Source organism: Solanum dulcamara, chromosome 8 (assembly GCF_947179165.1).
Source record: "Solanum dulcamara chromosome 8, daSolDulc1.2, whole genome shotgun sequence".
Taxonomy (NCBI): Eukaryota; Viridiplantae; Streptophyta; class Magnoliopsida; order Solanales; family Solanaceae; genus Solanum; species Solanum dulcamara.
Genome location: NC_077244.1, coordinates 33861453 through 33933541, shown reverse-complemented (window position 1 = coordinate 33933541; position 72089 = coordinate 33861453). Strand labels below are relative to the sequence as shown.

Below are 72089 nucleotides of genomic sequence, written 5' to 3'. Positions count from 1 at the left end.
TTTTAATACTAATCTAATAATTATCTAATTTTTTGGGGGGAAGTGTGTGTATAAACCCAGTTAATATAGACATGAATTTTCTACTTTAGTTAAACGCTTGAGCTGTTCCTTGTCAGAATCTTACCCTGTAGCATTCTTGTTCTGCAGGTTTCTGGGACATGTATGACCCCGAAGGATATTCTCTCTGGTTTTGTGATTACAAGTACAATAATGAGAACACTGTTTCCTTTGTAACCTTGAACAAGGTTGGTGGTTTTCTGCAGAGGATGGATTTGGTACGCAAGTACGCTTTTGGTAAGATGTTGATTGTTGGTTCTGAGGCCCCATTCAAGGTGCAGGGGTTGTGGCTTTTCCGTGGAAGGGAAATTCCCAAGTTTGTTATGGATGAAGTTTATGACATGGAACTCTATGAATGGAAGGAAGTAGACATCAATGATGAAGCCCAGAAGGAGCGGGTTAGCCAAATGATTGAAGATCATGAGCCTTTTGAGGGACAGGCTCTGTTGGACGCGAAGTGCTTCAAGTAAACAACATTGTATTGGATTCAGCAATGTTACGTTTTGCCCGAGGCTGTAGTTTACTCTGGTTTTGTCCTCCCAAATTTACTTAGATTCTTGTTTTAAACACTATCTTGTCTTAGAGAAACTATTGTCTTTGCAGCGTGTTTTTTAAGTTATTGATTTCACATAGTTCATGGGACATTTGTTGGTTGAATTATGTTATCCTTTTTCTAGTAAAGCAGTTTTGACAGCCAGGTGAATCACCCCTTCTAGAATTGCTAAGTTCTATGTAGGCTGATCAACTTTGCTTGATTTTTGTTGAAGTATCTTTTTTGCTATTGAAGTTATAAGACGTTGAGCAGTCTACATAAAAGGCTTTGGTCTAGTGAAAAGTTTGCATGTAAACAACATGATGTGTGGTAGGTTTTAATTGCAAGTCCCAAGTTCTGAGTCGCCCAAATTTTGAACCTTGTTTCTTTCAGATTCGCTTCCTGCAGAACAGTATATGAAGAGTCTGCAAGTCCCAAAGGTTTTTTTGGTTATGGTCACTCAGTAAAGGTCGAGCTGAGACTGTTCTAGTCCGTCAGTTGGTTATTGTTACGGGAAAAAAAATAATATATTTACCTTTTACTGTTTGGTAGAAGACTACAAGGTAATATTTATTGTTTGTCATATTTGTTTTTGGATATGTTTGCCCTTTACCATCCCAATTTGGGGCACCCGAAATATTGTCAAGTCTCCTGTCTGATATGAATATATATTTTTATTCTAGTTAAAATTTGCTCAATTTTATTTATTTACCCACCCGATACTATATCTAGTTATACACACATGTAACTCATCAACCAACTCCAAATTTTATTTATTCAAAATGTTTACCTGTAAATATTTGGAGTATTACTACGAGGTACAGAAAGGGAAAGATTTACCTTAAATTTGTATCTGATGAACTCTTTCTCTTTCAGCGTGCTTCACACTTTCTCTCTTTCTTCTCCATCTTGAAATCGATTGATCGGAAAGAGAACAAATTTTGAAATTCAAAATTGTAATGAATGAAGTAACTGTTGTGATTGAGGGAGTGAAAACATGAAGAGATTGAGGGAGTGAGCATAGGAAGAGCGAAACGTGTATTTGGGAGTTGAGAAGTAATGTATCCGGATGAGCAAGGTTTTGGAGGAAAAAGAGGAATTTTTGAAATATTTTAAAATGGTAGAAAATATGATAAATAAGGATGTGTAGATAGGTAGTTTTTTCTATTTTTAACTCAAATCAAATTGGCTATACTATGTGATTTCTAAAAAATCTACATACTTTTAACTATTTTTTCAACTCTATTAAAAAATTCTCAAACCCAGCCCATCTCTATTATTTGCAGCCCAATTCAAAAATTCTCAAACCCAGCCCAACATCTTCTTAATCCCTGACACTCCTCACCTCTCACCTTCGGCAAAACAACGAGGAATGTCATAAATGATCCTTAAACTATTGAAGTAGGTTTAAAATAGTTCTTCAACTATATATTTATTCGATTTAGTCTTTTAACTATTCAAATAATTTTTAGGTTTGGTCTCTTAACTATACACTTATAGATTTTAGTCCTTTAAGTATTCAAAAATTTATTAGATTTGTTTTCTGCCTAATTTTTATACAAATAACTTAGGTTTATATTAATGAAGCTCATACCTCTATGAAATTAAATTTTTAACCAATTTTTCGGTTGTTTCTCTCCTCCTACTATTTTTTTCACCTCAAATTACTCTTATAAAAAAACCTTTAAAATAAAATTCACGAGAAAAAGAAGATATAAGTCCTGATTTTCTTAAATGGATGATAAAATGAAGCATTGACAATCCATTTTAGGAGTTGCCAATTTCAGATTTTATTGAGTTCTTAACTTCAGTTAGTTTTGAGCTTGCAACAAGTTCAAAAATTTCAGGGAGTTCGAGATCACAACAGTTTTTAATTTCAGCTAGTTAAAGATTTTAACAAGTTTCGGATTAAAATTTTCATTTTTGCAAAACTTCTCTGGAAAACAAAAGAAAATACTAATTACTACTTTCTGTTTTTTTTTTTCGAGTTCTTTGTGGTGAATCATTAAAGAAGCAATCCTCAATTCTCAAGGTCTAAGTTCACTCCTTTCCATCTATGCATTGTTTTTTTTTTCTTTTCTCATCTCTAGTATTTGATAAGTGAGGCTATGTTTTATATGTGTAGCAGTATATTGTACTCTTGATTTAAGCTTTTGTTGGTATTGAGCATTTAGTGAGAACGTATATATTACTATCTATGATCAAGTATTTCCTATGTTTAGTTTATTCTCCGTTCATAGCTCTTTACGAAAATATCCTGATGACATCCTGTGAAATACAAGGCGGCTCAAATACATGAGTGATCTAAAGTTAAATTTGAGCGCAAATCTTAAATTTTAATTCTATTTTAATAAAGTTTTTTATAATCAATTCATTTAATCTTTCTTGAAACATATAGTATTCTAGATTTTTAAACTTCGAATAATATTTTCCTTTTATATAAATAGTTTATATTTTTTATAAATAATGCTTAATATTTATTTTTTAAAAATATCTATAATATATTATTGCTTTAAAAAAAAAAATGAGGTCCCACAAATTAACGAGGGATGTTCAATATGAACATTAGAGTTAGAGGATGAACTTTTTTATAGAGTTCGTCATTCTATACTTTCTTTTTTCGAAACTTGGAAAGCTTCAGTTTTGTCTTTTTTACGAGAAGAGATTAAATTGAGATAATTTTAAATATATATAATAAATTAGTTTATAATAAATATAATCATGTTTTATTTACATAAAATATAGTTAAAAATCATAGAAAATATACCGTGACTATACAATATAGCTTGCAAAAGTCATAGAAAGTATATACTGATTATACAATATAGATTATATATACAGGAGTTATATACTGAAATACACTGACTATACAATATAGATTACTTATATAGGAGTTATACACTAAAAGGGCAGCCCGGTGCACTAAGGCTCCCGCTATGCGCAGGGTCCGGATGATACATTCTGAATATACATTATGATACATTCTATACATAAAATATACACTAAATATACACCAAATGACCATCTTTTTGGTAATTAAATGACCGAATGGCCATCTACTATAATTATACCTATTTTTAAAGTAAACTTTACCAAAATCTCATAGTGAAAAGACTCAATTACAATGTATCCCTCATTTTTTTTAAATTACCCGATTTCCTTTTGTTTTTAAAAAAATTTCTGATACATTACTTACTATGCTGATACATCAGGTTTTGGGTGTAAAATAATTAATGCTGTTGGGTTATTTATGGGTAGTAACGTAAATCAAGTTATAATTGATTGTTTCAATCAATTACCGTGCTAATTAAGGCAAAAAATCCTTTTAAAAAAAACAGTTCTGACTATGAAGAAAAACTCAAAAACAGAGCATAAGTTCTAACAAAAAAATCAATCCAAATTTTGAGTTTCATCAAGCGAATCAAGATGAATATCGTGATACTACTGAGACATTCTGGAGATTGGCAATCCGAGGTGAGTTATGAACTATACAAAAGTTCTGACTATGAAGGAAAACTCAAAAACAGAGTATAAGTTCTAGCATAAGTTCTGGGAAAACAATTCAAAAACTTACTTTCAGAATGTATCAGATACATAACAATTTCTGTGTATCTGATACATGTTAATATATTTTTTTAATTTTACCTATCATGATACATCATAACATTATATATATAAATTAGTTCAATATTTTTTTCAGATATACTGTTGATTTTGTAGAGTTAATTTTCGTTGGTTAATATTCATGATACATACTGATACATACTAAGTATTATGTATCAAGTAAAACAATTCAAAAACTTGCTTTCAGAATGTATCGGATACATAACAATCTCTGTGTATCTGATACATGTTAATCTTTTTTTTATTTTACCTGTCATGATACATCATAACATTATGTATATAAGTCAGTTCAATACTTTTTCCAGATATACTGTTGATTTTGTAGAGTTAATTTTCGTTGGTTAATATTCATGATACATACTGATACATAGTAAGTATATCTGATACATGTTAACTTTATTCAAGAACTGAACGATGTTATACCTAAATTTGTGTGTGTGTGTTTTGATCCATCATCACTAAGACAAGCTAATATTTCCAGAAGTGTGTTAGCATATTCTCATATATAGTTTGAGATAGCTATCGACCGTAAAAAGTGAAAACATTGATCTCCAAATGAGAGCTGCCTATAATTGACTTTTTGAAGCAAACGAGAATGTTATTTGGTGTTTGGAGCTGCAAAAATATGGAAATAACAGCTTATACAAAACATACTTTGGGTAGGAAATTCGAAGATATCTTAGTATCAAACACAATGAAGTGTTCGAGAATGAAGGTACACACCAGTTATTTTTTTTAAAGTAGATATCTACTTGATACATAGTTGCTTGATACATAGCTATATGATACATTAGTTCTGTATTTCCTGTGATCATTATTTCCTGATACATCAGTTCTGTATTTGATACATCAGTTCTGATACATATCCGTGATAATTATTTACCGCTGGTTGTTGCTTCATCAGAATATCTTTATTCTGTTTATGAGTCAGGTATAAGATACATTGTGTGTCTTGAAAGAAAAACATGCAATTGTGGCAAGTTTCAACTAGACGAGATACCATGTCCACACGCAATTGCAGTGTTGAAGAGCAAGAACATTACAGACATGCACCCATACTGTTCTGATTACTACAAGCCAGAGGCGTTGGCAAATACTTATCAATATCTAATGGTTCCAATGCCAGATAAAAGTCAAGTTTTTCGATATCAATTTTTCTCGGATTTTTCGAGTTTTTTCGGGTTTTTCGGATTTTCATAGTATCTAATAAAAAGCACAGAGTAGTGCTTCTTAAAAAGAGTTCTAGTACAAAATATCAACATATAAGATGGAGGCAGAACACTGTTTGAAGTTTTAACTTTATAATATAACTTTATAAGATGAGCTTTTTTTGTATATTATTTAGATGGGCTTCTCAAGTCCAAATCTAAATGTAAGAAAGAAAACAAAATTATGAAAATTTAAAAAAAATATTTATAAATTATATTTTAATAAATATTTTTATGTATAACATAATTTAAAAGTAGTATATCTATAATCGGGTCGGTTTGGGTTCGGTTTGACTTTTTTTAGTTAAAACCAAACCAACCCTATAATAATCGGATTTTTTTTCCAAACACCAAATCAAGTCAAACCAAACCACTAGTCTGGTTTTTTTTCCGGTTTGGTTCGGTTTGTTGGTTTGGTGCGGTTTATCGGTTTGCCCTGTACAATCCTAGTTCTACCTCATACTCTACTTTTCTTGAAGGTTTATTTTTCAAATTGCTAATATGTTATATTATATAATGGTCACTCCCAAAACTTGTCCCAAAAAGAATAAGCGTTCATTGCAAATATAATCCGACTTTCTTTGTTTTCAGAGTCGATCTCACTAAGAATATCAAAATTTTCTTTCGTGCCATCAAGAATATTAATGTAATTATTTTTTCAAGAATTATTCTTTGTGTGTATTTTATATGAATTTAGCATAAAAGTAAAATAAGAAGAGATGATTGAACAATCAATAAATTACATACTTTTCTTTAGGAGTAAACAATCTAGGATGATGATTTCATCAGTTATCATAATGAACTCAAAACATGCTTACTACAATCGCGTTGAATTATTCTCTATCGATCATAAATGTTTTCTCATCACAATTATCTATGAACCAATTGTAGTGATATTCTAGCATTATTCTCTTACATGAACCTAAGCTAACTGATTAATTTATTCACTTAAATTACATCAAAACTTTGGTATTTCTACCCTTCACTTAAAATTCAGGCATTAATCTCTTAATACTTAGAAGTGGTGTTGTTCAACTAAAACTTAATTCCACCATCCCTCTCAAGAACAGTCAAATAACCTGACATGATTAATTGAGGGTCCTTCAATTAACTACATGAAATGTAATCGAATAAATAAAGATAGAAAAGAACGATTTAATTATAATAAAGTCAATCACTAGTTCACCCAACAAAAGGATCCATCAATCATCCTAGATAATAATCAAGTTACTCACAAGTGTTTAAGAACGATATCATAATTTTCATAATGAATAAATAAAAGAAGTAGAAAAGAATGAAACTCTAGGGTGACTTTCAATATGCCGACTTTTTTCCTTGTTTTTACCTCCCAAGAAGTTTGTGTGACCCTTAAATACCAAGTTAATACTTTATTTATAATATGCACAATAATCCGAGGACAAAAATATCCTTAAATCTAAAAGGACACTAAACTAAATTTTGGTCATCCACGGCATGGACTTGATTGCATGTCCGCACTGCGTATGACTGAATTTTTAGAACTCCAATCTTGCATCTTGATCCATGTCTCTTCAACTGGTGAAGAGCGGGCCTGATAGCGTGCTACTTATACCTATTTGTTGCAACCTCATAATTTTCTTCAATTTTTTATGTACAATTAGCTCTTGACTTTTCGACTCTATGTTGATCACTTTCATTGGACTTCTACTCAAACTTCGAAGCTCCAAACTAAGTCATCTTTTGTTCTAAACATGCTTATTAGCTCTTGTTGGTGTAATATTCCACATTTATAATAAATAAAACTTAAAAAATATAATTAATAATAAATAAATAAATTATTTTTCAGGCTGATGCACGAAAATCTTGCTCTCTTTAAGTAGATTAAAGCTCTCTGCGACATAATCTACATCGATCTAGCAATATCTCATTTGACTTGTCCCCTTCAGGATAAAACAACCCACAATTTCTTACAACTCAAACAACTCCGGATCAGTTGAAGAGTCCAACGCTTCACCAAAAGAACACCTTCATTCAACATATAATTACTCTTTTTTTATATAGAGAATTTCTTGAAGACTTGAGATATTTTTCTTTGTCTCAATTCTCTCTTTCACTACACTAATCTTAACATAAACACAATATAGTACTCCTCATTTTTTTCACTCTATATTTTCTTGTATATCTCTTGTTGTAGACTATCACTATTTATAGGGGAGGAAATCTTCCTTGCAATGAATAGGAAGATAATTGAATAGTTACTAGGGTAAGTGAATGGCTTATAGTTTACATGGGTTACAAGGTATAATGAGTTAGAATAATGAGTGAATAATGAGTTAAAGGTTATAAAAGTTACTAACCACTAATGACCACGTTCTACCACAAATTGATGAGAGTAAAGAGGCACAAGTGTAATGTCCACCAATGAACATAACACGATACATAATGTAACATATGATACCTTATTATTAATATTAAAATGACATACTTACAACTCTAACAAAGCTCATATGCAAAGAAACACATGTAATAAGCATACAATTATAATAATAATCAAGTGATGGCAAAAGAAGACATACAAGGACTTTATAACACCTAAATGTATGAATTTTATGATGAATATCATATAACCATGAAAAAAAGAAGTCATATTAGGACTTGTTATAAAATAAACTAACTTAGCAAATTAATAAGAAGGAGAGACAGTAAAAGAAATAAAGAGAGTTGAGAGATTTCAGTGTATCCAATTTCATTGCAGATTCAATGTCTTTTATAGGCAAATTTTGTTGAAAAAAATGACTGAGTTACAGTACAAAGCTATAGTGAAAATACTATTTATCTATAGTGAGAATACTATTCACTACAGTAAAAGTGAATCCCATGGCCATCAACTTTTTGACTTGTTTTACAACACTCCTCCTTGGATGTTCATGTACAAAAGAAAAATATGTACATAATTATTTATAATACACATTGTTTACTACCTCATTACTTTCATGATGAAGACCATAATTTCATCCTCTATGCTTGAGTTACTTGCAAGTTGCCTTCTTGATTGGAGTCCATCAAAAAATAATATGCCTCATTAAAACCTTATTAGGAAAAATCCCTAATGAAAAAAAAAGAGTGCACACATCTGATAATACGCCCTGAATGCTGCCTCATTAAAATCCTTACTAGGAAAATCCAGTGGAACAAAACTTTGGTTAAGGGAAAAAGAGTACAACATGTATTTTTCTCTCTCTGATGAAAACTTCATTTGATATTTTGGAGATGACTCATTCAAATCTTATATCTTAGCTTCTCAAAACTTGATGTTGATAATGCCTTTGTGAATAAATCTGCAAGATTATCACTCGAACGAACTTGTTGTGCATCAATATCACCATTCTTCTGGAGATCATGTGTGAAGAATAATTTTGGTGAAATATATTTCATTCTGTCTTCTTTTATGAAGCCACCTTTCAATTGATCTATGCACGCAACATTGTACTCGAATATAACTATGGGTACTTTGATATCATTTTTTAGGCCGTATCTTTCTTTGATGAGTTGTATCATCGATCTCAACCACACATATTCTCTACTTGCTTCATGAATTGCTATTATTTTAGCATGATTTGAAGAAGTAGCAATAATAGATTGCTTTGTAGATCTCCATGATATAGCAGTTCCTCCGTATGTAAATAGATAACCTTTGTGAGATCGAGATTTATGTGGGTCTGATAAACAACCTGCATCTGCATAACCAATAAGGTCTGCACAATCTTTGTTAGTATAAAATAAACTCATATCAATGGTACCCTTTAGGTATCGAAAAATATGCTTGATACCATTCCAATGTCTTCATGTTGGGGACGAACTATACCTTTTCAGCAAATTAACAGAAAATGTTATATCAGGTCTGGTTGCGTTATCAAGATACATACGTGCACCAATAACACTGATGGTACTTCAGGATCAAGAAGTTCTTTATTCTCTTTTGGAGGTCGAAATAGATCTTTTTCCACTTCAAGTGATCGAACAACCATTGGAGTACTTAATAGATGTGCTTTTTCCAAGTAAAATCATTTTAAGATTTTTTCAGTGTAGGCAGATTGGTGGACAAAACCCCATTTGCTAAATGTTCAATTTGCAGACCCAGATTTTTTTTATCTTTCTAAGATCTTTCATTTCAAATTCTTTCTTTAGATATTAAATTGCCTTTTGGATCTCTTCAGGGGTTCCAATGAGATTTATGTCATTAACATAAATGGCGAGTATAACAAACTCTGATTTTGTTTTCTTAATAAAAATATATGGACAAATAACATCATTTATATAACCTTCATTTATCAAGTACTCACTAAGGCGATTATACCACAAACACCCTGATTATTTTAGACCATATAATGATCTTTGCAATTTGATTGAGTACATTTTCCGAGACTTAGTGCATGCTTCAGACAATTTTAATCCTTCTGAGTTTTTTTCATGTAAATATTATTATCAAGTGAACCATAAAGGTAAATTGTAACTACATCCATTAGATGTATTTCAAGATTTTTATATACAGTTAAATTAATAAGATATCAAAAAGTTATTCTATCCATAACAAGTGAATATATTTATTCATAGTTGACCCCGGGTCTTTGAGAGAATCCATGTGCAACAAAGCGTGCCTTGTATATTATAATTTTATTTCTCTTATTTTGTTTTTACACAAAAACCCATTTATAGCCAACTGGTTTTACACCTTCAGGGGTTTGGACTACAAGTCTAAAAAATTCACGTTTAGCAAGTGAGTCTAATTCTGATTGAATTGCCTTTTGTCATTCTGGCCAATCACATCTACGTCGACATTTTTTGATGGATTTAGGCTCAAGACTTTTACTATCTTGTATGAGGTTAAGTGCAACATTATATGCAAAAACATTATCCATCGTGATTTTTGATCGATATAAATTTATCTCATTATCGGTAGAATATTTGAAAGTTCTTCATTCACTTGAGTCTCGAATTCACTGATTTCTTCAAGAATATCAGGATTTCTCAAACCTTGACCTTCTTTAGGAGGTTCTTTTGTAGTATCATCTTTATTATTTCTCATGCTTCTTTTTCTAGAATTTTTATCCTTTGAACCCAATTATCTACCACGCTTCAGGCATATTTGGGATTCAGAAGCTATGATATTAGTAGATGGTCCTTTTGGGACATCAATTCGGATAGGCACATTCACTATAGAGATATGTGACTTAGTTATCCGTTTTAAATTAGTAAATGCATTTGACATTTGATTTGCTATTTTCTGTAAGTTGATGATCTTCTGGACCTCCTGCTCACATGTGCGGGTATGTGGATCAAAATGAAATAGTGATGAAACTTTCTACGCAATTTTTCTTTCGAGTTCCTTTTTCTCTCCCCCTAATTACGGGAAAGTTATTTCATCAAATCGATAATTTGTAAATTGGAGTAGCAAATTAGTCTCCTATCAACGGTTCAAGATAGCGAATTATGAAGGATAAGTCAAACCCAACATATATGCCCAACCTTCATTGATGGCCCATCTTTATACGTTGTGGTGGTGCTATAGGTGCGTATACCGCATAATCAAAATACATAGATGGGCTATGTTTGACTTATGACCAAATACTAATTGTGAAGGAGAGTATTTATTAGAATTTATTGGTCTGAGACGTACAAGTGCTGCTGCATGTAAGATAGCATGACTCAAACAGTAATCGATAATTTTGTTTTCATAAGCGGAGGTCTTGCTATCAATTGTAGGCACTTAATAAATGACTCTGCAAGGCCCTTTTGAGTATGAACATAATCAACAGGGTATTTAATTTTTATCCCAATTGATAAACAATAATCATCAAAAGCTTGGGATATAAATTCTCCAGTAGTATTATCAAGGCGAATAACTTTAATTGGATAATCTTGGGATTGCGCCCTTAATCTTATTATTTGTGTTAATAACTTCTCAAATGCTAGGTTGTGAGATGATAAGAGGCACACATAAGACCATCTTGATGATGTATCTATTCGGACCATAAAATATCTAAACAATCCACTAGGTGGATGAGTAAGTTAACATATATTCCCATGTATACGCTCTATAAAGTTAGGAGATTCGATGCCAACCTTCAGAGTTGATGTAGACTATTCACATCTAAAATAATCGAGCATATTGACGGTTTAAATGATATTATTGAGGAATCAATTGAGCATAAGGTGCAACAAAGATTTACATTATATCTATTATGGTTATGTCGTGGGTCAATATTTTCAGATAAGTCTAATAACAAAATTAATTTAAACATTTTGATGGACATGAGAAATTTAAACGCAATGTCGACACAAGCATGGAGAGCAGCTGTAATTGATTATGTTGTGCATCATTGAAAGAATCAAACGAAGTTTGTGGATTTCTCTCTTTAGTGCAGGTGTGTAATTTATTATTTTAATTATTTTTTGTGTAATATGAACTTTTAAATTTAATTATATTCTAAAAATTGTTAAATTTTATTTATTGTAGATTTGGGTATGGGAGTGTATTATTCCACTACAATCATCAATGTTCCCTCTAAGGATCAACCAACTTGAGGCCTCAACTACACTTACACGTAAATGGATTTGATGTAGAATTCATCAAAATGAGGCACAAAATGTAATTAGTGTAGTTAGAGATGTGCTAGATAACTTAATTGATGATCAAATATTTAAATATTATTATATTTTGATTGCAAAACTTAAGCTGATACTCATTTTGTTAAAATTTTAATTATTCATATTTGTATCCACTGTCCAACGTGAAAATTAATATGTGAATATAATGACAAGTGCATAGAACTTGGCAAGTTCTCAAAGTAAAATATTTTATTGTGTTACATCACATCCTTTAATGTCAAATCATATGACATATTACTAAGATTCTTGTTTTTGTAAAATTGTTTTGTATATTCACGTAATATTTTATTGACTGCAGAATATTTAGGTAGATATGTATTATTATTTTATCTTTTTGTTATAAACGTTAGTTATTATTAATTTTTTTTGTTAGTTTTAGTTAACATAAATAACTATTTTTATTTTTTTGTTAAAATATTTAATAATTATTTTACTTATTTTTTTATAGTTTATTTGGCAATCTTATTTAGAAGAAATTATTAATGAATTATCTAAGTGGTGTCGGTTAGGACGATCTAATTGAATGACACATATGCCACTCATATGTGCAATTTATTGTGAGTGACACATAGTTTCATATCATACAAATCATAAAGATGTGTGTCGCCGATTGAAATGATAGGCATTCAACTTTTGAAATCATCAATGCTTGATTTAAAAGCCCAAAACAGAAACTTAAAAATTTACTCACCTTACATTGTTGTAGAATGATTCTCCCACTCAATAATAGTGCATGGATTGAATAATTGTAGTGTAGCCATGTATCGAGGTAATGCCTTAAATGAACTTTCAAAATCATCATAAATCATTTGAAATGCTTTTCTGCGGCCTTTTTATGCTTTTCTATAACTACGAGTGAAATGATGGTTTCCTTTAATAATTTCACAGATCATCTTAATATTTATATCTGAATTTTGCATAACATATAGTATTAATAAAGTGGAAATCATGTTGTTGTTCAAATTGAAATGATCCTCTTTATAGTTATTTGTGAGACAAGTATGCGACTCAATCATTTTTTTGACTTTTCATATGCTATTTGAAATCTATCTAAAGCGAATTATCCAATTACACCCAACTCATAACGCTTGCAAATTACTCCTCAACTCTTACTCTTGAACTGATCACAAAGAAATTCTTTTTTTTATTGCAAGACTATATGCTCTTACAACAAATTTCATTTGCTTGTTGTTCATAAATAGCATACCTAGTTGCATATATAAAATTACATTAAGCAATATAAAATTAATAAAAAAAGTACTACAAAAATAATAATTAAGATTGCAACTATCTAACCTGACTGAATAAATTTAGGATTATTTGAATTTCAAAGTGCAGTTCTAATAGAACTATCATCTCTTGTATAGATAAAAATCTTCAGCACTTTCTTCGGTGTGATCTAAGTATGGAATCATAGTAGAATGATGATTAATGTGTTGATCTTCAACGAGTGCATTATCTGTATTGACATCATCGTCATCGTCCAACGTTTCAGCATCGTCTGTTGATTCATGTTCCAAAGGTTCATCACTATCCAACTCACCAGATCGACATCACCCATAGCATTATTATTCATAATTTGTGTGCAATAATTCATTGTATCTTCAGATTGATCACACCTATAAAATATAACAATATAAATATATTATATATAAAGTTATTTTTAATTTAATAAATAAAAAATATCACTTTATTTACCTATAAATTGACTTCGTTGGAAAAGCACGATGTTTATCATTTGAATTCAACTATTCAAGTGCATGAAAACATTGCTAGGCCCCTCCATGTTATAATCAGGCAAACTACAATTCAAACTTTCATACAGTGATTGTTTTTCAACTTCTATCACTATTTGTTCCGAGACTACATTTTCTTGAAGAATCAATATTTAAATTTGAATATGTAGTATCACGGAGATCAAACTCACTATAGATGGGTTTTTGAACAATAGGATAACACTTAATTGATACATACATATCAAGCGTCCTTACATTAATTTGATCAACAAAAAACTCAACACCACGAAGAAATAAAGGTAAGGAATCATCGTTCCAAATACATGTCTCATCATACATTGGACGCCCATCAGATGTAAAGTAAGTGGGATATCGTCCAATAATAACAACAACATCTTTTGGATCATTTATATCTATTTTATTTCTTAATAAATGCTACAACGCTTATATTTAAGAGATAAGAGAAATATTTGGCCTACCACAGGACGTCAGTTATATTGTATAGAACCACCTTCATGCATAATATTACCACCCCAATATAAATTTACTCTCACTTTAGTATCATCCGTTTTGTTTTGAATGAACAAAACAATCTAAAGATTGAATTTTTTTAGAAAATGAAAAAACTTGAATTTTTTTAATAAGATGAATAAATTTTTGAGTAAGGAAAATGATTGAATTTTTGAGTAAAGCAAATAATGGAACTGATCATGAATATATAGGGCAAATTATTTAACCGCATAAATAAATTTAAAAACGTTGAGTAAATTGCTTATTGAAGAGTGACTTTTTAACTTTTACTTTTTCTCATTGCATGAGAACTTTACATTAGTTTTGGTCATACCATGTGAACTATCTCATTGCATGAGAACTTTACATTAGTTTTGGTCATACCATGTGAACTATATAATTTGCTTCATGTGAATGTTGCACAACAAATTAAAATAAAAAATATATATTAAATTAACAATTTCGCTCCACAAACAGAGATTTTTCTTTAAACAATAATTTAATTAAACTATTCAGTAAAAAAGATAATTAAATTTGATAAATTATTTCAGAAACAAAAAAAGTAAGAGCTTTCTGCTGTAAGAACAGTGATATTTTAAAAAAATAAAATAAGTAGACATTGCTGCATCTGCAGCGATATTATTCTTTTTTAAAAAATTAAAAAATAGGAAAATAGCTGCACTTGCAACTATTAAAAAAAGGGGAGAAAATCGTTGTAGTAGCAGCAATTCTTTTTTAAAATAAGTGAAAAATCGCTTCACTTGTGGTGATGTTGTTAAAATTTTATTTTATTTTGAAAATCACAGCCGTTGCAATGGTGTTTTAATTTTTTTTTTTTTAAATTTAACGGCGTTAAAAATAATAAAAAAAATTCCTTTTCATTTTTAATAATACAAAAATACAAAAATGCCTTTAGCTAGAAACATGCACGTCAATCAAGACGTGCATGCTTCTAAACTTCCCTATAAAGTAAAAACAAATGTTTTATGACATTTTTATTTAAACAAATGTAAAATCGTAATTCAATTTTTAACTTTGAAACTTTTCACTTTCAATAATACGAAAAATACATAAATGCCTTTGTCTAGAAGCAGGCATGTCAACCGAGAGGTGCCTACTTCTAAACTTCTCTATAGAGTAAAAATAAATGTTTTATGAAATTTTTATTTTTAAGCAAATATAAAATCGTAATCCAATTTTTAACTTTGAAACTTTTCATTTTTAATAATACAAAAAATATATAAATGCCTTTCGCTAGAAGAAGATACGTAAATCAAGAGGTGCCTGTTACTAAACTTCTCTATAAAAAATAAATAAATGTTTTATGATATTTTAATTTAGAACATATATAAAATCGTAATCGAACTTTTAACTTTGAGACTTTTCATTTTTAATAATACAAAAAATATATAAATGTCTCTGGCTAGAAGCACTCGCGACGTGACCGAGAGATTCCTGCTTCTGGACTTCTCAATAAAGTAAAAATAAAAAAATAAAATGTTAGTATTAATATTAATATTAAATTATTAAATCTATTTTCTTTTTGGTAATTAAGTTCTTTTTTTCTAGTTTATTCGTGTGTCCTCAAAATTGGAATTTAAATGTAATACTCGCCCAAAGTTCTGTTTACCCTTTGCAGTCTTTGCTATTTTCTGTTTAATGCTCTGTATTTTCTTCTCTTTATGCCCAGAACTCGTTGATTTCGAGGAGAAATCCTTTGGGACTATAATGTCTCGCTGTTAATTCGGACGACAAATTTCTGTTTACAGGTTGAAACTAGGGTTTTTTTTTCCTGAGCAATTTGACTGAAACTTTTGTTGTTTCAGGCAGTGAAGGATTTAGGGTTTTTTAGGTAAGTTTTTTTTTCCCAGTCATTATGTAAATTGTTAATGTTCTAACACTTGATTTGGTTTATATAGTAAAGGGCATGAAAAACATGTGCTAGTAACCTCATGCATTGTTCTTTAAGTGACTTTCCAGTTAATGGTGCGTCTTCTAATCTAATGGTAATGCTAATAATCGGAATAATTGGGTGTTAATATGATATATTTTGTGACAAGTTGGAGTTTTGCTTGAAGGTGTAATTCTTACATTGTCTTGAGTGGAATTGGGTTCTTGAAATTGAGCTAATCTTAGCCCCCTGATATTCGATTTTGTTCACCAATCGTGTTATTATAATATGATACATTTTGCACAAATTGGAATTTGCATTAAAGGTGTAATTTTGTTTCTTGGGTTTTGTTTCAGTCCTCAGAAGTTGGCTTTTGGATAATATGTGAATTAGATGAAATATTGATAATTATTTCTATATTTTCACCAATGAGACCATAGTTTCAAATCCTAATATGGGGTTTAACGGTATCACAGTTTACTGCTGTTATTTTTGTTATATTCTTTCAGACACTATTGTAGTACTGTTCTTTTCTAATGTTAGGAAAAAGAAAAGAAATCCATGTGTTTTGATTGATTACTGTTGCTGCCAAACCTTGTCTTGTAGGTCAGACTGTATTGATTTAGAACAATGAATATTCAGGCGTTTGTGTTTAAAGCTAATTTTTATTGAAGAAAGTATTTGGATGTAAGAAGTGAGTAATTTGTCCTTGTTTTGAAGGATACGGCATGTAGGCATGGGCAAAGATTTGTGGGGGGGGGAGGGGAGGTCGCAAGGGTGGTTTATCCAAACCCCTTCACCGGAAAATTACACGGCATATACAAGGTCAAAATTGTTTTTAGTGTATATTGTATATGTTGAATCCCCTACTAAAAATCTTCGCTCCGCCACTGCATGTAGGATAACTGATGTGGTTGGGAAAAGCTGTTTAACTGGTCCAACTTAATGAAATACTTCACAGGATAACTGTTTTTTTAGACTGTTGCATATTGCATATTTCAGCATACTTCAGTAATTTGTATATATCTGATTAAGGTATGGTGATCGCTATCATGCTCTTCATATGTTATCTTTATTAATCGTCATCAGGAGATCATTAGTTTCCTGTTGTTTATACTGTGGATAATGGGTACTACAAGAATAATCTGACTTAATTTATGCTTTGTTGTTCACAGCTGAACGGATGGCTAGTGAAACTCGGTCTGGGAGGAAAAATAAGGATACTGAGAGCAATAAATCAAAGAACAAGCAGTCTGATAAAGGTTCATTAAGTTCTGGCTCTGGGAAGACAGATAGGTCCAGTTTAAGAAGGTCAGGTCGAGAAACAAAGCAAGCTGCTTCAAACCCATCAAGTATAAGGAAGTCCAAGCGTCTTGAGAAGCAGTCGCCAACCCCGCTAACTGTTAAGAGGAGAGCTGCATTAATTAAGAAACCGAATTCTTCGAGCCCTTTAAGAAGGTCTGACAGGGGTAAGAAACATACCCTATCTAGCTCGTCAAGATCAAGTTACTTAGGAAGGGGATCTGATTCATCTAGTGTCAAGAAGGAAAAAAAAGAGAAAAGTGTGAAAGAGCTGATAATGGAATCTGAAAGTTATAGCACTAGCAGGGAGAACGGTGCAGCTTCTGTTGGGTTGAAAAGGAAAAGAATGGATGCCCGTAGTTATAAGGCACTGTTCAAAATGCAAAGAAAGAGATATACTGCACCAGGTAGATTAATCTCTCTCTCTTGTAGCTCTCATCCTCCTATAACAAGGGGTACCCTTTCTTGTTAATGTGTTCCTTGTTTCTCCTTCTTGTAATAGCAAATTAATGCAGCATGAAGTACACTCTCCTGGAATGCTAGGAAGAATAAAAAGACTTACTGAATTGTCTATAGCTTTATCATGGAAAAGACACCTTAACTGAAGTCATGCCGTATTGACCACCAGAGGGCTATGCAAAATGTCCCTAGTAGATAGGAGACACCGGAAAAAATAAAATACGTTTAGTTCAGATGCTGGTACATGGTAAAGAAGCCAATGAAACAACACGTGGCATTCCAAATTATTTTAAAAATGTCGTTGAGCCAAAAAGATTTAAAAATCTCCTTTTACAGCCCTTTCCCCTCAGGGTGTATCCAAGATTTTGAGAAGATGAGTGCACAGTGCACTATTACGAAGAGGTGAATTCAGGATATAAATTTGATGGGTACCTTTAGGCAGTTACTATTGAACTCATTACACATTTGAATTTATAGGTCTATAATTCTTACATATAAATCTGAACACCGTGTCAAAATTGCTGGGATCTGTTAAGCCCATTTACTATATGTACATCCTCAATTGCTACTAGTTTTGATGTTCACATTTGGTATAGTTGTATAAACTCTTTCCGTGAAAAAAGGAGATTAGGGATTTTAATGTGTTAGACTTGGATTTTTTGGAAGATTAAACCAAACAAAGGAAGAAAAAAATAAGAAAAAAAATAGTAAATTAGAATGCAAGGCCATGTCCATTCACCCAATTTCATAAAGAGAAAGGAAAATACAGCAACAGAAACATAGGATTTGAACCCCCTTACTCACCTAGAGAGGTGTACCCTATAACCATGACTTTGAGCTTGGGTGCCCACATAAATATTTAAGTATTTTTGAAAAAAATAGCATTACTATACATGATCTAGGGAGGGAAGCATGGGTGCATGTGAACCCAAGCCCCTGCCTAGATACGCCACTGGCTTCCCTCATCCTTTCTTCCTCTCTCATCTCAGTTTTACATTTTTTGGGAGTAAGTCTTGTGATAAGTTCTGGTCCTTCAGTCTGAGTCCAAAAATACTCTCCCTTCCCTGTTTCTGTTGTGTTGTAGTGCAGTGCATATTCATATTGGTTATGGGGGCTGCGAGTGACATTTAGTTGTGGAGTAGGAGGGGTTTTATCAAGAAAAATGGAGCAGTTGTTCTTTAGGGGAATGGAGTGTGCAGATGTTTTATGTACTATATTGCCTGTCGCAGGATGGTGTTTTGGATTTGTATGCTTGGAGTTCCTATGGGTGAAGGAGGGTAAGAGTATCTCAGGTGTTATTGATTCCAAAAAGGTGCAGATGTGCAGTGGAGGCGAGTCTTTGTTGTCCCGTCTCAGCATAGTGAAGAAGTTATAAAGGCGAGTCTTTGGTGTATGTGGGTGTTACTATAAGAGAAAGGTGAGTGTTGTGGTTGAAGGTTTTTAGAAGATATGATGGTTTGCGGTTTTTATTTTTGATTGTATGGACAGTGAAGACAGTGAAAGAATTTTTTGGTGGTGGAAAGAAAGTGTTTAGTGATGCTTTGTGCTTCGGGTGGTTGAGTGAGGAGGACTTCTCGTCTCTGATAAAAAATGATGATGAGTGTAGAAGCTGGAAAAGCCTCAAGTTGGCTTCTTATGGCAGTGAAAAAATGGTGAATCTTTTCGTTTTCTTTTTTCATTTGGTTCTTTTAGGGGGTTTTGGGAGATAGAAATCAAACGAAGACAGAGGAGAATCATGAGAAAAAACAAAAATAAAAATGAAATAATTGTGTATTTTTCTTGTATTGACATGTGTCCTTGGACATGTACCTGCATAATTCAAAGTAAGTTATTGTAACATGTCATTAGTGTGTAATAGGACACATTTTTACTTAACATTAGGTTTTCCATAGGTCATACCCTCAGATAAGACGCCTAAATGAAAAATCCGGACAACTTTGTGGCACTGTCTATGTATTTGGAGTGAAGTTTTTTAAGCTTACTGAATTGGCATTGTCTTATTTTGGTGTTTTGGAATTGCTGAAATTTCTATACTGATATAGATGTTTTCCCCTGAATAGAAAACAATGACAAGTTGGAAAGCCCAAAGAAGCCATCAAGAGTTGATAGCATTGCCAGTGATGAGACAGACTGCAAGCTAATCAATGGGGATAATGAATCTCATCAAGGAGTTGTAAAAGAGTTGAAAGAACATCCTGATGGGGTTGCTTCTGCGAGGTCCATTTCTAGCTTAGAAGCTTCTGCTGCAGATGCTTCGGTAAATGATGTAGGGGAATTGCCATTTTCAAAGTTGAAAGAACATCCTGATGGGGTTGCTTCTGCGAGGTCCATTTCTAGCTTAGAAGCTTCTGCTGCAGATGCTTCGGTAAATGATGTAGGGGAATGGCCATTTTCAAAGTTGAAAGAACATCCTGATGGGGTTGCTTCTGCCAGGTCCATTTCTAGCTTAGAAGCTTCTGTTGCTGATGCTTCTGTAAATGATGTAGGGGAATTGCCATATTCAAATCACAGATGCTGTTCTACAGAAAAATCTGCTGCTCTTCCTGCAGAAAATGGTTCGGAAGTATCTAAAGATGGTTGCACAGTGGGAGAAATTTGTGATGATTCTGAAAGGTTACCAGAGGGTTGCTCTGTACCTGAGGATAAGTTGCATATCGCTGAGTTGATGTGTTCCACTTCTACAGATGGTGATATTATTGTGAAAGGTGGTGAACTAGGCACTGGTAATTGTTCTGTGACACATAATGATACATGTGACTTGGCTGAAGTGTTTCCTCCACCACTAGGAGATCTTGAAAAGCTTGGTTACGGTGGGACTTGTGCTTCATGCTCTCGACGGATAAGGTGACTTTTCTGCTTTGTCTGTTTACATTTTGTTTCCACCAATACTGCGTAGCCATAATAACTTGACTTTAGCATAGTGAGTCATCACATAAAAACTTAAAAGCACAGTTTCCTTCAGATAATTTAGGGGTCACTTATGCCAAGACTCAAACGTATTACATGCAGTTGGATGTTGCACTTGACTTATAAAGTATTCTGGAGATACCCAAAATTTCTATCTTCACAGTGCTTTATTTTTATAGGTAATATGAGAATATTATTGATGTAAACCAGCATTAGGAGAATAGTACATCCAAAAAATAACGTTACAATGTGTGTAAAAAAGTGCGGAAGTCAACCAAGGCTTCCTGCTCTTAACACATTTGCCGTGGCCTCTTCACAAGTATACACTTGTGTTTAAGATCAACTACTTTGTCATCCTCTTTCTAAAACTCGAGCATTTCATTCTCTTCATATGACCCATCAAATCATAGAGTTCGTGATGTCCCTAGAGGATTTAATCATATCCATTTCATGTGGTCAAATGTTTAAATGTGTGCAGATCCTGCAAGTGTATTGACCTTAGTTGTGTTGAGATGTTTCCAAGTATTTTGTCAATACTGCACACTCAATTGGTGTGAGAATGTTTAAGGAAGAGTGGATTGGTTTCCCTTTGTGTGTCTTTTGGGGATTTTTTTTTGAGGATTAAACAAATGGCAGTAAGTGGGATTTGATCCTTTTGGGGATGTTGTTGTTCATCAAGACCACTAATTCTTTTCCAAAGCATCAGTTTAGAAATGATATAAAACAATATGTTTCCTGAGACCAATATGAATAAGCCCAATTGACCTTTTTTTGGGCCTTTTTTGGGATAGAACAAGAAGTTATTAGGTTTGGACTTTGGCAAAACTGTATCCTATACAACATGAACAACAATGACAATGGCTCATTGTCACACTATTTGAGTTGGCTATGTGGATCCTCTAATTCTATTACACTCCAATTGGGACTACTTTTATTCCAATATGCAATAATTCTTCCTTGAACACAAATACGGGTTCTTAAACCAAATATTTTCTAAATCTCACACTTATCCCTACTTATTAGAAAGAAACTCTCACTTATCCCTACTTATCTGGAAGAAACTCACTTATCCCTATACTGAAATACAAACCTCTAATCAAATGACCAAACAGAAAGGATTCATGGCAAACATCAAATCTAATGCAATAGTGTACCAAAAGTGATTAAACCTCAATTCCAAGTATAACCTATTTTTCACCAAGTCCTTACGAATCCCAAGAGATTGTAGGTCTTTTGAGACAAAATGTCAACATGATTTTAGCTTTCAAAGCCTTCAATTGTTATAGTCCACACCTTTGGATGAGCACAATAAGCTATTTAGAGGTCTACATAGTTTATGACAATCATTTCAGGCGATATTATGTTATTTTATCCTTCGTTTACCCAGTTAGATGTCTGATGTTATCATTTCTGTGAAAGACTTAATTAAGTAAATTAAAGTGTCTCCCTAATTACTTGAGCTTTGATCGAATTCAAGAATCCTGCATTGTGGTCTTAAAAAAATGGCCCAAGCACATCCCCCGAGGTAAACTTTTTCTAACCTTTTCAACCAATAGAAGTCAACTTAGAGTGTGTAATCTGGCAACCCTTGGCCGGAAATCTAAGCCAAGCCAAGATGGAAGACAATGCAATCTGTTTTTCCATTGGTTTCAAATCGTATGATTTCACCGGGGAAGAATCTTGTGGAGAGACTTGGTACAACTGGACATAACGAGATCGCAACATGATAAGAAGAACGTTTTCAGTCGGAAGACAATGGAATGACTATGCTTTTCACTGAAGGAAGCCTCTAAAGTGGAAGGAAATTCTCGTAAGAAGATGGAAGCATCAAGACTACTCCTCTGAGTTCTTTTGCTCAAGAAATTTCAACAGATATGAACGTTATATAAGTATTGTAAGCATGCAAAACAAAAGATCTGTCATTATTATTCCTGTGCTTGCATTTAATACATGGTGTTTGGACATTGCTAACAAAATTGCGAAGTTCATTAATGGCTTAGTGGTTAAACCTTTTATAATACTCTCTAGAAAGACAAAGGAAGGATTGCTCTACTCAGAAACTACCAGCAGAAACAAATGGGCTACAAGAGAGATGGAAAAAGCCACAGTACAAAAAAGAGATGGAATCACCTGTATCTCTAAAGGGGTCAGCTCTTCACAAAATGAGCTTCTATCCAGAAGCATAGTCGACAATCTCCCTAAAGGAACAACAGATACCCCTACGCTATCAAATATTAGGTGTTGGGTCAACAACACATGGAAGCAGGTCCACAGAATGAACATTTACCAGATGAGGCAGAAGTGATTTCTCTTTGAGTTTCCATCAAAGACAACTACTAAATACATCGAGAGGCAACTGGAGTTGGAAATGCCATAGTCTCAGACTACATTGGTGGATGCCGATAGTGGGATTGATCCCTTGCAACGCAACAATTGAACAGGTTGGGATCAAATCGGTCGGACTCCCTTTGCAACTATGGTCGCAAAATGTGTTCAAAGAAGTCAGAGATTACTGCGGAGGATAGATAAGAATTGAGGAAGAGACCCAACTGAGGAATCACCTCAAATGGGCAAGAATTCTGGTGAGAGGAAACGGAGACAGATCCCGAAGACGATCAACATTGAACATGAAGGGATCAATTTTTCGATCCAAATTTGGTGCGAATTGTCTGCCAGATTTTCCTCCGGCGAAGAACGCAAGGGGACCCATTGTCCCCTTTTCTAGTTCATCATTGCCATGGAGAGTTTCAATGATATGATGAAAACTGCCCAATTAAACAGCTCGGTAACAGGTTTTAGAGTAGATTCATGGTCTGTCAATAACCTTGAAATCGCTCATTTACAATACGTTGATGATACGTTAGTTTTCTGTGGAGCTGATAGAGGACAAATAAGGTTTTTGAGGGTGATTTTCATTCTATTTGAGGCTATATTTGGGCTCCACATTAACTGGAACAAGAGTTTCCTATATCCCATTAATGAGGTCCTTGGCATTCAAAACGTGGCGTATATCCTGAGAGGAAGAACCGGTGTGCTGCCAACCATTTACCTTGGAATGACCCTCGATGCCAGAAGCAATTCCAAAGATATCTGTAATGGAGTCGTAGAGAAGTGTGAAAAAAAGTTGATTAAGTGGAAGAGTCAGTACTTATCCTTGGGTGGTAGACTAACCTTGATTAACAATGTGTTGGAAGCATTACCAACTTATATGATGTCCATTTTTCGTGTTCCAACGAATATGGTGGATAGAGTAGATGCTCTTAGAAGAAACTTCCTCTAGCAAGGCAACTGTGATACCAGGAGGATACATTTGGTCAAATGGAAGTCTGTGATCATCAGCAAGAAGTATGGTGGCATGGGAATCAAGAACTTGATAACTCAGAACCATAGTCTTTTGAAGAAATAGCTATGGAGGTTTGCCTCAAACGAACAATCTCTCTGAAGAAGGTAATTATTCAAAGTATGAAATGGATGGGGAATGGACAACCAAGTCAGTCACTACACCTTATGGAGTCAGTCTATGGAGGTCTATCAGAAATTTAGGGTCAATTCATGAGTAAGTGCAGTCTTCAAGTGGGAAATGGATTGAATACATCTTTCTGGTCAGACAGTTGGTTAGGTCAACATCCATTAAAGAAACTCTTCCCGATTATCTTCAGCCTGAATCAACAACAAGATGCCACTGTAGGAGAAGTCTGGGATGCTCATGGCTGGAATCTAAGCTTCAGAAGACACTTTAGTGATTGAGAGATAGATAACTTGGCAAAATTCTACAACACTCTCAATCTATTCAAAGGCCCCTCCTCTCAGGAAGGCAATGTCTTCCTTACATGGCAAGCGGATAAACAAGGGAGATTTTTAGTCAAGTCTGCTTACAAGGAATTCAACCGTTCTAAAAGCCAGATTAGTTGTTGGCCATGGAAACTAATCTTGAAAGTCAAAATTCCTCACAAAGTGGCTTGTTTCACTTGGCTCATGGCCAAGAAAGTAGACTTATCTCATGACGGACTTAAGAAAAGGGGCTTCCACCTATGCTCTAAATGTTATATTTGCGGAGAAGAATCAGTGACAATCAACCATTTGTTTTTACACTACAAGTTAATTGGACAACTTTGGAGGAGTTTCCTTAATTTAAAAGGGATCATGTGGGTGATGCCAAGAGATACACTTGAGGTGTTGGAGTGTTGGAACAAATATAGCACTCGGTTAAAACAGGAAGAAAGATGGAGCATTATCCATGCGTGCATTTGGTGGACAATCTTGAAAGAGAGAAATCAAAGGTGTTTTGAAGATAATCAAGCTCTATCCAAAAACTAAAGATGAAGTGCCTAGCCCTTTTCGATTTTTGGTGTACACATGAATATATGGAAGACAGAGAATCTTTTATTGATGTTCTAGGATATCTGTAAGTAGGTTATAGCTTAGTACATCTTCCTATATTCTCTTGTAAGTATGGACGTGCACTTCAAACATGGTATTAGAGTAGACTGAGGTACTGAACTAGAGCTCGAGTCTAACCGCCACACATTGCAAAAAAAGAATTTCCATATGCTTGGCCATTAAAAAGAATCGGGCCGCACACGGGGGTCTGTTAAAAGACATAATTAAGTAAATAAAAGTGAGCTCTCGAGCTTCACACCTCAACAATTTCTAATATTGTCTAATTTTGTGAACACATCCATCTTAGCATTGTCATTTCTACGATAGACTTGTGGATATGTTGGGTTGAAGAGGTCCTATATCCACTTGCTTGACACTTCGCGCTCTTTCATTTCAGTCGTCCAATATGGTCTTTGTGTTACATCTTCACGTATCATGCATCTTAACTTAGATATTTGAATTGCATGCATTGAGAAACTAAAATCCATTTAATATTTGCCTCAACTTCAATTTGATGATGTGTGTTAACCTTCTTTAGTCTGATAAGGCTGTATACATCCTTGCAAGGAAATTTACTCCTTGTTTTTTTGCATCATTGTTCATGAATTTCTACACCTGTCTAAATCGTCCCATGGCTTTTTAGTTTTTACTAGTTAAGTGTACTTGCATTACACATGTATAGCGTCAATTTAACAAAGAATATATATACAAAGAATATTATTATGTAAATAGCAATTAACGTAAGAATAAATGTAAAAATTAAACACTAAACTGCAAATAATTAATTTCTTTGACAAAAACATTTCATAAAAGACATCTAAAAATCAACAAAAGTAAGTTTTATGCCTTGGACACTACAATTGATGAATAAGCGTTATTTTCCTTCTTTTAAAATCTACAAAAGTAAGTTTATGCCTTGGACACTACAATTGATGAATGAGCATTATTTTCCTTCTTTGTAATGTTTAATTGAAAAGTTTTTTTCTTTTAAAAATATTACTTTTGCTTGCATTGTATTATTTGGTCTACGTAGCGGAACTGATAACATTCGAGATAACAAACACACCAACAAATGATAAAGTTGCAAGTTAGTATATAATACTCTTGCAATTTTAATTTAGACTTCAATTTTAAAATATGAATTATATGTATAAGTTAGTGAGATCTTTGATGAGGTGTGAGACTTTTGATTATTTGCCTTAATAAGAATTTTTAAATTTTTGTATCTTCCTTTTCTGTCCAAATTTTATATCTTTCTCTTGCCAATTTCATACAGGAAAAAACCACTTCAAAGGATGCCATAAAAAAGAATCAAACTTGGAAAGCAAATAACCTTAGATCATTACCATAAAGAAAGAAAATTTGTAGTTTGAGGTGTATGTAGCAAAGGAACTTTGTAGTGCTTTAAGCAGGTGATGCAACGTGTAATTATTTTTCAAACGTATACAACCAAAAGAAAACCTATCAACATTAATTCTCCTAAACTGTACTCTAGGAGTTTTTTCCTCATATATTTTAGGAGTCTATATTAGTTCAAAAATTGATTATACTGGGAGACATACTTTTGGAGTTTTTTCCTCATATTTTAGGAGTCTATATTAGTTCAAAAATTGATTATACTGGGAGACCTGATTACATCCTTGCATTTAAATTAAAAGCCCTAAAACACAAATTGAAGGAGTGGATCAGAAATGAGCAAGGAAATCTTTACTTGAAAAGTTGGCTGCTATGGAAAACATTGCTACTGATGGAGGTCTAACAGAGGATGAGGCAACAGAAAAGGCAGGTTTACTTTTGAACTTGGAGGATTTGATAAAAAATGAGGAGATCTACTGGAGGCAAAGATCAAGATCAATCTGGTTAAAGGAAGGGGATAAGAACACCAAATTCTTCCATGAGATGGCTAATGCACACAAGAGGTACAACAACATAGACCAATTGCTAGTATAGGGGAACATTGTCCAAGAACCAGAAGAATCCAAGGGGAGATAGTGGAGTTCTATCAGAAAGTCTATACAGAGGAGGTGCAGTGGAACACCTGCCAGCAATTTTTTGAACAACCCAAGGTTGACAGGGGGAGGAAAAGGAGGATCTTGAAAGAAATTTTGACGAGGAAGAAGTTCGGAGGTGTTTAAAGCAGTGTGCAGCTGATAAAGCAGATGGCTTTACTATGGGGTTTTATATCAAATGCTGGGAGGTGGTGAAGGTGATATAATGGAAACTTTTCAGAAGTTCCATGAACAAGGGAGGTTTGAAAGAAGTCTGAATTCTACATTCATAGGCCTGATCCCAAAGAAGAAAGGTGCGAAAGAATTGAGGGGCTTTAGACCTATTAGCTTGTTAGGCAGTATGTATAAGATCTTCTCAAAAGTGCTTACTGAAAGGCTGAAAAAAGTGATGTCCAAGCTTGTTGGTTGACAACAATTAGCTTTTATTAAAGGGAGACAGATAATGGATGCAGTCCTCATAGCTAATGAAGCTGTAGCTTCCAGGTTAGTCTAAAAAAACAGGAATTCTATGCAAATTAGAAATTGGGAAAGCATATGACCATGTCAATTGGGACTTTCTTATGGGTTTGCTAGAGCAGATGGGCTTTGGTCACAAATGGAGATAATGGGTCAAATTTTGCATATCTTCTGTCAACTTCTCAGTATTGGTAAATGGCTCTCCAACAGGATATTTTAGGTCACAGAGAGGTCTTAGGCTGGGTGATCCCCTATCACCCTTCCTTTTCATACTAGTCATGGAGGGACTCAACAATATGATCAAGAATGCAAGCAGTGAAGGGTGGCTGAGAGGTTTTGAAGTTGCTAGAGCTGGAAGGGAAAGTCTAGAGATCACTCACGTACAGTATGCAGATGACACCCTGATCTTTTGTGATGCTGAGGAAGATCACCTTAAAATACTGAGACTGATTCTAGTTATTTTTGAAGGTATGTCTGGGCTACATGTCAACTGGATGAAAAGCTTCATGTATCCAGTAAATGAAGTACCAAACATGGAAATTTTGAAGTCAATACTTGGAGGTGAAGTGGGTGTCCTCCCAACCACATACTTGGGTATGCCTTTGGGGGCAAAATCCAAGTCTATGGAAATCTGGAATGGGGTGATTGAGAAGTGTGATAAGAGGCTAGCAAGGTGGAAGTCTCATTACCTTTCACTAGGGGGAAGACTGACTCTGATTAATTCTGTGCTTGATGCACTTCCAACATATATGATGCCATTATTTCCTGTCCCGCCAGGAATCATCAATAGGTTGGATAGCATCAGGAGAAAATTTATGTGGCAAGGGAACAAGGAAAGGAAAGGGTATCACTTAGTCAAATGGAAAACTGTGATCACTGAAAAAAGAGTTGGAGGTCTGGGGATCAAGAACCTGAAGAACCAGAGCAAAGCTTTAAGGATGAAGTGGCTTTGGAAGTACTCAAATGATAATCAGAATCTGTGGGGCTCAGTCATAAAGGCAAATTATGAAGAGAGTGATAGTTGGATGACAAAGGAGGTTACCATCCCTTATGGTGTTAGCTTACCAAACACCAAGATCAAAGTGGTAGATGGCATAAGAACTAGATTCTGGAAGGATGATTGGCATGCAGAAGGAAATCTGCAGACCCTCTTCCCTGGCATCCACAATTTAGTTCTCCAGCAACAAAGTACTATAGCTGACTTATGGACTCCTCAAGGATGGAATTTTGTATTTAGAAGACACGTCAATGACTGGGAAACTCCAAGAGTAACAGAATTTTTTAGAAGCATTGATTAGTTTAGTGGTCTGGAAACAAGACAAATTGCAGTGGTTGGGAAACAGTAAAGGGGTGTTTAAAGTAGGTGCAGCATATAGGAAGCTGAACCATCAAAATTTGCAGTTACTCAAATGGCCCTGGAGACATATATGGAAAGCCAAGATCCCTACAAGGTGGCTTGCTTTGTGTGGATACTGGCTAAAGAAGCAGTGTTGACACAGGAGAATATAATGAAGAGGGGAATTACACTTTGCTCTAGATGTTTTTTCTGTGGGAAAATTGCAGAAACAGTCAATCATTTGTTCATCCAATGCGAAGTCATTGGCCAGTTGTGGAATTTGTTCCTGTAACTTAAAAACATCTCCTGGTCCATGCCTAGGAGAATTTCAGAGGCTCTATATAGCTGGGAAGAAGCAGGGTCACAAGCAAAACACATAAGTAATTGGAGAATTGTCCCTACCGCTATATGGTGGACAAAATGGAAAGAGAGGAACCTTAAGAGTTTTTGAGAATAGGGAGAGTAGTATGCAACAAGTCAAACTGAATTGCATTTTGAATCTGTGTTTTTGGTGTAATCAGATATACTCTAATGATACTGTCTCTATCATTGATGTCTTTGACTCATTATAGGGATAGGCCAGTTTTATCAGAGTTTCCTTATGTAAATATGGTTTTCAGTACAACCTATGTACTGTTTTACAGAAATAGAAACAATTACCATTTTCAAAATTAAAAAACAAATTTTTATTCAATTTTAAATTAATAAATATTAGGAGTTCTTACCTATTACAAATAAGTAAAAGATTTAATAGATTTTGTCTAATATATTTTCCTCTTACCATAAATTGTAGGACTCCTTAATTAATAATTTTTCTTATACTTTTTACCATATATTTTAGGGTTCCTTAGTTTTATATATTATAAAGATAATGTAATAATAATTGGAGGAAAATAGGAAAAGACTAGTTTGTCTAAAGGAGTGTCTTTTAATGAAGGGGAAAAAGTTCAAACAACATTTCTAAGGACCTTCGTGCTATTAATATAGTATAGAGTCATCATATTTTTGACGTATTATTTCTGTTTGATTCTTTTTTAATCCTTCCCGCGGAGCTCCCCACTTTGCTCCATTGTTGAGCCAAACCCACAACCTTAGGGTTGGAGGTGGAGGGTGCTTACCACTTGTGCAACCCTTTCTTGTTTTATTGATGTATTGTTACTTTTGGGCCTTGGATAGATTTATTAAATTTACAATCTGTACTTCCATCTGTCAGAGACAAAATTATGGTTTAAAGTTTCTATCTTTTACTTTTGCAGTTGTTTACTATTTTCCATTCACAACTTGCAGGTTAAATCATGATTCACCAGAGGAGGAGCTGTGCTCATGTGCTGGAATGTCAGGCAGGGATTGTAGTAACCTTTCTAGTCTCAAGGTTCGTGCCTTTAGAAGCACCTTTTATTCATAGTGGACGTGGCGGTCGTAAAGACCCAATAAACTCTCTAAAATTACTTTAGTATCCATATACAATGTATGCAACAAGTTTCTCGGTGACTTCAAAAGAAAGCAGATTAGATTTGGGGAAAGATTATGAGACCAACTATACACGTATCCTAGATGATAGAACATGTGACAAAAATATAGAAGCAGCTGAATTCAACACATTGTATGGTAGTCAATGTGAGAAACTTTTCAGTTGTAAAAAAAACTGGAAAGTTCTAAATCACCTACTAGCTGTCTGTTTGTTCCTATTATGCTTTTCTTCTTTGTAGTATGAATATCATCATGTCCTTGCCACTTTGTCTTAACAGGTAATGGGTCATGTTAGTTCAATTATTAGTTATTCTCACTGTTTCTGCTCCACTTCATTTAACAAAGGGGATTCACATGTCAGAGTAAGAAGTTTTCTGTTTTGTGGTCAGCAGCTGTGGATATCCTATCACCAGTATTTCAGAGTACTATTTTATTGTTATGAATTTGTTTGCTCAATATTTAATAATTTTCTTATGCTCAATGCATTCCATTTTAGGATAGAGTTGGTTCTGAAGCTGCAATTCTTTTCGATTCTGGAGAAAGATGCAATATACAATTGAATGAGGCCCTTTCAGTTTCTCAAAGGGGCAGTGATGAAAAAATGTGCGCCATATGCAAGCAAGCTGGAAAGATACTGTGGGTACCATTTCCAATTATGCACAATTATGTGATTATCAATAAGGATCTTTCAGGACATACTGAGAAAAAAGTCAGCTCTACCTAATATCATTTGCTTTTTCTGTTTTTATTATTTTGTTCCGAAGACATTTTCTGGTTACTGGATTGTGGATACACCCAGTAATGATTTTTCCATTTGGGTTATGCATTAATAGTTGTTAAGTAGTAGTACAGCCTGGATTAGAATGGCCATGTCTATTTCTTGATTTTTATCATTTGCATTCAACATACTTTTCAGGATCTGCGATGGAAGAGGTTGCAAGAGATGCTATCATCTCTCTTGCTTAGATCCTCCACTAGATGATTTTCCACCAGGAGCTTGGCATTGTACCTTGTGTGTCAAGAAAAAGATTGAATCTGGTGTACATTCAGTGACGGAAGGAGTAGAATCAATTTTGGATGTTAGAGAAGTGGAAGTAGCAGATGCCAAAGGTTTGATGTAAAAGTATATTACATGCATAAGACATTTGTACTGGAGCTGTGAATATGTGATATGACTAGTCATTGATCTGTGTCATATCTCTTAATGTTGCTTGCCTTCTGTTGATTCTTGCTCTTTACTATTTGTTTTCTTCTTTTCTTTTATGTTAGGAATGCATAGGCAGAAGCAGTATCTTGTTAAATACCATGGTCTTGCTCATGCACACAATCATTGGGTTGCAGAGGCACAATTGCTTATTGATGCACCGTTGCTTATTGCAAACTATAATCATAAGAATCAGGTCAGAATTATTTCTCTGGACTTCTATATGTTGTCTTTTTTCTTCTCTCATATTTTCTGCCAAGTTGAGTAAATGGATTCATTGTTTGCACAAACACATGCAAAGAATGATATGCATTTGTCATAACAAATACTTTTTTGGAGTTTTCACAAGTAGCAACTTTTCTATCATTTTAGGATGTGAGGTGGATCTCAGAGTGGACAGTGCCACATCGTCTCTTGAAGAAAAGATCACTGATGTTCTCCAAGATGCATGGTCAAGATGCAGGTGATAATAACAAATGCCTGTTTGAATGGCTTGTGAAATGGAAGGGCCTTGGCTATGAGTATGCTACATGGGAATTGGGGAATGCTAATTTTCTGAACTCACAGCATGGTGAAAACCTCATCAAGGATTTCAATATTCGTCGCGAAAAGGCAAAACGGAGAATTGACAAGGTGCTTATTTTCTTGATATTGCATAAAATTCTGCCAACAATTTCATCTTAATCTGATAAGTGATAAGTATCTTGATGTTGCTAAAATACTTTAAAGTGTCTTGTACTAGTTGGTTTTGTAGCTTATAATCCCAAATTTTGCCCTAATTTTTATGCAACCTCAGTTTCCTGCTGCGTATCGACATAAACGGTAGGACGTACCTGCACTAAACATAACATTTTGGCTGTTGTTTGAGGATATTTTGAATCATTAGTCGAGAAGAAATTTGTTATGTGTTTGTGTGCTTCAAGTCATATATTGGAAGTCGTCAACTTTGTAATATTAATTGTATGTCTTCTTCTTCTGGTGCAGAATCATAAGGGGCCACTTGTCAAACTATCAGAACTTCCTGCAGGAGGTTCACTTATAACAGATTCTAATCTGCTGAACAATGTGAACAAGCTACGTGAGTGTTGGTTGAAGTGCCAAAATACCGCTGTCTTTGATGACAAGGTGAGTTCATTTTACAGGCAATGCTCTTCTAGGTGGGAAAGAGATATGCTAAACATTCTATATAATGCAAATAAATAATGGATGGCAGATGGCTATATAATTATAATATATACACGTCAGAGCAGTTGGAAAGGGTTGGATGTCGAGTTTGATTGATAATTTTGAAATTCTCATTTGATGCTTGGTCAGTGTCATTGTTCCTCATATGTGCATTGACTCTTCTTTGGGAAAACTTTGTATTCCTGTCTCCCTGCATGGACCACAGCACCCTGGATCTTTGCCTCCAGGCTATTTTTTCCCTTTTAGCATACTCTTTGAATTCCATAAAGAGGTGCTTTTTTGATCATCTCCTCCTCATTCGGAGTTGTTGTTGAATAACATCCATTCTGAATAAATAATTTCCCCATCTCCAGGTTTCCATGGTGATTTAAGCTCCTTTCTTTCAATTTCCCTTTGATAGCTTTGAGTTTGCCTGCAAGAGTGTAATCTTCCCCCCGATGATCCATGTGTAATTTCCCCCGTCTAGCTGAAGATCCACTAGCTCCATATCTTCAATGACTCATAAATCCGGTATTTCTAGTGCAGTTCCTCTTTTTAGAGGAATCTGACTATGTTGAAATCTCCACCTACCACCCAGGGTGCTGTGAAAAAACCCTTAGAGCCTCAATTTCCCACCAAACTTCTTGTCTTTCTCTGCTGCAATTTGGAGCATAAATCCCTGTCATATGCCAATTGAAATCCTAAGTTTGAGATTCAAATCTGCATGTCAAAGAATAAGAACTAGTAGTGATCATCTACCCTTCCATATTTTACTATTCCAAATTGTTAGATTACCCCACATCATTTGTTTTTTCTTCTCAAAAATTAAAAAGATTACTCCACTAGTTCCACTATCCTCCAAATTCCCATACTTTATTCCCATGAGTTCCCATATACTGCTTGGGCGTCACCATGACTAAAGGTTTTGTCTCTCGTCTCTTTGCTTGCCTGCAGCTATTGGTTTTCGTAGATAGAGCCAATGCGTCCTTTTCACATCCGTAAAGATCAACTCCGATTTTCTTGCTTAATTTTATCACATTCTGATGAACCCATAAAGATGCGTCTATTTCAACCTCTATCTTCTCTTCCTGCAACCATATCTTCAATGGTTCTGCTTCCTCAACTTACCAAAGGCAGACTTGCATATGCTTGTCTCTTTTGCCCCCTAGTGTCCATTTGTGTTGCCTCTCCTTCGATGTAGTCATGGCATCTTCATAATCATCAACTTCTTCTTAAATCCCCAGCTGTTTTGGTTCCTGAAATTGAGGTAGATAAAGAATCTTCTCTTTCTTCGTTCTCCATCTTTCCAGAGCTTCTTAGGGAGTTCACACGAGCAGACTTGTATGCCTCAATTTCAATGAGCACTATGTCCATTCTATTAGAGAAGAAGTGAAGACCGATTTTAAAAGTTGGCTTCAGTAAATCAAATTGAGCCTGATATGAAACCTTTGTTCCACCATTGCTTTGGGGCACTTGGGTAATTGGGTTGGCCCAAAACTTGACCCCGGTAGATTTATGGCCCTCTCGTTGCCTGCCACGTAGCCTTCCTTTTTTACTTAGCTTGAATTTTAAGGCACATGTTCATGTGCCCCCCCTCCCGCCCCATCCATAATACAACTACCCATCCTTCCCCCCTCGATATAGGGCTTTATTGCCTTATTATTTTTCATAGGCTTTGCCTTTTCTTTTCTGGAGAACACCCTCGTCGGCGATTCACACCAAATGGGTATAGTGAAAACTAGATCCGTATTCGCAATGTTCACCTCCTTCCGTACTTCCCCACCATTTTCTTTTAATCTTAATTCTCGCCATTTTAGATGATTCTTTAGAGAAGTTTCCTCCTTGGTTTCCAGCCGCCACAATGATCTCCTAAGGCTTCGAAGACTTTTTCTGTCTAAAGATGAAAAGCGGTAAACCCGTAGCTCTTTTCCATGTCCACTCCTCTTGAATCCTTTATCTTCGATTAAACATAAGAAACTGGAGCTAGCCCATCCTCTTTTTTTCTTGTTTGTTTCTGGAAGAGTTGCTAGTCATTCTCTTCTTTCTTCGCCCTCTTTTGATGTTTTGACATACCATCAACATCAAAATCAAATGGCTTCAAAGTTACGTGTTTTAACCTATAATTAATCTCTTTGTTCGTTGTTAATCTAAAAGTCCTTTTCAATGATAATAACAACTTGTTTGGATGATGGTTTTTGATGGTATGGTATGGTATGGTTAATAAGAGAACCACGTTTGTTTTGATTGTTTCTTTAATTACATGGTATTGTATGGTTTAGTTTCATGGTTTTGTAACCATGAAAACCCTCACTTTTTGAAATCACCAATTTGGTGGTTTCCCATTGTTTACATATTTGTTTTTCATTTATACCCTTAATTTTAAATAATTCTAATTTACCCTTTATTAAACCTTACCCTAATATATCTACGACTTCTTTCACCTTGTATTATTCATTCTTGCTTTTTCCAGAACGCAGTTAGAGCTGCTTCTTTTGGTCTCTCTGTATCATCGACTTCAATTTATTGTAAGTGATTCTACTGCTTTCATCGTCGTATTTTACTCGTGCTATTCTTGCTTCTAGTTGCTTGAACATGGGAGCATTCTTAAGCATATAAGGAATTATCCTGAACCTGACTTTGCTGCCTCAATGAAAAAATGCTCTAGTTGTGACTCTCCCATCTTTAGCTGTGTAAGTAATGCTCTCGATTTGGCAATTCCAGTTATCCTCACACTCCACCATACTTCCTCTGTAAAGCTCTCCACTCTTCATCTCTACTGTCACTATATGCCCTGTCGCTTCATGTAGAAGCTTCATCGGTATGCCTAAGCTCCGACTCATGGCTGATTTCTCCCGCTTTTCTTACTTGTCCAAAAACCTAACGTTGCTGGCTAGTGTGCTTTGGGTGTAAGATTGGAGTTTTTTAATATTCATAATAATTAAGGGCATTTTCGTAAATTTATCAGTTACGATATAGTACCATACAGTCAAACCAAACAACATAATTATCATTAAACAATAACAAACCATATAGTCTATCCAAACGTAGTATTGGACCGTACCGTACCGTACCATACCATACCATACCATACAGTACCGTACATTATGAAACCATGGGAAACCACCATCCAAACAGAGTGTAAGGGATTTGGTTTGAGGTATAAGCAAAAGTTAATCCTGGTATATAAATCAATATTGCGTTATGCCATGTTTGATTTCCTGTAACAAAATTTGTATACGTTGTGCCGAATTTAATACTGAAAACCAAACGTTATATAACTAATACATGTATAAGTTATATCAAAATTTATTCATTATTTCATATGCAATAGAAACAACAACATATTGGTGTAATCCCACAAGTGGTGTCTAGGAGGGTCGGATGTAAGCAAATCTAACCTCTATCTTTGTGGGGGTAGAGAGACTGTTTTGATAGACCCTCGGCTCAAAGAAGTTTAGTCAATGTAGAAAGTAAAATAAGAGCGAATTAATGAAGCAAAATGAACTCGAATTGGTTTTTCTTAGATGGACACGCCCCTCCTCATCCTCATCTCAACCACCTTCTCCCAAACTTCGATAGTGTGGCTTAGTAGCTTAATATTCTTTAGTTGTTGCAGTTTTGAGTATCACCCTTGTTCTTGTACAAAAAAATCTTTGTACTCAATCTCCACTCCTTTGACATTCTAAGCCGTCCTAATTATGATATTAAACAACCCAATTAGCCACTCCAAACCTACTTCACCCTAAACCCTAAACCTTCTTATGTGTGCCTCTTCTACCAATATTTCTCCATTCTCGTTCTTGATATACTTCATTTGGTCCATGTCATGGACCCGACTTGGCGAGCCTATACAACTTTTTATCCTCGTCTTTGCCCTCAAGCTCTTCATACAAGTGCTCAAAAGTAGTTGTTTTAGCCGTTGTGACCGCTAGCTTTGCTTACCTTTTTATACTTCTTCCTATTCTTCCGCTTGTCCTCCTCGTCTAAGCTTTCCACTAACTGCGTATAAGCAACCTTCTTGGCTTCCACTTTTTTTTGGACCTCCCATTCCACCACTTGTCCTATTTATGTCCACCTACTTTAATCCTTCGAGACCCCTAACACCTCTCTAGCAGTTTCCCTGATGCATTCCACTATCATAGTCCACATACTATTGCGTCCCCGCTACTCCCAAGCCCCCATGGTGACCAACCTCTCCCCAAATTCCTGAGTTTGGCATTAGTCAAACCTCCCCATTTAATCCTTGGCTGGTCATAAAGAGCCCCTTCCTCCTCCCAATGTTCAAATCCATAACTACGTGCTTATGTTAGGTTGTAAGATTCTTGCTCGGGATAACCTTGCAGTCCTTGCATAAACCTTTATCACTCTTTCTAAGGAGAAGGTAATCTATTTGAGTCTTAGCCACCACACTATGGTAGGTCAACAAGTGCTCCTCCCTCTTTTGGAAGCATGAGTTAGCTATGACCAAATAGAAAGCTTTAGCGTTAGAACTCCTTCATTTCTATTCCCAAAGACGAAGCCGCCATGTACATTATCATAGCCCCTTGAAGTGGTCCCTCTATGACCATTGAAATCTCCTCCTAGAAATAGCTTCTTGGTGTGCGGGATACCTCTCACAACCTCGTCCAACTCCTTCCAGAAATGCTTTTTGACCTCCTTGTCCAAACCCGCTTGTGGTGAGTATGCACTAATTATGTTAAAGTCAGCCGTCCCACAACTAGCTAGCTTAATGATCATCATCCTATCATTCACCCTCCTAACCTCTACTACTTCTACCACTTGCTCCCTGAATTAAGTGGGTCAAGTTGAGTTGAGTTGATAAAATAACTGGTCATTAACCCTCCCAAACTAAACGGGTTGGGTGGGTCATGATTTTATGGACTGATTTTGCCACCCGCAAGTACAGACAAGCAAGCAAATACAGAGCTTTAACTAGAGCAGTTTAATTACTTAACACGAGAGAAGAACAAGACAATTAATAGGTGAGCAAAGGAAACCAACTCAAGAAAGATAGAACCTGGAATCTACGTCAGAGATGTCGCCACATGCTGCCACTGCCGCCTCCTATCGCTGGCACATCTTCCTCACGCGCCCTCCGATGGCTGCCGGAAAATTTAGGTACCTGTGCAGATCTGACCGGGAACCTACTGTAGAGGGTTTGCGGTTGTAGTAAAGGAGAAAATAGAAGTGAAAAGAAAAGAAAGGAGAGGAGAAAGAGGAAATGGTCTGGCTGGAAACAAACTGACCAGAGAGACAGACTGGCTGGAACGGATTGGAGAAGAAGAAAAGTTATACGGGATAGAAGGTGGAATTAGCAGTCGTGGATAAGAGTATCTAAAGAAGAAAATGCCCTTACAATAGGTATTCCTTAAAAAACAATTCCCATTTATTATTTACGGTATACCAATCCTTGTATTATTTGTCTCCGCTTAATAATCCCCATGTAAGTAATCTCTATTCAAACAATCCATGTATTACAATCCCTGTATAATTAATACATCAAACAAAACCATCTTTATGTTCTTCAGTTTAAGACAATAACCTGAAATGATCATTTATGGGCGCATAAGATATGGTTTGACTAATATGATAATTGTTTTTGCAGGATCGTATAATGAAAATGGTTTTGTTTATTCTATCTTTGTCCGATATCTGCTGTCCTTTCCTTATTGTCACAACTTCAAATTCACTTTCCCAGTGGGAAGCTGAATTTACACGATTGGCACCAAGTATTGATGTTGTGGTGTACAGTGGAAGTAGAAATTCTAGAAGGAGAATCAAGTCATTGGAGTTCTATGATGAAGGTGGTTTCATGATGCTTCAAGTGCTTTTATCATCTCTGGAAGCCGTCATTGAGGTACAGCTTAAAATCGATTATTTTATATTTAATTTAATATATCAGGACCTCGACAGATAATCAGGGCCAAGATTCCTAACTAACTAGCTTGCGATGATGTTTTCATCAGGGCTATTGGACATTCCACTGAGGGTTGTATCGTTTTGTGAAATGTTCTCTATTTACTCTTATATTATATCCTATTTAGTTGGTCATTATTTTTAGTTCCCAATTTCTTGAGGATTCATGTTTCTCAGAGGATGAAAGCCGGAAGCTATTGGAAATTGACCTGTATTCATGCAGACATGCTTCTCCTCAAAAACTTTAAACTATCTCCTAGAAGCTTGTGCACTTGCATGATTCTTGTGATTCTGAATAAAAAATTCCTCCTTTGGCTAATTTTACCATTAAATTTTATCTGGAAGCAACTTATAAATCCCAAGCAATGTGATAAAATTTCACTAACACTTGTATATGATGCTTTGTGGATAATGCATGACTATTTGTTTTCAAAGAATAGGATTTCACCTAATATTTGGGGTCAGTTTGTGATGATGTAAAAGAAAGGAAACAATGTCTACTCGATTAAAAAAAAAAAGAAGAAAGGCAAACAATGAGCAAGTATATGTTAATGAAGAAATGCATTTTCTTTCTTACCTATTCCTCCCAACCTGTCATAATGTAAATGTGGGACTTGTAGTAGAGAGCTACCTCTATAATCCTTTTTATTCAGATTAAGATCTTACAACAACAACAACAACATACCCAGTGAAATCCCACAAGAAAAAGGAGGGATGCAAGAATATGTGTTAATAATCAAAAGAATATGTGTATTAACTGTGTTAATGCAAATGGAGCTTTGGTGTTTCTAGTGTCACTCTTGGTTTCTTCTCGTGCAAGCTTTTTTATACTTTTTAGCATTGGTTGCTGCCTTTGAACTCAAAGGTCACCCTTAGTATCCAAGCAACTTTTTTTTTTTTTTTTAAATAAATTTATTTAGACTTTCTTATGTTTCTGGTTGATAGTTATGTTAAAGTTATGCAGGAATTAGTCCGCAAGCTAGTTACTTCCAATTCAGTTTTGGGATCTCTCTGAGTTGGCAAATCTTCTTTTTGAGTAACCTAAATGTCTTTTCTTTTTGTGATAATTATGTAATGTTTCAGTTTGAAAAGGCACACTGCTGTACTATTAGTTGTCATGTTTCTCTCCACTACCTTTTTTTGGTTTAATTAGTGCTTTGATTTGCTTGAGCTGAGGGTCTTTCGGAAACAACCTCTGTACCTCGGAGAGGTAGTGGTAAGGACTACGCACACTCTACCTTCCCCAGACCTCACTTTGTGGGATTTCAGTGGCTATGTTGTTGTTGTTCAGTTTGAAAAGGTTTTCTGCCATACTACCGTTGTATTGCATTGAATTCCTTTGGTGCCAAACAGTGCAATTTTTCTTCTTTATGTGAAAGAAACTTGGAATGTTGTCATTCTGTCCTTTGGTGTGTGGCTTTAGAGTTTATAAATAGTTTCTAAAAGTTGTCTTTTGCTCATTCCCTTGTAATATTGTAGCCAGAAGGCTTTAATGGCATTATTCAAACGGGTTTTCAGTGTGTTGTTGACTTAGTTGAGAGGCCAAACATTACTCTCTGATACTGATGATTTCTGATAAGGGAATAGTTCAAGAACAAGCACCCTTAGGTAATAGTTCTTCCTCCTCTTCTGCACGTAGAGTAGTTCTTTATTCTGTATTTTGCGCTCCTTAGCCTGTTCTCATCTTTAATATATTCCAAGATCCTAATTCAGGTGTTGTTCTATGCTTCATGCTCTGAACTTATTGACAAGAAATCCTTGGTAGATCTTTTTAGAACCTTTTGGTGTGGATTTTCACTGGTTTAACAAGAGAAGTCGTCATTCTCATCCATCCTAAGTTTCTTCACTTCATCAAGGGAAGTTCCACTTCTTATGCATTCTAAATTGGGGCGTTTTCCTGCATCACAACTATTTCCTCTTCTTGTTTGGGGGTTTTGTGTGTGTGGGTAGGTGGGGGGTGGGGGTAGAAACTGGTGGGTCTAGCAGTAGGCTATGGATGGTTGTTCCTACACTATCATGTGGTTGCTGAGCTGTCTGCACTCGAGATTGATGCAGCAGGTGGATTAAGTCCTGGGAGATGGTGGGCCATTGGTTTGCCCAGAAGTATGTTGATGGATAAGGTGGTATAAACACAACCTGTATGTTAGGGATTAGAGATTCTGACATTGATAGACATCATATAGACAGAGATTGATTAGTTGGTTAGAATATTGTGTTAGGAGAGGAGGTGAAACTTGTAAAATGCTGTTTAGTTTTTTCCAGTTGTGCCACAAACATTTTGTGTTTTGAGTTTCATCTAATTATTTAGTTGTAACTGTAGTCCTGATGGCCTTACTTTAAAGAAAAAGGAAACTATATTTCCTGATAGCTGATGAACTTCCTAGGTCTCGGCCTGAAAATGAAACTTGCAGAAGTCATTCACACATGATGTTTCGAATTCAGCACTAAAGTTTCTCTTTTATGATTTGGATTCAGATTGTATTTCTTGTTGCTGATTAGATTTTTCATTTGATTCCCCAAAGAATGGGAAGTTGTTAATTCTTCTGTTTCCCCCAAAATTGGAAATTACTGCTTCAAAGCTCTGTAGCCGTGTTTCTTATTCTCTCTTATTTCTGCAGGATGTAGAAATATTGAGCGGCTTGAGTTGGGAAGTCGCTATTATTGATGACTGCCAAAATGTAGGAATTTCTGCTCGTGTGGAGCAAATCAAAATTCTTGCTACTGGTGTAAGGGTGCTTCTTTTTAATGGTCCAATGAAGGTATCTTCCATATCTTGCCTCTTTCCTTAAGAACTGCTTTCATCTAATACATCATCCTTACAAGACCCTCTAATTTTAACAGATCACCTCATATGAGTACCTTAATCTACTCTCATTGCTCGAATGTAAATTTGGTCTGGACAAGACTGGTGGCGTGGAATCTGACTTCAACGATCATCTTGGGAAACTGAAGAGAGTCACAAAGGTCACTGCACCTTGCAGTAAGCCTGAATCTTCCAAGTTTGTGGAGTATTGGGTTCCTGTTCAGATTTCTGACATGCAGCTTGAGCAGTATTGTGCTACATTACTCACAAATTCTAATGCTCTTCGCACTTTCACTAAGAGTGATCCTGTTGGGACTCTCCGTGATATTCTTCTCTCTGTGCGAAAGGTTAGGTGTGTCATTTCATTTGACATTTTTGCATATATAGATGATGGTAGTGCTGTTACCCTTTTTCTTTGTTCTGTTTTCTCTTGGAGATGGCAAAGGTGATTGGTTCTTGCGGCATTGAACATTGAGAAAAACTGAGCTTCTGAACAAAAATATTTATCTTGCCGATAATTAACTAACTAGCTTAGTGGCATCCAAGGGTGAGGCGTAGTGGTCAATGAAGTGAGAGGAGAATCATGAGGTCTTAGGTTCAAATTATAGTGGAGGAGGCAAAAAGTACTAGTTGGCTTTTTTCCGTCAGTGTAATCCCGGAAGGTGGAAGGCAGAGTTACCTAGTACCTGTGCTAGTGGAAGGTAGCAGGTATCCAGTGGAATAGTCGAGGTGCACGTAAGCATGCTCGGATACTAATGTCATAAAAAAACTAGCTTAGTGGGACAATGAAAGTGACAGCACTGTTTTGAAATTAGGATTTACATTGAACTATTGGTGTTCCTTTGCCATAGACAATATTAACTTTTAATGTTCATCCTCGTTGTCAGAAGTCAATGAAAGCCACTGCTATATTAATAGTTCTCTGAATTATATGTGCTTGCTTTTGTTTGTAGTGTTGTGATCATCCATATATTCTGGATCCATTGCTGCAACCCTTCAATAAAGGGCTTTCTCCTGCTGAAATGCTGGAAGTAGGAATAAAAGCAAGTGGAAAACTACAATTCCTTGACAAGATGCTTGCGGAGATGAGACTCCGACAGCATAGAGTGGTTATCCTTTTTCAGGTATGTATTTCCAGTACTGTCTTAGAACTAACTGTTTATTGTTGGAGTAATATTTGAGTTCCTGTATAGAATGGATCAAGTAGGAAGATAGACTCATCTCGTCTGTAGCATCTCACAACCATTTAAAGATGGTTGGTTGAGTATATTGAGATGCGGAATTTAAGGGATAGGAATAACAAATAAAAATTAGAACAATAACCACATAGGCTAGACTAATGTGAATTATACATAATCCAGACAACTAGGCAATCCAGCCCATTTATATTTTGAACTGCATGTCATGGGCTGGTCCTGTTAACTTCATTAAGGGACAGTTGCGGGTTCGTCCTACTAATAAATTTTGATGGGCCCGGCTCGAAAGTCGAACCACTGAACCATTTTAAGCAGGCTGAACTGGGCGTGGTAACTAAATGCAATTGATTTTTTTTGAAATTTTCATGCACCTTATCTTCTGTGTTAAGTTATGTTTGCTAAATCATGTTATCATAAGTAAATTATTGAAACCATTCATAAGTATATGGGCATATCTAGAGATATTATCTTTAGCAACAATAACATTTTGTTCAAATTCATCACCAACTTCTAGATGCTTATATAATAGTTCAGTTAATTGTTCTGTTTTACCTTATTTCATGAAGATTTAATAAAGTATCTATTTGACAAATGTCAGGAATAAGATGAAAGTATGTTTGAATTTTTCCTTTCATCACAGGAATAACTGGTCCATTTGACTTATGAATCTTAAAACTATAAAACAATGAACTTTCAACTTAATGAAGCAATATACTCTGTGTTTGATTGGACACGGAGTTCAAGAAATAAATGAAGCCTTTTGACACATAAGCTAAATATATGTGAAGTACCAAAATTGCCCTTACAACCAGCAATTAAATGCGCGGTGGCGAAAGTTTCACATGTCATTTCATTTTTTCTCTCCTAGTAATGCCTTTGAATCGGGTATTCCATTGAAAGCGGATTTTAGGAGATGTAGGATTAGAGATGAGGATATCCGAGACAAGGTGGGAGTGACTTTAGTGGAGGAAAAGATGCGGGAGGTGAGGTTGAGATGGTTCAGGCATGTGATGAGTAGATGCACGGATGTTCCAGTGAGGAGGTGTGAGATGTTGGCTATGGATGGTTTCATGAGAGGTAGACGTAGACCGAAGAAGTTTTGGGGAGAGGTGATTAGACTGAGCATGGTGCAGTTTTAGCTTACTGTGAACTTGACCTTAGATAGGAGGTTATGGAGGACACAAATTATGATAGAAGGTTAGTAGGTAGGAGTGCATTTTCCTATTGTTTGTCCATACTAGTAGTCGTAGTATTAGTTTTGTAGTTTCTTGTCTTTTGGTTCTATTACTGTGTGTTGTTTCTTGTATTTCGACTATTGTATAATTTTGTTGTAGTATTGTTCTGTTATTATTTGTTGTTTTTGTTACTATATTTTCTTTCTTGTACTTCCACTACTATTTGTTGTTTTTTCTTGAGCCGATGGTCTATCGGAAACAACTTCTCTACCTCTGAGGTAGGGGTATGGCTTGCCTACACTCTATCCTCCCCAGACCCACTTTGTGGGATTACACTGGGTAGTTTGTTGTTGTTGTTGTACCTTAAGCAGTTGTAGGGTTGCTCTCTGGGCTTGTCTTTAGATGCTAAAGTTAACTTACTAATTATCTATGAGAAAAAAAAATGTAGACTGTCCTCCTTTGTGCAATTTCCTGAATCATCATATTGTTTCTCCTATATATTTGTCTGCTAGATTCTTTTGAGTCTATTTAGGACTAATTCTATCTTTAATGACCTCTTTACTTGCCTATAAGTTTAGATGTGCCATCTGAAAATCTCTCTGGCCTAAATAAGAACAAGTCCACTTTGTTAGGATGTCCTACATTTGATTGAGAGAATTGGATTGTTGTTTCCTTTATGATTTTGGGAATCTTTTGACCCAGTTCTTTGGGCGTATGGGGTGTTTTGAGTGTCCCTCATTAGTTGACGGAATGCATTGTTATTTCCGTATGTGGTCTTGGTCAATTCTCACCTCATGAGTTAGCTTTTGAGGTTGAGTTAAACCTAAAATTCATTTTCTTATCATACTTGAACAGGCATGTTAGTGGGCAGCCATCCCATGTGTACCGTCAAGCATAGTGGTTGCTTTATTGCACTAATGGTTAATATATATATATATATATATTTTTTTTTTTTTTGGGGGTGGGTGGGTGGGGATGGTGTTTGGGCCAGTTGGCTGCACCTCTATTTCCCACTAACTCAAGTATGGGGTAACTGTGTCTGCCAAAGGTTAGGTAGATGGGAAGAAGTGGACCAGTACGTAATATATATGTGTCACGCACACCTACAAACATACATCAGGACACCAGCATTCTGTATATGTAAAACACACGCACACGCACACACACACACACTCTGATAGACATACATTAGGACACATCATTATGATGTCTGAAGTTCTGTGGAAGTGTTTTGTTGCTTTCTCTTCAATTTCTTCACCTGATTGTCAAAATCCTCCTCCTTGAATGCAGTCTATTGTTGGCTCCGGCTCGGGGGCATCTATTGGGGATATTCTGGATGATTTTCTGCGCCAAAGATTTGGTGAAGATTCTTATGAAAGAGTTGAGACAGGTGTTGTTATGTCCAAGAGACAAGCTTCGCTTCACAGGTTTAACAACAAGGAAAGTGGGCGCTTTGTTCTTTTACTAGAGAATCGTGTTTGCCATCCAAGCATTAAACTGCTGTCAGTTGATAGTGTTATTATATATGATAGTGAGACAAATCCTGCTAATGATTTGAGACAACTCCAAAAGTTATCCATAGATTCAGAGTCTAAATATATCAGTGTTTTCAGACTGTATTCATGTTTTACCGTAGAAGAAAGAGCCCTTGTCCTTGCTAAACAGGACCTGAATCATGATAGTAACTTGCATAGCAGCATAAGTCGGAGCCCCAATAACACCCTTATGTGGGGAGCCTCAAATTTGTTCAGTAGATTGGATGAGTACCACTCTGGAGGCATTCCAACCTCAATTTCAAATAACTCATCAGGGAAGTCGCTTTTAAATGCTGTTATTAGTGAGTTTTCTGCAATAATTTCTAAAAGCTCTGACGACAAGGACATATGTCATTCCATTATTTCAAAAGTTCAAATGAGCATGGGAACTTACAATGCTAATATCCTGCTGCTTGGTGAGGAAAAAATGGAGTTGAAAATTGGAGTAGAACCTCAAGTTTTTTGGAGAGGACTGTTGGAAGGAAGAAATCCAGAGTGGAGAAATTTAAGCAGAGCAACCCCAAGGAACAGAAAGAGAGTTCAATACTTTGATGAATCACCAGATCCACCTAATGGTAATGATGAAGCAGGAAAGAAGCGCAGGAAGGTGGTAAACCGTAGTGTGGATGCAATCCCCAATCACTCTTTACCTGGAAGAGGTGAAGTTGCAGCCTCCAAAGGAGGTATCCCTTCAATAAGCTATTTTCAATATATTTCCTGTTAGAGTTTGTTTGTTGTTTCATATGCATAAATGTGTCGAGAAATATCAGCTGCTAATTCTTAGTTGGATCCAGGTGCTCATGAAAATGATGATATTGGTGGGGAGCATGTTTCTAGGTCTCCGTCTAATCTGTTGCACGAGGCAAAACTTGTTAGGCCTGAAGAAGGGAGAATACTGTACAATGAGCAGAAAAGCCTTCATATCCATCTGAAAGCTGAGTTTGCAAAACTGTTTGAAGTGCTTAAACTTTCGGTATTCATTTCCTGCCTGCCCTTTCTCAAAAGTTTTAATTTTTTAGTTGTAGTTGTCTTTGGTGAGTTTACAGGTGCTTTGATGAACAGTGAAGGTAAATTAGCAATCTTCGCTTGTCCAGATTAATCATAATGAGTGGGTTTTGGGAGGGCTTCTGAATCTATGAACATGTGTTACGTTTAAAAGATAAAGTTCTTCATGTTAGGAAAATATACCTTTCATATTCATGGTGAAAGAGTTGTATGCATTTGTTGATAGCTTCTAGTGAATAAGTATGATATTAACCTGTCAAAGGTTTAGTCTTTATATGTATGAGATCCTGGTCTTGTGATTGCCCCTGAATTGGCGTCTTTTCCTTTATTAAACTTCTTAAAGTGGATAAATTATTCTGCAATTTTTGTCACAACAGTGAGCACCACAACGTCCTAGCTGCAATACTCGTACATCCAAACCTGTCCAAGCTTGGGAAACCTAGTATGGTTGATAAGACCTCCATCCCTCTGCCTTGGCGAGGGTGAACTGCCCTAGTCAATTCGCCAAAAAGAAGAGAGTCATTCACATTGGTAAATGGTATAGAAAATCTTTTCTGGGATAGGGTAAATAAATTTCACTAAAATGGGAAGAGCCCACATACAAGAGGTATACCCCCCCAAAATAGAAAACCTACAATAAAAGATGGTTTTCTATGAAAGACGCCCAGTCTTCTTATTTTTTTTTTGTTTGATGACCGATACCAATCTTCTATTCAACAAGGAACCTCGTGGGTGCACCAAAAAGAAATAAGGGATAAGAGACTACTCCTCAACTTTACAAAAGTCATCTCCAGCTCAAAAGCTCTCCTATTTCTTTCCCTCCAAACAACCCACATCAGTGCAAGTGGGGCAACACTCCAAGCCCTTCCTCTTCTCCTTCTTCCGTATTTCCAGCTAAATATCAATCCCTTCACAATGCCTGACATCACGCAATAAATTCCAAACCATGTTAGGATTTCCCACCATAACCTCGAAAGCAACCCGACAATGAATCAGGACGTGGTCTACTTTCCTTATACAGAAAACACCATCAAGGTAACACTTGTTGCTAGCCAAGTGAAGAAACACACCTTCCTTGGTACCTCAGGGCACCGAATTATGTGGAAAAGTAACCTCTTCCTAATTAGTAGCTTTTCATAAAAAGTTTTGACAGAGAAGATACTATTGTTCCCCACCCCAACCTCCATATGTTATGGTTCATGGGGCACTTTGTTTGTGAAGTAAATCAATCAAGCTTTGGAACTCTTGTCGCTTCCCGCTCTTGAAAATTCCTCCTAAAGCTCAGGTCCCCAAAAAACATCTTCATCTTGTAGCTTTCAAATTCTTTGGACTGTGGATTCCTTTTGGCAAGAAATTCTGAAAATATCTGGGAATGATATCTTTGAGTATAGTCCCCACACTACCTATGCTCCCAGAAACATACCTTCCTCCCATCCCTCTACCCTAAAAGACACATTGTCACTAAACTCCTCCCATCCCCTTAAAATGTGCCTCCATAATCTGCATCTATAAGGCATAGTGATGCTTTTAGTTCTCCAAATCCCTTCCAAGACCCCATATTTTTCCGCTATGATCTCTTACAAAAAAGCATCTTCCTCATCCCAACTCTCCATAACCATTTCCCTAATAATGCTTTATTGAAAACCTTCAAATCTGTAACTCCTAATCCACCCCTACGCTTAGTCGTCGTAACTGTTTCCCAGCTCACCAAATGGTATAGAACATGCATAGCATGAGAAAAGGCATCGTTGATTTGATTGTTCTATCTAGAATATATGTGTATGACGGCTGTGAAATAGCTTTTCATACCTTTGATTTAGTAGCTTTTAAGTTAAATAACAAAGAATCAGGAATACATGAGCAATATGCATATTCATTTTCATCTTTGGAATTCTACACATAATGGGTCAGTGTGCTGCTATAGCTCTTTCTTCTAACGCTTGCAGCATCCATTTTTTTAAAGCTATCCTTCAAAATTAGCCGGTAAACTAGCTCAGCTTCCCATAAAAGAGGTAAAATTGTTTCTACAAAAATAATCAAGGGCACTTAGTTTGCTATTTGAACTTCTTGTATTGCTGCCTTTGTGATAAAGGACGACAACTTTTATGTTTGTGTTTTATTCCCCAAATTTGTGAATTGTGTAGATCTCCAATAGTTTAGGAACATTTAAGGTTTTATTTTCCTGTTCTTCTATTATCTGAAGATTTTGCTGCTATTTTTTTTTTTTTTTGAGAAATGGCAACTTTTTCATCTAAATATCCACAGGTATACTACATCAAAGTGTAGTCCCTCTTCCAAAAGTATTACAATCTTGGAAACCTATTTGCCTTTTTTGTTACAAATAGTCTAAAACATTAAAAATATTTTGTCTGTCCTGGCACTTTTTGTTCACACCAAAAGTAATACAAAGCCAGGCAATTCATCTTAAAATTCTGTAAATTGCTCTGCTTCCCCTCAAAACGTCTTTGATTTCTTTCTTTCCACACTGTCCACCATATGGGACACTCTTCTGTCTCACCTCCTTTTCCGTGGCATTACCAACTCTAATCCAACACTTCAACACTCCTTCTATATTCCTTGGTTTCACCCAAGTTATTTTCCTCAGACATATGAATAATCTCCATAGCTGGTCTGCACATTTACAGTGTAAAAAGAGATGGTTAACTGTCTCTGTTCTTCACATAGATAGCATCTGGAGCACAATTGGTACTTCCTCTTCTTCATGTTTTCAAGTGAAGCAATTGGCCTTATATGGAATTTTAGTACCTATATCATCTTCCATAGCCACTGATCCATCCTATTGTTTGAAGTGGTGAAATTACTGTATGCTGAATTTACAGAGAAGACTCCTTTGTTGCCTAACTTCCATATTGCAGTATCTTTTTCCCCAGTTAGATTGTTGAAAGGGGACTGAGTGTTGTAGAGGGCACCTAGTGGAAGAACCTGTTCCTATCCCACCTGCTTTAACCATGTTGCCCTGGACCTTTGTCTTCAAGCAATCTCCTTTCTTTTAGCTTTGTCTTCAAACTCCATATTGAGAGCTAATTTTTTTGTTGTTCTCCGGTCTCTAATGTTCTATGCTCCGGTATCTGTTCTACCCCCCCTCCCCCCCCCCCCCCCCGTATAACTCAATGTCCACCAATTTTGAGTCTTCAATGAAGTCTGAAAAGTCTATCATGCCTTTGTTAATTCTGCTGCATTTTTCTTCTCTGAATGGTATCTAACTGTGTTGAAGTCTCCACAAAGGACCCAAGGTCGTGAGACTGAGAGTAACCCTCTGGCTGCTCCAATCTCCCACCAAGTCTCTTCCCTCTTCTCTTTATCATTTGGAGCATAGACTCCTGTGAGATGCCAATTGAAATCTTGGCACTTCCCTATGAAGCTGCATGTGACAGAGTTCATACCGACACTGCTAATTTCCCCCTCCCATGCTCTCTTGTTCCACATTGTGACTATGCCTCCTCTAGTCTCACTGGCCTCCAATAGAGCATAATTAACCCATCTATTACTCCAAACTTCTCTGATTATATCAGTGATTTCCCCTTCCACCTTGGTTTCCTTGAAGCAGACCACATCTGCCTTCCAAGTGTTCTAGATATTTTTTATATCACAACCCTTTTTGTCGCACTATTCATCCCCCTTAACATTCCATGAAACGATATTGTTAGAATATGAATAGTTATATACAATCCTAGAGTAGGAATAGAAATAGGAATATTAATAGAAATAGAAATTGTAAATAATATCCTACTTGATAAAGAATTGTATTGTAGTGTCTATAAATAGGGTCTTTGTTTAATAATGTAGACACACAATTCAATAATGTTTTTCTCCTATATTTCTCACATGGTATCAGAGCCTCTACGATCTTGGTAGAGAATAAAAAAGCTTCTGCTGCCGGCGGGCGGCTATTACCCATATATGCCGCCCGTCTGGCTAATGATTATGTTAGCAAAAGTCGAGGTCACTGTGTATCTTTTCCGTGGCTATTTTCTCATATCTAATTTGAGTAGCACTGTGCATCTTCTCCGTCACTACTTTTTCATATTTAATTTGCATAGTACCGTGCATTTTTTGGGACTACTTTCTCATATCTGATTTATGTAGCACCGTGCATCATTTCATTGACTTCTTTTTCATATCTTATTTGTGTAGAAGCATATCATCTTTTCGGTGACTACTTTCTCATATTTGATTTGTGTAACACCGTGCCATCTTTCCGGTGACTACTTTTTCATATCCGATTTGCGTAGCACCGTGTCGCCTTTTCGGTGACTACTTTCTTATTTGTGTAGGGTCGTGCCATCATTCCGTCCCTACCCATATAACAGTAGGGTCGTGCCATTATTCCGATCCTACCCATATCATTCTCTTTCTTAGTAGGGTCATGACATTATTCCAACCCTATCCATATAATTTTATTTCTCAAATTGTGACCACTTTTAATAATCTAGTGCATGAGCATGTTCCGGTCAGTTTTATGGTGACTTTCTTGTTTAAGATCTACTCTTCTCTTGATTTCAAGACGTTCCATATATTTTATACCAAAATTTCGAGCACTTTCCAACGGCCATTGCATTATTTCCGAGAGATTTGAGTTTTCCTGCGTTGTTTTCTTTTTGTTTCAGATTTACTTTTGCCAAAAGAAGAAGAAGAAGGTATACTCAGATTTTTGGGTTGGATTACAGTGATATTTTCTCCCGTGGCTAAAATAGCATGCCCGCCTTCTATCTATAGTAGTTGTTCTCCATTGGCCTTTTAATCAGTTGGACATTAAGAATGTTTTTCTGTGATCTCTTGGAAGAAGTCTATATGGAGCAACCACCTGATTTTGTTGCTTAAGGGGAGTTTGGTAGCCTTGTATGTCGATTGTGTAAGTCACTCTATGGTCTGAAACAATATTCTCAAGCTTGGTTTAGGAAGTTCAACATTGCAATTTAGGAATTTATCACTCTATGTTTTATCGACATTATGCTCAAATCCAATATTTAATGAGAAGAGATTGACTGGCATTATGCATCAAATCCAGTGTTTCATGAGAAGATTGAGCACATTGAGATTGACTGTCAATTTTGTGAAGTCGAGTGATCAACTTGCAGATATCTCACTAAGCCCCTTATCTGCCTCGTATTAATTATATTTATAACAAGCTAGGTACATACGACTTGTATGCACTAGCTTGAGGGGGAGTGTTATAATAGGAATAGGTATATACAATCCTACATAGAATAGGAATATGAATATTAATAGAATAGAAATAGTAAATAGTATCCTACTTAGTAAAGGATTGTATTGTAGTGTCTATAAATAGGGTCTCTGTGTAATATTGTAGATACACAAAATTCAATAATATTTTCTTCTCCTATATTTCTCACATTTACATCTGGTGATTTCATTAGACTTGAAACCCGCATTGTAAAAGATGGTTTTATCCCCCATTAATATGGTTCTGGCCATGGTTACCGGAAAAAGAAGCCCCCCCCCCTCCCGGCGCGCGCGCGTTGGGACTTGACAGAATTTGACTTTATGTTGAAAGTTGGCTAAAAATTCATGTCTGAGTGCATGCCTCTTTTTCATCTTTACCTTTTCTAAACATATCTTATGGTTTGCTGCTAATTTTACAAAGTGCTTTTGATTTCTTATTGTTCTATTGGAGGCCTTTCAACCTGGTTCTTTTTCTTAGTGTATGCTATTGATTTCTAATTGTTTTTTCTTTTTAATAATATGCCATCTTTTTTGCTTTAATCTTCCATCTCATCCTGTAATTCAATTGTTATAACAGTGGTTTATTGGGCGTTGTTTAGTATCTACAAATTTTAATAGTAAGAATTAGGTTCTGATCCCTACCTAATTTCTTACTGCTAATTGTTTGTGTGAACCAGGCTTCAACCCCGAACTACTTGGTAGTACCCTCTTTGTAAATTGGAAAAAAATGATTTTTCTGGAGATTGACATACTTGTGGCATTTCCTATTTGTGAAAACTCTCTACTATAATATACCCCTAAAGAATAACGTTAGCCAAGGTGTTATGTCCCAATCTTGGCTTGCAGTCCATGTGACCAGAATTTAAATGCAGGATGCTGTCAAACACACAGTGGGAAAATTTCTGGAATATGTCATGGAGAATCATCGTGTTAGTAGGGAACCTGCAACAATTTTACAGGCTTTCCAGTTATCTCTGGTCAGTATCTTTCTGCCTCCACTACCCATACTTTCTTCTTGCATCTTTCTGAAATATTCTATTTTTTTCAGTGGAATCGATCTTTCTCTTCATTGACTATCTTAATAGTTCAGGTAAAAAAATTAAGTCATAATAATTAGGAATCCAAAAAATGAGGATTTTTTTTTAAAAAATTTCATGTTGCTCAATATTCTTATATTTAGGAGCCTTTTATTAATATAAAGTCGATAAGAAATTTTGTGCTTTTAGATTCAATCGAGTTTCTATGATCTGGGCAGAAATCTAAGTAGCTTCTTGGAGGCTGCTCAACCAAAGTTTTCCTTTAACTTTTTTAGTTTTACAATTTTTGTATGTTTGATGTCTGTTTCCACATCTCTTTATGTGTCTGTCTTTTGTGTTCTCCGTTCCACCCAAATCTATTCTCGTCAAGAAGAATACAACAGTGAAAATCTCATCTTCGAGATACACACTTGCGGCTTGTGCTTCTATTGCCTCACTTGGACAAATCAGTCAGTTTAGCTGACCTATCATATTGATATCCTACATTTGTGTAGTCATCACTCTACATCAACTAACCTGTTGAGTCAATAGTATATATTAATTGACCTATCAAGTTTTACTTTTTCCTATTTTTCCAATGCTCAACGTCGTCGTTAAATCATTGTCCATACAACATCATGTTTTGCGAGATCCGATTAATCTGGTACTATGCATGTTCTCGAATTCAATCATGTCTTGTAGATCCATGGTAGTCCTACATAATTTAATCTGACGGCAAGGTCAAGTCTTATTTGGTTAGTTTGAAGTAGTATTAACTTATTCATGAAATTACCATTCAATTTTATCTTATACTGGGGTTCGTTTAGTTGCATCACTAAGATAGTATAAAACCTGCTTAAAACTCCACATTAGTAATACAATGTATGATACATATTTTGGGCAACCAAGGTTGTGGCAAAGTGGTCAAATGAAATGGTATAAGAACCCTGAAGTCTTAAGTTCAAATCCCAGGGCAAAAACACTATGTTTTCTTCCCACCTATCCAAGCTTTCTCGACCCGATACCTGTGCGGTTGGGAGGTGACAAGTAACCCGTGGAATTATCTAGGTGGCACAGGCTGACCAGGTCACCATGATTATGAAAAAATAATACAATAATACACTGTTTGATTGGCGTTTTTGTTTCCTGCATAGCTAATATGCATAAGTTATGTACGGGACTTTTATTTTGCGTGGAAAAAAGTTTAAATAGGAATACAGGGATTAGTAATAAACAAATTAAAACACACCTAATATGTCCAAAATAACTCACATGTATTAAACTGTATCTTTTTCTATATACACATATCTTAATCCTTGCATAACAAAATCTGCATTACTAGTTCCTACGATACAATCCCTGCATTATTAATCTCTGCAGCTTGTCTCTACACCAAACGACCCTTAGTGTGCTTCTTGCTTCAAGAAAAAACGTCTTTACTGTCTCTCTGATTCTTCTTATTTGACATTTACTGTGAATTCTCAGTGTTGGGTTGCAGCTTCAATCTTAAAGCAAAAGATTGACAAAGAGGAGACTTTCTTGCTAGCAAAGCAGCACTTAAAGTTTGGATGCACCGAAGAAGAGACAAACAATGTCTGTCTGAAGATCCGTTCCTTGAAAAAGTTGTTCCTGCAATGGTTGGATCAAAACGATAATGCTTCAAGTTCTTCCAACTGTTCTTTTTTAGTTGCCAGATCTATTGCAGAAGAGCCATCAACAGGAAGCATGTCACAAGTTGTAGAATCTCCCCAGGCGAATGTGCAAAAGCAAATGGAAGAAAGATTGCAAGACAAAAAATTATACAGGCAATGCATTGTGAAGCCTAAAGAAGAACTTGTAGATATTGAAAGGGAAACTTTCATTAAGGAGGTCCAGTGTAGATGTGAGAGGCGAATGTCAAACCTGGTACAAAAGCAAAAGGAGGAAATTGAAGAATTCCAGAAAGTATGGGATAAGAAGAAGGAAGAGCTTGAGCAGGAATACAGATTACAGTTTGCTGTTGTTCGGTCTATATATGGTCAGAATGCTGCAATAAAGGATAGACAAAAACCAATAGAAACTGAATTTTCAAGAAAAATGCAAGAGCTAAAATGCTACAAGGATCAGAAACTTAAAGAGCTTGAGGTAGAACACTCTGCTATGAAGAACAAGGAAATGCAAAAGGCTTCTTTGTGGTTGGCCGAAGCAAATTCCTTTAGGGCTGTTGGATCTCATCCGATAGATGGCATAGGGTGCTCTCAGGAAAATGTAAATGTCTCGCACAATTCTCCCAAGACTGTTCAACCTGTAACTGGCCATCATGTTAAGGAACTGAATGCAGGTAATATTTTGGATAACATGCGGTCTGATGTACCTGCATCTACTTCTGTTGAGTCGGATATTCTTCCTATTGAATCTACAAATGTTTTAACAACTCCAGCTACAGAGGACCTAGCTGGGGTCAAGTCTGTCGAGAGAGGATTGGTTGCTCTATCCAAGCGGTCTAATGAAGTGGGTGGTCCAGATGTACCTGCATCTACTTATGATGAGTCGAATATTCTTACTATTGAAACAACAAATGTTTTAACAATGCCAGCAATGGAGGAGCAAGTTGAGATTATGTCCACGGCTGAAGTGTTGGTTGCTAAATCCAATCAGTTAGAGCCTAATGAAGGAGATGATTTAGGTTGTAGTTCAGAGGGAATTGGAGCACTGGGTGCTAGATCCAAGCAGCCCAATGAAGTAGGTGATCCAGATCTACCTGCATCTACTTCCGACGAGTCAAATATTCTTCCTGTTGAATCATCAAATGTTTTAACAATGCCAGCAATGGAAAAGCAACTTGAGATCGCGTCTATGGCTGGTGCGTTTGTTGCTAAATCCAACCAGCCTAATGAAATAGGTGATTTAGGTGGTAGTTCAGAGGAAATTGGAGCATTAAGTGCTAGTTCCAAGCAGGCTACTGAAGTAAGTGATCCAGATGTACCTGCATCTACTTCCAATGTGTCAAATATTCTTCCCATTGAAACTTCAAATGTTTTAACTACGCCAGCAACAGAGGAGCAAGTTAAAATCACCTCTAGCACTGGAGCATTGGTTGCTAGATCCAAGCAGCCTAATGAAGTGGATGATTCAGGTGGAAGTTCAGCGGAAATTGTTTCTGTGTTTCCTCTGCCTCCTGAAGAACATACTGAGGTTATATTAGAGGATCCAACTAGAGAGCATTTGTCGGAGGTATCTGGATCGGGTTTTGATGTAGTTCTGGGGAATGATAATTCAGAAGTAAATGTTACTGAAGAATTCAATACGGAACATGATAGTCCGCAAAATAATTCTCATTTGCGAAATGATGAAGATAACCCGAGAGATGCAGTTAGATCCACTGATACAAACCTAATTTCTCCTCTGAAATTGGTAGTTGACTTGCCTTTGGTAGCAGCAGCTCTTTGTTCTGATGATGGTGGTTCTTTACCTCAAAATCAAGTAAGTGGTCTTTGTCTTTGAAATTTATATGGTGTTTGTATTGTGTTATTGTGTAGAACGTCCATATTCAGAATCTGGGCACAGTTATATATGCTCTTCCTAGGAGAAGTGAAAAAATGTCTCAAATTGCAAAGACATGCTCTGTTTTGATCATTTTTGTGCTAGTAATTGGCAAGTTATCTCTTAGTTTTATTCCAAGCTGTAGGACAGATAATTTGGACCATTTTGTCTGGTGACTTGCAGTTCTACCCTCCAAAAACTTTATGAATTTTGTCCTGATATATTGTGGAAAAATATTGGCTGTTCTGTTATTAATGGTTTTGCACTTAAATTGGATCAGCTAAATCAGTATGAATGTTTCCAGTCTTCAGGATATAATGGAACACTCACTCATGAGATGCCACTCCCAGAAAATCAGAGTGGAACACAAGTTGAAGTTGATGCTGGGCAGTATGGAGCCAACAGTTCTGAAGCTGTGTTAATTAGTAGTTCTGAGCAACAGCAGCCAGCTTCGGATGGTTTTTCGCTTGCTGCTCATGATCCACTGAGCGACATTACGCATGATATCCATAATGACGAAAGGAACTTTATGCCAAACCTTGGGTCTACTCGTCATTTGGATGGGGAGACGATGGAACCTTTACAGGCAGGTGGTAATTCGGAAGAGTGTCCATCTGTCGATGTTGAGATGTCACCTCTGAGCTGTGAAATCACTAATTTCTCAGAAGTCAGTAGAGTGGATCCTCGACCCATTTCAGAACAGGGTGCGTCTTCCCATAATATTGGAACTCCAGTTCAAGTGCCAGGTTCCGCTGAGCTTCCTAGTCCAGCAGTCCTGCAATATAAAACTAATGCTGCCGTTGTTCAAGGACCCAGGAACATACCAGTTCATCCTGACCATCAAATGGCCACTTGGAATTCAACTCTTCCTTTCAATGCTGATCCTCTGCATAAAGATTGGGAAAGGATACATAAAGAAAGAGAACAAGGCACCAAGATTCTTGAGGACATGGTTAATTCCAATTTTGTACTAAGTGATTCTTTGCTCCTAGTCCTTTATTCTTAAAGTTCTTCTCTTTTTGAACAGAAATTGCGTCTGAGATCTGATTGCGAGAAGGAGATAGAGGAAATGATTGCACAAATCCGTAAGAAATATGATCATAAACTTCAGGAGGCTGAGGCCGCATTTCTTCGGAAGAAGAAAGAACTTGATGTGAATCAGAACAAAGTTCTCATGAATAAGCTTTTGGCAGATGCCTTTAGATGCAAGTGCATGAATCTCAAACCTTCAGGGTTCCCAGGCATGCGCCAAGGTATGCAATCAATTTTGGTTATGCATTTCCAATGAGTAGTCAACTTTTCTTGTCATAATATTTAACTGACAATTACGTCCAGATTTTACTTGGAGTACATTTTTAATTCCCTTATAGGGGTCTTCCATTACATATATTATCAGGGTGATACAAAGATAGTGCTATTTTTTGCAACTTTGCTAGGTTATATAAGTCAGGATGGTTATTTCTCAAGTAAAAAAAATCTTTTATTGTGTACTGAAGTATTATTGTTCTTTGTAGTTGTGCCTTCTAGTTATTTGCAGCATCTACATCAGGTATCCCAGCAGCCTAATTTGAGGTCTTCTCCTATGACTGGTTCGTCTTCAGCTAGCCAACAAAGTTCAGTCCCAGTTTGTTTGAGAGCTTCCCCTGTCACTAGTTTGTCCTCAGCCAGCCAAGCACAGGTTAGACAGGACACTTCTGTCCCCTCTAATCGTTCAGTATATTCTGGTGGGATTTGTCAGCCTACAGTAAGGTGTGCACCTGTTAATGGGTTATCTTTAGCTGGCCAACCTGCACCTACTCAGCAGATAGCTGCTGGTACTCGTTCAACAGCACATTCTGCAGGAACTCCTGGCAGGCCACCTCTCATCAGTGCAATTACCCCTTCCACTGGTAATCTTAGGGTAGCTAGCGAGATCCGTGCTCCAGCCCCACATCTTCAGCCTTTCAGGACTCCTTCATCCATGTCTTCTGGCAGCAGCCCGTCAACCCTTGCTCATAGTATACAAAATCACCCCCAATCCACTTACATGGCTGCATCATCACCCTCACTTCCCCAATTAACTTCTCTACTAACAACATCATCCCCATCCCCATCCCCATCCCCATCCCCATCCCAATCCCAACATCCGCAACATCAGATATCTACGCCGTTGGTTCCACAGGTAGCTGTAGATCTTTCTAGTCCTCGGAATCCGACTCTGCAGCATGACATTGGTGGGTTGCCTGCAGCACGAAATCAGTCTATCTCTGCTCAGGAACTGCTTTTTAATGTGGAGAACCAGCCTCATGCAAACAGGCCGAACATTATGCCACCTTTACCAGATGTGGACTCTGACTTTGATTTATTGGACCTATCTGAATTTCAAACACTGGATAGTGTACAGGGAGTTTCTACCTCTTCAGCCGGAGCTACTAATGTAACTGATGTTGTCTGTGTGTCTGATGATGACTGACCTGTGACAATGAAGTGTATTTTGTCATCCACGGGTCAGCTTATCACGTGTTTGTAAAAATGAATTTATGAAAAGACCAGTAAGGAAGAGAAAGGTAAGAGGAGGAAGCCTGACAAAATTAAATAGGGTTGCATGTCCTTTCCCCCTTCATTTTTTTCCTCCGGGATTCCATGAATGCAGCTGTAAATGGTCAATTAATCTTTCTATATTATAATAATAGGACGCAATATCATCTGTTTATGTGTTCTCTTGTTTGTTCTGTGTTCTATATCGATGTTTGGTTTACACAGGCTAAGAGGTATTCGATTGATGTTTGAGTTGGACTTGCAAAAAATGAGTATTTTGAACTTGAAGTTGAAAGGTATGTTTGTGAGAGCAGAAATTGTGTTTTGACTTGAACTTCACTTGAAAATTGAATATTTTTGTAAATCTGTATTTCACTCGAAATATATCTTCAAACTTGTCACTTTTAAATATTGAAATTCTAATTAGGCCCTAAGTTTCTGGAGCTGAAGATCGGATCGGCCTTGTATGGAGTGCTTTTTGGCTCCCCGAAGACCTTCCACGTGACTGGCAACCTATTATTTCAATTTCTGTAGACCACTCAAGGAAGTCTTTCATTTCAGGGTACGGTTCTATGGTGGATTGCGAAGTCTCTTCTAAAGAATTTATTAGAATTGGTTTCCAAGGTTAAGAAACTAATCTGACAGCATTATATAATATGCACTTTTGGCTAAAAATGAAAATAATCATTTCATTTAACGTTTAAGACCTAGACATATTTAAAACATACATTGGAATAGACTCGATACATTATAGCCCCAGTTCATTTAGACAACTTGAACTAAGGTTATTCCTAGAGCACTTGAATGCATAATAAAATATTTTTATTTGATATTTTTGGTTCAAATTTTGATAAACATATTTGAATGTGTATTCAAATGTTTATTACGTAGATAAGTTAATTATTTAAAATGTGTCACCTTTATTTATGTGCATTTAACTCAATAAGTCATAACACTTCAGGTCTATTCTATTTGAAGTTCACGTGTACACTTAAAGAACATGATATATTTTAAGTGGTTAATTTAACTACCTAATAAATGCTTGAGATCATGTGTAAAAAAAATCAAAAATTAATTTGAAAGTGTCTTATAGGAAAAGGAATACTTTATTATGTATTTAGGGTAGTCTGGTGTGAAGAATAACACCAAATAGTCATGAGATTAAATTATGGTGACACTTGATTTGTTGTTTGGTTGGCAAACCTGGGGAATTAATAATTTATCCTTTCCCTTGGGTGATATAGTTATCCCTGAATAAGTAGGTAAAATGACAAAAATATCCCTTTAAATTTGTTTTATACATCACTTTTCACATTCATACATATTCACATTATTTTTTATACCATATATAATAACATTCACTACCTTCACTACTCCTTATGTTTATAATAATTCTTCATATTTTTTTATTTTTAAAAATGACACTATATAAACATAATTTTTAGTTATGAATTTATTTGACTAATTCTTATGTTTATTTATATTTTGATTTCTCTACTACGAAATTACATATTTTTAATTATATATTCTTTTAGTCACTTGACAACTTGTATTTTATATATCAAGTAAAATGAAATTTTTAATATTTTAGAATTCAAGAGTGATATTTGCTGAAATGAAGTGATATAAATAATAAATCTCTTTTACTTTAACAAATTTAAAATAAAAATTCTATTTTTAAGCTAAATAAAATGAAATTTTTATTTTTAAATTCATATGGTGCCATCATGGGAATGCACACACAAAAATATTTAAACTAAATAAAATGAAAGTTTTATTTTTAAGAATGAATAACTAAAGCTTGAAAAAAATATAAAAAATACTAAATAAAGTGAAAGGTATTTTTGTAAACAAACAACTTGTTCTTAAAATTTATGTTTTGCATATTATTTTGAATACACAAACCAAACAATTAATAAAATATAATCTCAGCATGAATTATTCTATCATAACTTGTATTCAAACCAAACAACATCTTAAATGCTTATTTAGAACAAATTTTAATTTAAGTTTTTAAATAAAATTGTGGTAAGTTTAAAAGGATGTCGATGTATTAAGCCTGAATTAGGTAAATGCACTTGTAATCCCGGCACTCAACATCCATTTCTTATGTAAAAGGTTCAAATTTACCCTCAACTTGACTATATGTTCACATTTATTCTCTTGTGGTTAAAATTAACTCCTTCGTTAAGAATTTTTTTAAATAACCATCCAATTAAAGGATTCTCCCAAATTATATTTCAATTACCCAATCCAGTTGAATACCCATTTAAACCAGTGAACAGCCGATGCGTGACCACAAATCCACACAATATTAAAAGGGTCAAAACTACCCTCCAACTTCGAAATAGAGCAAATATATCTTCTGCTTGTTTTTGAATTCAAAACATTCCTCCTTTAACTATTGAATCACTTCTACCCTCTCTTTTAACAGTCTAATATGTGGCATTCAATGTGTCAATAATAACGCCACATGAACGTCAACCTAAGGACACAAAACGTGACTAACCCACCCACCCATTAAAAGACCTGACTTCCCCTTATAACTCTACATGAAAAAGACGATTTGAGATTTTTTTTCTTGAAGAAATGAATTTTGTTAATCTCCAAGAGGCTGCCAAAATTAGTATTTTGAGAAGAAGATTGAAGAAAGAGAATTTATTTCAGCCCAAGAGGTTGAAAAAGTAACGATTTTAGAGAAGAAAATCAAAAAATTGAAAACTCATTGCGTTTGTTGTAGGGATGATGAAGTGAATGCATGTCCTTGTTTAATTTAGGAAAACTTAATATATGAAGGGAATGTTTATTCTTGTTGTAGTACTTATGTTGAAGTTTGTATTTTGTAAGGAGGTTGTAGTACTTATGCTGAAGTGAATATTTTATTTGGTTGTATGAGGTTGAAGTGAATCTAAATTCGACATCAATATAGGTCCAGATTTGGACATCAATGTCACACAAAATTTAAAAAATAGTGTGTGAAAATCTGGCCAGAAATGCTAGATAAAATCTGAATAAATGGACTCAAAACTGGACATTTAATGCATTGCAAAATATGGACCAACGCTGATCAATAGTGTTGCACAATAACTAAGTAAAAAATTGAAACTCATGCATTCACCACATCTATAATAATGACTTCAAACACTGAAAAAGTGCTTTCACAAAAATTGAAAATTGCACACAACAAGGACTTCACAAAAGCTGAAAAATAATATTTTCATCAAACATGAAGTAAAAAATTGGAAATAGACTCCATGAAATCGGGACAAAAATCGGACACTAATACTTCATCAAACTTCGTAACTTTATATCAACTTCAAGCCAAAAAAAAAAAAGCATTCTTTGTTTTGCATCTACCAAATTTAGCCCAAAATAAACACAAATATTCATTGTTTTGCGTCTACCAACTTCAAGCAAACATAAATAAAAGCATTCAATTTTTGCACTAGCCTATTCATATTAAATCTGGGATCTCCTATTAGCTTTTAGTCTTCAACTTGTCCACCTTCTTCTCTCTTTTTCTTTTCAACTAATTGTTAATGACAACTTCTTTTTCTTTTCAAGCAAGCTTAGTGGGTCAGTAAAGCAAATCTGTAGGCTCACTAATTCTAACATGATCAACTCTAATAGTGTCACTCTATTTTCAGATGGCCTTCTTTGATTTAGCCTCATCTTCAATCTTATGAGATCTCATATATGACTTGAGGCATTATATCAATATCGCTTTTAGGATTTCTAGCAGGATCAAATGGTTCATAGTGTTGTTGTGGCAGTCTAGATGTGGGCATAAAATGGTTTTCTTCTTGTGTTGGTCTAGAGGCTGAACTATTAACATCATAAAGATGTTCTTGGACTTCATCTTGAACTTCTTCAATTTTTTCTTCAGTTCTTCCCTTTTTTCTCTTCAATATTGCCCCTTGTTCTTCTTCACCAACCTGATATTAAAATGTTTGTGTTGAGAACTTAGGGGTACAATCAATAAATGTTAAAATTAAAAGTGTAACAACAATGAGATATGTAGACATGAAAGGTTGTTACCTTGCATTTTCTTGCATTGGAGTTGATGAACCACAGTTACTATATGTCGTTCTAGTTCTTTTTTTTTTTTGAGTGAGCCCACTCTCCTGCTCATTTAGTTGTTGTATCCTTTTTTCGAATTCTTTTGATCTTTGGTCTTCCAACTGTTCTCACAATCTAAGGTGGGCCCATGGCTTATTCGGACAATATTTTCCGATTTTTTTCACCTCTTACAAGAATCAATTTGGTCCTATATGTCATCTTCCTTACTGTACCATCAATTAATTTCAGTCTTTGGTTCTATCTTTTAGTAGATGACCGATTAATGGAGGTGGAGTACTATGGTTTCATTGTACAAGAGTAAGGGTGATATCCAAAACTGTAATAATTACAGGAATATCAAATTACTAAGCCACACTATGAAGATTTATGAGAGAGTGGTGGAGATGAGGGTGAGAGTGAAGTGTCAATCTCAGAGAACCAGTTTGGACTCATGTCGGGGCGGTCGACTACTGAAGCAATCCATCTTATGCGGAGACTGGTGGATAAATTTAGAAAAAGAAAAAGAGATCTCCATATGTTGTTCATTGACCTTGAGAAGGCTTATAACAAAATTTCGAGGAATGTTCTCTAGAGGTGTCTGAAGGCTAAAGGTGTCCCGATGGGGTGATAAAAGGATATGTATGCAGGAGCCAAGACTCGAGTTAGGATGGTGGGAGGTGGCTCAGAGCATTTTCCTATTGAGATGGAACTATATCAGGGATCTGTGCTGAGTCTTTTTCTTTTTACCTTGGTGATGGATGAGCTGACACGGTCTATTCAGGAGGAGGTTCCATGGTGTATGCTATTTGTGGATGACATAGTTTTGATTGATGAGACTCGGGACAAAGTTAATGATAGGTTGGAGGTTTGGAGACAACCGCTGGAGTCCAAAGGGTTCAAATTGGGCAGGACCAAAACAGAATACTTGGAGTGCAAATTTAGTGTTGCGATGGATGAAGAGGCATAAAAGCGAGGCTTGCCACTCAACCTATCCACAAGACAAAAATCTTTAAATATCTTAGATCCATTATCCAGTGTAGTGGGGACATCGATGATGATGTCACGCACCGCATTAGGGCAGCGTGCATGAAATGGAGGCTTGTGTGATAGGAAAGTACCACATAAACTTAAAGGTAAGTTCTACAGAATGATGATTAGACCAAAGTTATTATATGGAGTGGAATGCTGGCTAGTAAAGAACTCTCATATTTAGAAGATGCATGTTGTGAAGATGAGGATGTTGAGATGGATATGTGGACACACTAGGAGTGATAAGATTAGGCATGAGGTTATTCGGGAAAAGGTGGGAGTGGCATCTGTGGTAGAAAAGATGAGAGAAGCGAGACTGAGATGGTTTAGACATGTACAGAGAAAGGGTGTCGATGCTCCAGTTAAGAGGTGTGAGCGGTTGGATTTGAGGGTTATGCAGAGGGGTAGGGATAGAAAAAAAGTATTGGAGAGAGGTGATTAAACAAGATATGACGCTACTCCATATCACCGAAGATATGACCTTAGATAGAAATGAGTGGAGGTTGTAGATTAGGATAAAATGATAGTAGGGATAGAATCATGTCTTTTTGTCTTTCGATTTAGGGTGGCCGTAGGTCTAGGCGTGCCTTTATAGTGATGCTGTTATTGCCTTTGATTATCACATTACTTTGCTATCGTTATTGTTCTTGTCTTGTAAAATTTGTATCAATTTTTATTTTTTTCCCATTATGCTACATATATTATTTTTCTCTCTTACTTGGGACTGTGACTTTTGAGTCGAGCGTCTTTGAGAAACAACCACTCTATCTCTATGAGATAGTGATAAGGTCTCTGTACATCCTACCCTCCCCAAACCCTACTTGTGGGATTTCACTGGGTATGTTGTTGTTGTTGTTGGTTCTATTTTCTAGTACCATATAAAGGCATGAGAGCATAGGATACCAGTCAACTTCCATGACCTATTTCTTCTCCATCAAGTTCATTGTGTGTCTATCTTTTAGAAACCTCACGCAAGGAATAGAGAGAAATCAAGGATGCATTGTTGTATAAAACTGTCGAGTACATGCTCTATATATAGGAGTGAGTTTTAGGGTCCTAGGCTTGCAACACTTAGAGTTGTACTACAATACAAATACACAATTTACAAGAGTAGTGGTTGACTACTACTACTACTACTATACATATAACTTATCCTAGTCGACTTCAGCTAGTACAAGTCATATCAATCTAGTCAAGTTTTATTAGATCAGTTCTAGTGTGACTCTAACTCTATAAAAGTTAAAATTTGTACAAGTTGATTGTACCACGTTGTTCAACATGTTCCATATCTTCAGCTTCTCTTATCTTCAACATTTCTCCTCAAGCTAGTGAGTGGAGGAACTGTTACTCCTAGCTTGCTTAGAAACTCAGAAAAGACTTGCTTTGTCAATGCTTTGGTATGAATGTCAGCTAGTTGATCCTTGGACCTCACAAACTGAGTAAGAAGTTGACCTCTGACCATCTTTTCTCGAACAAAATGATTGTCCATCTCAACATGTTCAATTCTAGCATGCATAGCTGATTGATTGTCATGTACAAGGCACTCAAGTTATCACAATACAGTGTAGAAAATGACTTGAGATACACCCTAAGATCATGAAGTAGATATGTGATCCATGTCATCTCTACTACAGTAAAGGCTAGTGCTCTATACTCAACTTCAGCACTAGATCTTTCTTCTATGATCTGTTTCTTGGAAGTCCAAGAAATATAATTTGCACCTAGGTAGATGTTATTACATGTAGTTGATCTCCTAGTGGTGGTGCAACCTCTCCAATCAGCATCTGAATATCCATATAACCTACAAGGTGACTGTGAAATAATTCCGAGTTTAAAGTGTAGAGTACCTTTGATGTACTTGAGAATCCTTTTGACTCTTTAAAGATGTTCAACATTAGAATTTTGCAAAAACTAACTTGCTAGATTCACTGCACTGCATGAGTGATATTATATCTTATTAGGGTCAAATACTAGAGACTCCCTACTATCATTCTGTATAGAGAGCATCTACAAGACTTCCCACAACTTCATGTACACTATGCTTTTGAGCCAAAAGAGTAGCTACAACCTTTGCCAATATCATATCAATTTCGTCCAGTAACTCAGCAACATACTTACTCTGATTCAAGTGAATTCCTCCTACAAAGGACTTGACCTCTACCCAGAAAGAAGTGTAAAGGGACAAGATCTTTCATAGCAAATTCCTTTCCAAGTTGTAGAACCAACTCTGAGACTGTGATGGATTACTTCCTGTTACAATAATGTCATCTGCATATAACAAGAGGAATATGGTACCTTTGTGAGTTTGGAAAGTAAACAATGAGGGATCTACCTTACTACAAAGGAAACCAAGATTTAGGAGATGCATGCTAAACCTATCAAACCAATCTCTTGGTGCCTGTTTAAGAGCATACACTGTCTTTTTCAGTAGAAAAAAATACTGAGGATACCTAGGATCAACAAATCCAAGAGCTTGACTCTTGTATATCTCCTCTTGTAAGAAACCATGGAGGAATGCATTTTTGACAGTTAGTTGTCTGATTTCCCTCTTAGAGCTGACAATAATGGATAGAACCACCCTAATAGTTATGGCCTTTACCACAGGGCTAAAAATTTCTTCAAAATCTATCCCTTCAAGTTGTAAGAAAATGTAATACCTCGAAAGTCAAAAAGCTTAGTTGGAAAAAAAATCTCAGAAAAAGGTGCTGGTGAAGTGTCCCACGAGGTGATCTACGACCGTAAGAGGTTGCACGACCTGTAGGACCACCCGTACAAGAGGCCCACAATGAAATAATGGCAAGTGACTTCATACAAATGGTCATATGGTCCGTACGAGGTCTTACAGACTGTAGATCCATCCACACAAAAGGCCAGTAGAAGGTTTTAGAGGAAGAGGGTATATGGACCCTCATACGGATCATGAAAGGAACCATGGACCGTATAATATCCTGTGGAAGGACTACAGGAAATGGGAATTGGGGATAAGTTATTATGAACCATTATACGGTCCGTATCAAGTTTCACGAACCATAGAAATGTCCGTATAGGGAAGGCTTGGGGAAAATTTAAAGTTCAGGGGTCACAAGTACTTCCACGACCCGTAAGGATTTACATGGTCCATAGAACCCGCTGTATACGCATCCAGGAATCAGAATCCACTTTCTTTCCACGGACACTTATATGGTCCATGGGAAGTTCTACAGACCATATAGGGATTTGTATAAGGGGTCATTTCAGTTAAGTTTAAAGGAATTTCAGACTTTTCCCCCACTATTTTATATTAAAGCTTGAACATTTTTGGGCTATTTTCCTAATACCTATAACTATCCAAACCCTCCAAATTTCCCTCATTTTCTCAAACACTCTCTCAAATAAAAAATCTTCTCTCTAAGAATTCTCTCCAATGTTTCTTCTCTAAGTCAAGGCTAGGGTTTCAAGTCAAGATCAATTTCCATTGTGTTAGGGTTTTGATTATCTAGTTATGTAAAAATTTCATCCATGGATCTTTTTCATCCATGGAGTCCCAAGATTTCTTTCTTCTATCAATTTCAATTCAATGGTTCTAAGATTTTGATGATTTAATATTGTGTTCATCCAATTATATGTTTAATCATCTTCAATAATCTTATTATGTATGAATTGATGTTAATATCATAATTTCAGAAAGTTTTATATGAACCCATGCATTATAATTATTTTATAACTATGAGTTACGATTTGAGATTATTCATGCATCATGAATTTATGAACTACGATTTCAAATGTGCTTTTAGAAAAGTATCAATATGATTTTATTACACTAAGGTTTACTTCGAAAGGGAGGTAATCTCATCATGAAGGTTTCTCCATGATTTAGCCACTTTTGCTTAAAGTGTGATCTTCTATGAAACGCTTGCTATGATTTAGATACTTTCGATTAAGTGTCTCTTATGACCATGTTATGAATTAAAGATTTTAAGGAGCTAATCTTATGACTATGTATATTTTCCATTTGGAATTGTACTTAGCACCTAGTGAACTAGTGGCGATTACCCATGTCTTATAACTACATGCCACCTATGTTTGGAGAAGACCAGTGACGAGTATCCAGTCTAAGAACTAGAGGCGAGTACCCGGTTCTCATAATAATGATGCCTTTATATGCTGGCAAGATATATTGGGCCCTTTTTGATGGGCCAATACAACAAACTTCATGTTGTTACTCACATGGTTATATATCAGTTGATGATATCTCTCATGCACAATGGATTATGATATGTCTATGATTATGCTTATTTTATGTTCATTGCATGAACTATGTTTTATAATATTTTAAACAGTGTTTTAACAAGAATATGTCATGCTTTAGTTTAGTCATTGCACTATCATATTTTTTTCTGACTTATCATGTTATTATGTCATGTTCATGCATGTTTTCCATACTTAGTAAATTCCATATAATAACATATACTTTTACCTATGTTTACTCATAATATAGGTCATGACACTTCCGTTCCTCCATGTGGCTAGTATTGGACATCTACTCATAGTTAAATATTTGGTGAGTCCTCATGATTCAAGAGCGAATCCGTCATGCTATTTCTTTCATGTTCAATATTTATGCACTTCTTTATGTTTAGTTAGATAGGTATTGTACTATGTCCCATCTAAAGTTTAGTAAAGGCATGTCTAGACTATAGAAGTATATCCCTTATGTTGTCTATTATGTTTGAATTCTCTTTATTTTGAGATTTCTATGTTGAGACTTCTTCTACATTTATATCTTTTCTTGATTTTTTATTTTTTTGTGACATGTGATGTATGCTAAGAGGCTTGGTTGGATTTCTTTAAAATTTTAATCGCCATCTCATGCCTAGGGCATAGATTGAATTATGACAGAAACCCCTGGCAACAAGCCTGAGTTTGTGTGACACCCCGGAATTTTTTTCGCAAGGACTCAAACATTTCTTCACGTGTGGGTAGACTTGGACTGGAGGACTTGTAATTCTATACATGAGTTAGGATTAATTCCTAAGTAATTGAAGTGTGTTAGATGTGTTTAGGGGTCATAAGGGATCTCTAACACCAAGTCGAGTCCAAAGAACTCCAATCGATTAAGTTTTCGGACGAGTTAGTATAAGAGTCAACTTCAAACGACCATATCTCCTAGGATATAAAGAACTGGGTAGCCCACGACCTACCAAATTAAAGGTCTTTGAGTCTTCTTTCCAACGCCACCAAGATCGCAATTTTTGGAGTTTGGAGTCGAAAGATATGATGATCCTAAGATGAACTAGCACAGTAGAGTTTTCAGGCCTGGGTTACAATTGCTGGAAAACTGGGCTTGGCGCCGTAGTGGCGCGACGCACCACTATGGCACCAGAAACATGCCTCAGTAGTTTGGGCTCTGGCGTGGTGCGCCACTAAAAGGTGTGCAGGGTTTTTCAAGCCAAATTTCCAGGACCCAGGAGCAATGGCCTTGGCGCTGTAAGGGCGCGACGCGCCACTATCGCACCAGAAACATGCCTCAATAATTTGGTCTCTGGCGCGGTGGGCCACTACGAGGTGTACAGGTTTTTAGGCAAAATTAGCCTGGCGCTGTAATGGCATGACACACCACTATCGCGCCAGGAGCATTTTAGCCTATTTTCAGAACTTTTGAGGAGGGACAATTTGGGAACTTACCCAAATTATATATGTATTACCCTTGGTCTTTTGGGAACACATTTTACAGCCTCACTCTCTCTCTAAAAGCCCTAGGAGCTTCTCTCTCTCTCTCTCTTCTTCTTCTTCTTCTCCATTTCCAACAAGAAGAGTTCCAAGAGCTTCAAGATTCGAGTTCTCCATTGAAAACCCAACACTAAGGTCTTCTTCAAGTCTTCACCAAGGTATGTAAGGCTAACCTAAAATATAGATTGAGTTCTTCCATATGCCCATAGATGTATTGGTTAGGAGTTGTGAAAGAGTTGCACCTTCTAGAAAGGTTTTCTTGAAAGTTTTCCCTAAAACTATGGAATATTTTTAGATACAAATGGTTGATTGATGATTTCAATGAATTGAGTTACTAAATAGTTATTCTTCATATTATTAACTACAAATGTATCTTTGCATATAGATTTATAGATATTGACGATATTCTTGAGTTGAGTTTTGTTGAGAGTATTGGTTCATGTTTCATTCACATGAACCCAAGATGAGATTTCTTGTCATAAATGTCTTGAGGTTGAGATGGATAGTTGTGTGTATATATGTATTGATTGGAATGAAAAGAATGAATTGGTTAGTCAAGAATGTCCGTTTGCTTCTATAAAATGAACATAGGACAAAAATAAGGATTTTGGAGTAGATGTTTGATGATTGATGTGATGATGATACTTGAAAATGATGTGATGATAATGTTTGATGATGATGTAAATGATAATATATGATGATGATGTGATGATGATGTTTTGATGACGATGTGAGTGATGACGTGAATGGTGCTTATTTAATATGTGTAGAATGATTGATGAAGAGGTGTATTAATGAGGATGTTATGTGATGGAGCGGATTGGAGTCTAATGTGATTATGTGATATGTGGTTTGTATAATCTGAGTTGATTGGAGTCTTATGAGTATTTTGAAAATAAAGGATCTTTTGAGAAAGAGTTTTAAATAAATGATTTGTGAGCATTTTTGCATAAACTAATTATACACTATTTTGAGTTCAAAGAGTAATTATTTTCGTTTATGGTCTGAAAAGAGTTTAAGCATGAGTTGAGTTTGAGGAGTCTTTTAATTATTTTTGAATACGATTATTTTGAGTATAAGTGAGTTGAGTATTTTTACTTTAAAATGTCAATTTTTTCGAGATTGTATAGATTTTAAAGAGAAGAGTTTGATGATTTGAGATGAGTCGATTTGAAAGAAGGTCCAATGAGGCTAGATTTGATTGAGTTGATTTGAAAGAGTCCGATGAGACTAAATGAACATTTTGAGTATTTTACTCACAAATACTTGAAAGATATGAGCATATTGAGTCTTGGAAGGAGTATCGAGCACCGAATTGGGTAAGAGTATAGTCCGTACTCGAACCAATAAACTACGTCGCCAAACGTAGGAGGGGATTGAACCGTTAAAGTCGGATGCTTCCCCAAAATATTTGTCCTGACATTATAGGACTTGGTTGGATTGGATCCTTGATTGGTTGATTCGTTCAGACCCTGGCAAGGTATGAACGGACGTGGCAACAACGTCGGCTTGTTGTACTATCACTCGCTCATATGGTGATGGTTGTCGGTTAGAGAAACTCCTAATTGTATGGATTGTGTATGATATGATTGGCTTGATTGTGATTGGAGATGATTGAGTTGAATTGTAAAACATTGCATAATTCAATGTGCATATTTATTGAGTTGAGTCCTATGAGTTGAGTCATTTGAGTTGATTGTTGAGTTGATTGTATATGATCGGATTGGATTCGATTAAATGATATATGATCAGATAGTGTACGATTGGATTGGATTAAATATAATGATATGTGATTGGGTTGAATAGGTGGTGTGTGATTTGATGGGATTGAATTGTAAATGATTTGATTGAACTGTATTCTTACTTTAGACTTATGACGCCTTATTTTAGTCTCTCTTATCTTTCTGATTTGGAGATATTTGAACCAACGTTATTCTTCCTTGAGGTATGTTTCATTCTGCCATATTATATACTCGTACATTCCACGTACTGACGTCCATTTGGACCTGCATCATTTTATGATGCAGAGACAGGTTTAAGAGATCGTCAATAGAAGCACCATTGAGGATCTATACACACTCAGCATATTGGTGAGTCCTTCCCTACATTCGGAGGACACCACTTATGTATTCTTGCGTCGAGTTAGCCCTTTCCATTTTAATTTGAGGTAGCCATGAATATGTCATTGGCACCAATTAGATAGTAGTGATAAAGGCTTCATATACTAGATAGTGATAGGTCGATTGAGTATTTCTTTTCTTGAAATTATTCTTGTCAAACTACTTTAATGACGAAGATTGAAGTTTGACTTGTTGGCCCATGGCCTTTATTCTTTGAGTTAGACTGACGATTGGAGTTGCCCGCCAAATATTTCTCTTTATTTTAAGTCTTCCGCTGATTGAATGAATGAATGGATATGTGATCAGGCTATGTGGTTCGCTTGGGAGCCAAAAATAGTTTTTGAGTGCCGGTTACGTCTAGGGTACCCTTCCGGGACGTGACAGTTTGT

General features: G+C 35.8%; 2 protein-coding genes across 4 annotated transcripts in view; both read left to right on the top strand.

Annotated features, from left to right (window-relative positions):
• The window catches only part of LOC129899028 (elongation factor 1-gamma 2-like), a 3109-nt gene extending 2349 nt beyond the window's left edge, over positions 1–760 (top strand). For both annotated transcript variants that reach the window (XM_055973777.1, XM_055973778.1), the window contains exon 8: positions 148–760. In XM_055973777.1, the coding sequence (XP_055829752.1) occupies positions 148–527 (380 nt within the window). In that variant the 3' untranslated portion in view covers positions 528–760. The remainder of the gene's footprint in view (positions 1–147) is intronic.
• A 15166-nt stretch (positions 761–15926) lies between these two features.
• LOC129898762 (helicase protein MOM1-like) lies at positions 15927–58958 on the top strand. 2 transcript variants are annotated; one of them, XM_055973425.1, is made up of 20 exons: positions 15927–16167; positions 17382–17915; positions 20028–20811; positions 30343–30427; positions 31022–31161; positions 31442–31635; positions 31795–31925; positions 32102–32362; positions 32714–32854; positions 38499–38750; positions 41428–41568; positions 41651–41959; positions 42566–42736; positions 45274–46177; positions 46313–46491; positions 52601–52705; positions 54230–56206; positions 56571–57218; positions 57294–57519; positions 57781–58958. In XM_055973425.1, exons 2-20 carry the CDS (start codon positions 17390–17392, stop codon positions 58716–58718), a joined length of 8112 nt encoding a protein of 2703 aa, XP_055829400.1. In that variant the 5' UTR covers positions 15927–16167; positions 17382–17389; the 3' UTR covers positions 58719–58958. The 2 variants fall into 2 exon arrangements, with proteins under 2 accessions (XP_055829400.1, XP_055829399.1); XM_055973424.1 differs by having other exon boundaries at positions 45274–46201.
• The last annotated feature ends 13131 nt before the right edge of the window (positions 58959–72089 follow it).

What these genes read in the sequence shown, in the direction of transcription:
- LOC129898762 (XM_055973424.1), top strand. Translation starts at nt 17,390, where the DNA reads ATGGCTAGTGAAACTCGGTCTGGGAGGAAAAATAAGGATACTGAGAGC. An exon ending in ACTATAATCATAAGAATCAG is followed by an intron (nt 31,926 to 32,101) that starts GTCAGAATTATT and finishes CTATCATTTTAG; the next exon opens with GATGTGAGGTGGATCTCAGA. An exon ending in GTTCCCAGGCATGCGCCAAG is followed by an intron (nt 57,520 to 57,780) that starts GTATGCAATCAA and finishes TGTTCTTTGTAG; the next exon opens with TTGTGCCTTCTAGTTATTTG.